General features: G+C 45.2%; 5 protein-coding genes, 1 long non-coding RNA gene and 2 pseudogenes across 9 annotated transcripts in view; all 8 read right to left on the bottom strand.

The window, feature by feature from the left end:
• Positions 1-1,505, bottom strand: part of LOC146755380 (man(5)GlcNAc(2)-PP-dolichol translocation protein RFT1-like) — a 2,961-nt gene extending 1,456 nt beyond the window's left edge. The window contains exons 1-2 of the mRNA XM_085525697.1: positions 1,502-1,505; positions 798-994 (exon numbers count right to left, since the gene is read on the bottom strand). Of these exons, the coding sequence (XP_085381823.1) occupies positions 798-994; positions 1,502-1,505 (201 nt within the window). The remainder of the gene's footprint in view (positions 1-797; positions 995-1,501) is intronic.
• Positions 565-6,612, bottom strand: LOC146755379 (uncharacterized). Its single transcript, XM_085525696.1, has 8 exons — positions 6,592-6,612; positions 5,672-5,783; positions 4,868-5,228; positions 4,642-4,758; positions 4,065-4,254; positions 3,338-3,439; positions 2,759-2,893; positions 565-2,065 (listed from the first exon to the last, which is right to left on the bottom strand). The coding sequence occupies exons 1-8, from the start codon at positions 6,610-6,612 to the stop codon at positions 1,637-1,639; spliced, it is 1,467 nt and encodes a 488-aa protein (XP_085381822.1). The 3' UTR covers positions 565-1,636.
• A 22,379-nt stretch (positions 6,613-28,991) lies between these two features.
• Positions 28,992-36,097, bottom strand: LOC146755378 (rho GTPase-activating protein 32-like). 4 transcript variants are annotated; one of them, XM_085525640.1, is made up of 7 exons: positions 35,886-36,097; positions 34,981-35,376; positions 34,278-34,685; positions 32,552-32,911; positions 31,871-32,069; positions 31,039-31,184; positions 28,992-30,828 (listed from the first exon to the last, which is right to left on the bottom strand). In XM_085525640.1, the coding sequence occupies exons 4-7, from the start codon at positions 32,721-32,723 to the stop codon at positions 30,371-30,373; spliced, it is 975 nt and encodes a 324-aa protein (XP_085381766.1). In that variant the 5' UTR covers positions 32,724-32,911; positions 34,278-34,685; positions 34,981-35,376; positions 35,886-36,097; the 3' UTR covers positions 28,992-30,370. The 4 variants fall into 4 exon arrangements, with proteins under 4 accessions (XP_085381766.1, XP_085381767.1, XP_085381769.1 ...); XM_085525641.1 differs by having other exon boundaries at positions 35,173-35,376; XM_085525643.1 differs by having other exon boundaries at positions 32,552-32,694; positions 34,278-35,376; positions 35,886-36,095.
• Positions 36,098-39,755: 3,658 nt separating this feature from the next.
• LOC146755377 (rho GTPase-activating protein 32-like) lies at positions 39,756-41,013 on the bottom strand. Its single transcript, XM_085525719.1, has 2 exons — positions 40,822-41,013; positions 39,756-40,502 (listed from the first exon to the last, which is right to left on the bottom strand). Exons 1-2 carry the CDS (start codon positions 40,997-40,999, stop codon positions 40,072-40,074), a joined length of 609 nt encoding a protein of 202 aa, XP_085381845.1. The 5' UTR covers positions 41,000-41,013; the 3' UTR covers positions 39,756-40,071.
• Positions 41,014-42,527: 1,514 nt separating this feature from the next.
• Positions 42,528-43,210, bottom strand: LOC146755376 (uncharacterized). Its single transcript, XR_014938163.1, has 3 exons — positions 43,163-43,210; positions 42,722-42,790; positions 42,528-42,594 (listed from the first exon to the last, which is right to left on the bottom strand). It is a non-coding gene; the product is annotated as an uncharacterized LOC146755376 (long non-coding RNA).
• Positions 43,211-43,961: 751 nt separating this feature from the next.
• LOC146755375 (obscurin-like) lies at positions 43,962-47,996 on the bottom strand. The gene is made up of 3 exons (XM_085525695.1): positions 47,830-47,996; positions 46,934-47,200; positions 43,962-44,125 (listed from the first exon to the last, which is right to left on the bottom strand). Exons 1-3 carry the CDS (start codon positions 47,906-47,908, stop codon positions 43,962-43,964), a joined length of 510 nt encoding a protein of 169 aa, XP_085381821.1. The 5' UTR covers positions 47,909-47,996.
• A 3,087-nt stretch (positions 47,997-51,083) lies between these two features.
• Positions 51,084-56,238, bottom strand: LOC146755374 (obscurin-like; annotated as a pseudogene).
• Positions 56,239-56,958: 720 nt separating this feature from the next.
• LOC146755373 (obscurin-like) lies at positions 56,959-62,209 on the bottom strand (annotated as a pseudogene).
• Positions 62,210-69,819: the final 7,610 nt, after the last annotated feature.

Here is a 69,819-nt window from a genome sequence, read left to right as displayed (position 1 = left end):
CAGAGAACCAAGAAAACATCCAGGCTGCAAAACATCACAGGAAGTCATCTTGTCCAGAGCTCTCCTCAAGGCCGATAAACCACTGAACTCCTGTCATCCCAAATGTGATCTATAGAAACTGTGACTGAGAAGTTTTAACAGCTGCAAGACTTTAAGGAGTTTAACATAACAGTCCACCTTAAAAACTGAAGCTTCTATTCACGTACATGTACAGAAAATAAGACTTCACATTAAATTACTTTCCCAGTTTGCTGTGTATTAAAAGCTAATAACCTTGTCAGTTCGGATCCTTTTTACCCAAAGGTTTAAACTAAAGCTTTTACATCGAGGTCTGCACACAGTCCTTAAAACGACTGCAACCTCCTGTCTTCCTCTGGAAAGGGCACCCTCTGAAGCGCTCAATGCTTACCAGCCTGTTGTATTTTCAAGTCAGTCAAATATTGTCAAGTGCCACTTATTTGCTGGAAAGAGATTGAACCTACAGTAATTGCCTCAGCACAGCTGCACAGACATGGTGCACAAGCACCATGCTGTTGGAGTAGAGGATTTTAACTTCAATTTTAACTTCAATTACCAGACAATGCAGCATTATGTCATTGCACCTCGTAACTCCTACTTCGCTACCTTTTTATCCATTTGCTTTTTGTCCAGACTCCTTCGGCATGGTCTCCACTTCAAGTTTCTTTCCAAATATCTTTACACTCAGTAATTTAAACACACGTCAGTCACACTCCTGATACAATTGATCTCCAACAGAAGGTAAGCATTTCATGTGGAACCAATACTAACAAACGTACCTGCTTCTGATCCTTTACATTCTTCCCTCTTTCCAATACTTGAGCGAAAAAGACATAAAAACTCTCTTCAATAGGCAAAAAGATGAACCTGGCCACCAGCGACCTGAGATTATTCACGATATCATACACACCTTCACAAACAAAACACACCAACAAGCTGTCACTTTTTTTCTGGCACAAATTCCTATTCCACATTTCTGATAAACAAAGAGAGAACCAGTGGAACTTAATGCAGCATTAGAGCAAATCTAGCAATAGCCCCAGACACCCCCAGGCAGCCCCTTCAGTTCTTACTACAGAGGAAGATAAAAGATCCAGATGCAAGAGAATCAGCCTGTGGCGCAGCCAGTGCTGTCACCTGAACTGCTGCTGCCATTCATTACTCTGTAAGGACACTGCTTTTATGGAGCACATTCAGTTGGAGATGTGATGCTACAAACAACAGTGTTCCTGCTGTAACAGCTAACAGACTGCAAAGGAAGACAACAGGGCCAAGAAAATGAAGAGAAGGAACTGCAATGTATCAGATACTATGCTGCCTCCTTCCAAGTTTTTAAAACAGAAACAAGACGCACAGCAGAAGAGGCACAACTGCCAAGTTTTGATCCAAGGGAGAAGCATTCCTTAAATCCACGACCCTCAAACAAGTTGCTCTGGTTTTGTTTCTTGTTTTTTGGTGTGTGTTATATTTAATAACCATTTACCCATCATTCTCTGAAATGCACCTCAACGTCCCAGCGCCACTGAAATCCTCCAACATTTTCATGTTATTTTCAAATGGTTTCTAATATTTTCAGTATTTTCAGAAGCAGACAAAAAGGAGCAACTAGAAAATGATGTCATTGTTGCACAGCATCGCCACACTCACCCTGATCGCCAAAGTTTATCACATTCAGAAAAGTCATCACGTATCGCTCACCTGAAGTTGAAAACACAGAAGTAAGGACAAACCCCCACATCTCTCCCCGTGTGTGTCCAGGCCCTGCTAACAGGACGCATTCCAGAGACATGTCCAGCAGGACGGTACAGTTCTGATCCTCCACAAACCTTCCGTAACTGCACCTGGGTTGCCAACACCTGCTGGTGCCGCTCTGACCACCATCCCCTCCCAGCCTTCCCAGGCTCCTTGTCCATTTTGTGACCTGTATCCACTTTCCTTCCCCCAGCATTCCCACACATTGAGCCTCACCCTCTGTCAAAATCTGCTTCAGGAAGGACTGTTTGAAGAAGCTCCAAGTCAGCCATGCTTCCTTCCAGTTAAGGAAAGCCTGCAAAATCAAAGAAGCAGCGTCACCCTGGTCTGGCTGACTTTCTCCCTTGTGGAAAATCACCATCTTTGCAGATACACAAAGGAACTGCATAAGTTTTCTACAGAGTAAATCACTCAACAGTAACGAGAGAGGGGGAAAAGTTGTTTAGCAGACCAATATAACTCTGCCCCTCACAGTACTGTACATCTTTCAGTGCTCTTCAAAGCACTCCTGCAAGCCTCACAAGACAGAACTGCCTTCATGTCCTCAATCCCTCAGTCTCTTCCTCATCTTTGCCTTTTCATTTCTTTCTTTGCCCCATTTCCTTTTTGGATGACATCAGAGATCTGAGTATCTGCAGGACGCTGTGCACCACCACGTTCTGTCTGAGGAGAAGTTGAAGTACCAGCTCTGTAAGACAACCCTGGATTCTCTTCTACCTGATACCAGCTCACTCCCTTTAACACTGTAAATGTTCCATCTCCAATCAACAGATGAGGCAGCCAACGAGGCCCAGAAACAAAGAGCTCCAGGTTCACTGTGGTTTTCTGACAAGGATTTGAATGCAACAACTGTGAATGGAATTTTATACAACCATGCTTCCTAACCAGCCATGGTGTCCAGGAGCAGAAATAATCTCTCAGTCACTCCATCAACTCCAGTTTTCAAAGCGCTCTCGTCAAAGACTTAAGAATGAACTGTGTGACCCACCTTATCCGCCATCCAGTTAGGTAACAGGCCTTTCATTCCTGTAATCGGAAATGACTTCTTTGTTGCTTCAGGAGACCCCAAGAACTTTGCAAAACAAACCACATAGCACAGCACCAGAACACTGGTGTACAAAAGCTGGAAAGACAAGGAAGGAAAAAAACAAAGAATGAGTGAGAACTCAGTGAGAAGTGAAGGCAGTTCTTCCTCCTGTCAACTCTGAACCTAGCTGAAGGCGTTACTGTAACTCCCCTCCCCACACACAGAGTACTGTTGATTTAAATTCATTTTAATCAGCAGATCAGCATCACAGCCCTCTGCCCTCAAGAACAGCTAAAGCACACACAACATAACAACCTTATTCACAAAATGTACCTTTAGGCACACAACAAAGGTGCCCATTAAACTGACTGGGCTCAACGCGCCAAGTAACGTCTATCACCAAAATCCTTCACATTTAAACCCTCACCTCGGAGGAACATTCTCTCACCTCCTCTGTGTTATCTAGCAGGTTAAATGTCACAGACAGCAGCAAAGAACATTTCAGAGCAAGAATTTATATACAGAATACAGGAAACTTACCTGAGCCAAGGAAAAAATGTGAAGGCCCCATTGCGGATAAAGGATGACTAAGATAACTGTCAAAGTGCATTTTGACACTATCGAAAGGCTTTCAGCAATTACCTTCAAGAAAGAGAAAATAGACAACGCTCATTTTTGCCAGCTTAACCACCTACAGGAAGGCAAAGCACTCCAGTTTCACACACACAACCCACAAAGGACCTGTAAGGCATTCACAGTCAGTGTGGCTACCACAGTTCTGCTGCTGCATTGACCACATCACGCTGCAGCATCTCTGCACATTCTCAAGTCTTATAGGGCACTTTTCTCCCATCACACTGCCCCGCTCCCTTGTGTGGGACCCACATGGGAGTAAATCCTGCTTGGCACAATCGTGACCCCAGCTGCTGCATTTCACAGCCTCACACCGACAGTGAAAAGCAGAAGTGTGGAAGGCGTCTGTGCCTCCCTCTGAGCAACACTTGTGATTATACATTTAATGAGCATTAGGGAGGTAACTTCTAAACAAATTAACTTCCTTTTTTAAACAGGAGCAAATTAACGTTACAAATACATTATGACTACATCGTACAGCACGAAGCAACCCATAGCTTCATTTGTTTTTTAAGCACCCCTGAACATGCACAGATCCAGTTCAGGAATCTGGTCTTCATTTCCATTACGTCACTTTTTCAGCACGAAGTTTCTCCGTCCCACACAGCCCTATGCTCACAGCTTCCCTACTAACCTTAAGCCTTACAAACAGGTGAGCCTGGGCTAAAACCCAGAATGGCTCCCCTAGAAGCTCAACAACTGCAGAGAGGCCAAACGCCACCACGCCAGCCTGATAGTGAGGAACCACGGATGGATCCGGAACTTCAAGTACGTGCAGCCAGACGAAGCCCAGGAAAACAGACCAGAAGACACCAAGAGGGACTCTAAAAAGTTAATGTAAAAACAGTCAGGTTTCCTTCAGCAGAAAAAAGAACAAGAGAAAATCTGATTCAAATTTCCCACGCTGCTGTACTTTACGTATGTCGAAAGAGATCAGACAAACTCATTGCTATTGTAGCTACAAGTTTTGGTGTAAAACCTGTCAGTGCGAGCTACTACTTGCAGCTATGAGTCTGATAGCCCCAATGTAACTGTTACAGTGAGCCTTCCAGGCAATGGCAGTGGAGTCAGCAGAAGAAAACATGCACGGCATGCAGTGCAGACACGGGCTGCAGACACGGGCCGCCTCGTGCAGGTCCCGCTGCAGGACCCGCCGCCTCCTCCAGCCGGAACCAGGAGTGAGCTCTAAAGCAAAGCGGAGCCGCTCTCACGTCAGCCACAGCAGGTTGATGGTCGCGGCCCAGCTCCGCTCCGCGCCGCCGCTCAAGCAGGCCCTGCGGAACGCCTCCCTGGCCAGGAACACCGCGGTGGAATAGAGCAGCGTCAGCCTGCGGGAGACACGACGGGACACGGGGTCGGCCCCGCTCCGTGCCAAGGAAACCCGGCCACCAGAGGCGGTTCCCGGCGGCTCCCATTGCCGGGGCAGCGCGGCGTCACCTCACGCTGACGACGCCGAGGAGCTCCCTGGACAGGTAGCGCAGCGTCAGCGCGTTCAGCCTGAAGGTGACCGCCCGGAACAGCACCTGCGGGGGAACGGGGGAGGAAAGCGCTGCCGGGGGGCCGGGCCGGCTCCCGCGGGCGCCGCCCAGGAGGGCGAGGAGCGGGAGGAGGCGGAGCCGGGGGTCCCGGGTCGGCCCGCACCTGCAGCAGGGCGCTGGACGAGGCCAGGCGGGCGGTCTGATGGAGAGCACCGACGGCCGCCATGACACCGAGCGACCGGCCGGAAGGACGGCGTCGCGCCGCGATGACGTCACGAGGGGGCGGACGGCAGCAGAGCTGAACCCGACCCGTGTGGTGCCTGTCAGCAGGTGGCGGCGGGGTGACACAGCGGGGTGTGCAGCGATACAATGTACGGCCTCAGTGTGCGGGGAAATGGCAGCCAGAGGCGTCCAGCTCCACTTGTGAATGTGGATGGAGCACAAGCAGCGCGTGTGAGCGCAGTGATGTGGTGCATTGCAGCACTGGGGGCACGGACAGGAAAGAAAAGCCCCAGATCTGGCCATGCAGCTTTTAGCAGCGCCGCATTCGGCTCTTGTTCTTTGCTGGCCAAAACACGGAGCTGCTGGTAGTGACAGTGCTGAGACACGGCGCTTTGTAGCTGACACTGCTCCACACAACTGTGCTGTTGTGCTCTTTGCACCCGGTGCAGTTCCCATGGAAATAAACGGCAGGCATTACTTTTGGAGCAGCCCGTACAATACAACTTCACCACCTCATTTTATCTGTGCCTTATCATCCTACCTAAAATGTACGACTCTTTTCTGAGAATCCAATAGTACCGAAGGTTCATCGTAAGAGACACTTCAGGAGTCACCTCAGGCTGTTCTAAGCGGTAGAACACTCCCATCGCATCCTGAGGAATGTGGAGAGGTTCAAAGAAGAGGCTCTGACCCCACGTCTGAGGCTAAACCAGCACTGACATCCTCCGTGCACACCATACTCCTAACATTCCATGTCTGATGTGGAGCAAACTCCTGTCCATCCGCACACAAAACCTGATGCGATCAATTATGCTGAAAGCACAATACAGAAAGCAAAAACCTGTTCTCTGTCTGTGGCGAACCTGAAATCTTTCCAACAGAAACAGAGCCCCACAGCATCCCTATGGGAGCAGCAAGGCACAAATGCCACTTCTGACTACTGCAGTGACACCATACCCCGAGCCTGTGACTTGAATCACTTCATCCTCTCACAAACATTACATTGTACAGAACGAAACCCCGTAATGTTGTCAGTAACGTTTCCGAAGGGTATATGCAGGTTCACTGCAGCCTAGGAGAGAGCTAGCCAGGAAACCATGAAGTCAGCCTTGCTTTTTTATTGAATTATGGCAGTTTTCCAGACCTTTGTGTGATTATTAAAACAAAAGAGAGAACTGTGGTGCTTAACAATGAGATCAGATCAGCGGTACAGAGAGTGGAATGTGTAATTTGCAACAGGGGAGGCCCAAAATCAGACTTGCCTTGTTAAACCATACAGATAAAAGGGTGAGCAGCCCTTTTCACTGTGCAACACTGGGTTTTTCAACCAAATCCATGTGAGGCTGCTATGAGCTTTGCGTGTCATTTTCTTGAAGCACATGACGACTCACCAATAAAAAGTGAACTCATTCAGTCTGCTGGCTGTTTTGCAGCCCAGGCTTACATTTGGTCCCTTTTTACCTCTGAGCCAAAGTCTAGCATCGTTAGCAAGAGGCCAAGCTAAGACATTTACTTACACGCAATACCATTTAACCACGTTAATAATGCAGGACATCAGGTGGTTCCAGCTGGGTAGTGCAGTGAAGACATATCAGCTATTTGCTCAGAACTGAACTGAGAAAACAGAACACTTCATCTTTGCTAACACCATCGTTACTGTCCGTGTTCTACACACAGAAGGTGTGCCCACGTGAAGAACACGCTCTGTGCTAACTGTGGGGCACAGCACACTCCTCGGTGGCTGCTCCTGCATTCCTGAAGGAAAGCAGTCTTTGTTAGCAGATCTTTTGCTTGGAAGACAAACCAAACAGTTACTTACACCAGAACACAGTAAAGCAAAAAGAATAATAAAGTTACTTGAAAAGTGATTGTGCAGAATGGACAAGGGAGAAATGCTCAATACTTGCAGAAGTAGAAAGAAAGGTCCTGAAAACAAGGGAGAATTCTGGCATCACTTATTTTAAAAGAATGGTGACTCAGTATTTAGAAAAGAGGTCAGCCACTGGATTTCACAACCACATGTGGAGAACACTACAGAGGAAACTGGATGGGTCTGCCAAAGCAGTCAGTGTAGGGCCGAGAGCTGCCTCCCCCACACACACCGAGGTGGATTCAAAACAAAAAAACACAGAACTCTCCTCTGCAACTATTTCTGAAGTGTTTGACCAGCAGAGTGCAAAAACCAGCAGCACTGAACTGCTACAGGGACCGAAATGTGCTGACATCACCAGAGCCAGGTGGGCAAATCCGAGACAGCTTCGTGTGTTACTGCCCATCCTGTACCCAGCTGTGCATAAATAGGAAATGTCAGTCTAACTATTCCAATGCAGTCTGTAAGGTGAACAGACAACACGTGGAAAAGAAGGACTTCCCAGTCTTCTCCTGGAAGTGAATGAGAGGAATTTTATGGACAACAAGGAAAGCATATTGATAGTCAGAATGCTTGTACAGCACATGCATGCTATAAACTGCACTGTATTCCACGATACTGTCTCATCCTTGTTGCTCTCCTCTGGTGTTTTCAGCCTGGGTAACGTCAACTGAAGCAGCACACCTTACAGCACACACCGACATAACTAAACACAAGTCACAAATAAGGGAGAAGTGGAGCAGATCATTCCTTTATAAGATTAAAAAACCATCCTGGGGATTTTCTTTGAAACTTATGCCATGCGGTTCCTGAACTTCCTTTTCATCCCAATGGTTCCCAAACACTTTGTCCTTCACAAGACCGTCTTCCCCCCCTGGGGAAAACACAGCATTTCCACTGCTCAAGCATTACAGCTGGAAGGCACAGGACAGGAATTAAAGCACACTTCACTAAGTGAAACTGTTAACTGCATTTAGAGACTGAAATAATGCAGAAAGCCTAAAAGAATGAATGTCCTCTCCTTGCAGAAATGGATGGAGGTTTCAAGAACCAAAGCTCACCATCTGTCTCCCTTTCTGTCACTGAAGGAGCACGCCAGCTCCTTCATAGCATGCCTCTGATCCTCTCGTTTTCCAAGGCAAAAACCTAAGAATGACTCTCACAGGACTCATTAAGGCTGCTCCCCCCTCCAAGCAAAGAGTAAGCACAAGTAGAACTCTGCACAGTGCTCCCAGGAGATGCATGGGAAGACATGTACTGAGGCAGCCAACGCAGCTACTTTCACCTCTCTGGGAAACAGACTGAAAAAGCTGAGGCTGAAAGGACAAATGATGTTTTCAGTTTACTGCTTTAACTTCTCAGCTAAACAGCAAGGATGAGCTGTCCACAACTACGAGCAGTTTTGCTAGTAATTCACATGGCCACTCACTGGAATGAGGGACGCGCTGCTTAGTGACTTGTGTATAGAAGCAGGGAGCACACACATGTCATACAGCACAGGGGTTTAACAGCCAGTATCCTTACGGTGCTTTTTGAAAGCAGCCAGGACAGTCAGGTCACAAAGATCACAGCAGTCTTGACTGACTGATCTTCACTCACAGAGGGGTTCTTGAGATCTTTCCTGTTGCATTATAAAACGATGAGCATCAGAGCTCACACGTACACCTGCACAGTGGAAAGTACCCAACGTTCATTGAAGTCATCCAGGATGCACGCAGCATTCAGAGATTCCTGGTCCTTTTACATACCCACAAAGCACTGTGTACTTCGAAGACAAGGAAGTGGTGTACAGACACACACCTGTGATTGCTTGGCCCCACTGATGCTGTTAGCAGCCAGGTTTGATCAGAGGCTGAGCAGTCAAAAACTCTTTCAGAATCTTATCCACCATCCTCTCTTCAGCTCCCCTGCTGGAGCTGTTTTCACATCCGTGAAAATCTATTAAACTCTAATGTTTGCTTTTGTAACAAAGTCCTCCAAGACTGCAAACAGCCTTCCTTTTCTCTCCCTTTTTACTGTTTAATAACTTGTACAGAAATAGCCATGCTGCAGATCTGACAAAAGCCAACCCACCACAAACCGTGAAACAAACATGCACATAAAAACTTGGGGCAGGGGAGGAAACCCTCCAAAAATCCACAACCTATTTGAGACTTTATAAAGACTCCTCCCAGCCTCACCATGGGGTGTTTGGCCTCAGCCCACCCCCCACAGAAAATATTCTCTTTTTTCCCCTTGTGAGAATACTGACAAATGTGGGTGGCAGCCTGGGGCTCTTCTCCTGGCTCACAGCATTGCCCAAACACACACAGCCCGCCTCCATGCTAAAGTAAAACTGCAGCATTAAAATATTTCTGCGTGCTGCATCTGTTCTCACCACCCACAGTCTTGCTCCTGCCTTGCTGCTCTTGCCTACTGGCGTGAGTATTCCAGCTTTAGATAGAACTGTTTTAGGGATACAGGCCAAGAAGGTTAACAACAGTTAGCTTTTGTTGTTTGGGTTGAATATGGTTAAAATCAGTGCCCACACCCAGTATTAATAAACAGGCTCAGTCCGTGGCAGTGGACAGGTTCATCCCTGCAGAAGAGAACTGCCAAGTGAGTGCCAGCAACTACTCCAAGTCTGTGCAGCACCGCCTGCAGAAAGTGCTCTGTACTCTTCCTTACTGACGTTCTTGGGTTGGATGTCTTTGGGAAGGCTGCCTGTTTTCTGTGCTAGGATGACCGAAATCAAGCAGCTTTCGACTTCCAAATCCATCCACAGTCCAACTAAATCTTGACAATGAGAAGTCCCTGTTCTATAGCTCTACTACATGGACACTCAGCTGCTGGTCCAAACGTGGCACTCTGAAATTATGCAGGTTCTCAAGCAGCTCTACAATTACTGGAAAGTTAATTCCAGAACTGCTGCAGTGAATTGTTTTTAGCAGCTATTAACCTATGTAAATGTCCATCTGTTCTGATTCCTTTCCACTGCTAAGTGTCCAGTGTCTGTTTTGTGATTTGAAGGTGACTGAACGTTACAGTCAGCTGTGAACAGGAAAGGTAACGGGTCACTAAAGCACACAGAAAGTCAGCATCGTTTGTAAGGTGGAAATGAAAAACCATAGTCTTCATTCTGATAGTCCCTCTCACTACCAGCCTTTATTACTGCTGAAATGAGAAAATCAGACTAGAGGGAAAGTTGTAATTAATGGAGTGGAATTAATCCAGGTCACTCTATTACTCTGGCTTTGCACAAGGGTAACTCTACTCCAGTAACTTCAGCTGAGTTTTTCTGGCACAAACCCACTGTAAGCAAAAGCAAAATTTAGCCTCTCGTTTGTTCTCATTAGGCTCCTGGCCCTTAAGCATCAGACTGACTGGAAACAGTTTACAGCCTTCAAGTTAGAAAGGAGAAAAATCTGACTAACAAGAAAAACACAAGTGTGCCAAATAAATATGGTACTGTTTTATAGACTACGGGATCAAAAAGATGCAGAAACACTTGTCTTAAAAGAAAGGTGACAGGGCTTAGCAAGAAAGCACTCTTAATGGCTATAGCTGCTACTGAAACTGCTGCCTCTTGTCACTAATCTTGGGCAAACTGCTTTTTTTTTCTTTCCTCTTAAATGGAAACCATAATCCTGCTATGAAGCAGAGCAGCCACGAATTAAGAGTTTTGGTAGCTATTATAAAAGGTTAGATTTTATGACAGATAAGACAATATTTCTGAGGTTTCTTAAAGCATGACTGTGATGAGAATGACGATAAAAGCACCCCGTGTATCAGGGTGAGCACAGGAGACATTACATATTTTGCAGTCTAAAAGTAGCAGAAAGCTTGTTAGTTTTGAAGTGACTTGGAAACAAGCTGGCTCCATTTTGCAAAGGTTCCTCCCTGTGCTGCCAATCACAGCCTTAGACTCCTTTTCTAGGTCTCTGTCTCTTTATTAGAGCAAATAGGAAGCGACAGTAATGACACCAATGATGGATGCAGTATCTGCGATACAGTTTTCTCCCATTTCTCTCCAGGGATTGGGCTGATTAACAAATCTGAATTTGTGTTTGCAGTCACGGACTATTTATGGGGCTTGAGAACGTCAGCAGTCATGGAACTTCATACCATATATTTTTCATCACCCCTTTTTTTCCCAGAGCAAACAGCCTGTTCAGGAATGACCACGGTTTTGACTGTAATCATTCATCTAACTGCTTATTTGTGCCTATTTGTCCCAGACACATAGAAAGGCTTGGATTGGAAAGGACCTTAAAGATCATCTCGCTCCAAACCTCCTGCCATGGGCTGGGTTGGTCTCCACCCCTTAGTTCAGGCTGCCTATCCAACCTGGCCTTGAAGGCACCATTCGCCTCCAGAGATGAGGCAGAGATGTGGGACGTGCAGAGGCCAATCCTCACCTGCATCGGTTAGGGTCAGTTCAACTCTTGCACAGCAGCCAAATCACTGGTTCTAAGATACAGACTTGCTCTTAAAAAAGCTTGTCTTGCCACAAATCTTTAGTTCTGAATAAATAGAGAAGCTATTTAGAGCTAAAACTAGCATTTGCATAGCCCTGCAAAGACTTCAGCAGAAGCCGGTATCTGAGAATAGGAACAAAACGTAAAACATGTTTGAAAGAAGGATGGCCATTCTCAGAAATAACTCAGCAGAGAGCTAAAATAAACCACACCCCATGGCAATGGTTATCTAAAATATTCTATCCTATCTTTTATTAACTGTAACAAGAACAGACTAAGAACTGCTGACAATACACACATTTTACAGAGAAAACGGGTACCATGAGACATAAAGGACAGTGACGCTGCAGGCCAGGACAGCACTTGTGCTGTTCCTGAGGATCACAGCTCACATGGTTCTGTTTTAGTAAGGCTATAAGTCACTGCATCTCTCAAATCTCTCTCTGCTGGACTGCGTTTCTATAGAGGATTCTTTGTTTGCACCTGGATGTGTTTAAGAGCCGTCTGGATGTGGTGCTCAGGGATATGATTTAGCGGAGGGTTTTTAGAGTTAGGGTACTGGTTAGGCTGCGGTTGGACTTGATGGTCTTCAAGGTCTTTTCCAACCTGGGTCATTCTATGATTTTCTGGAGAAGCGTGTTTGTCCCAACTGAACTTCACATTCATTTAGTCCACTTCCCCGTTCCTATCCAAGGAAGGAACCATCGAGTGTCTTTAACTGTTCTACCCCAGTGCAGCACCCAGGGCGCACTCCCAGGTGGCTTATTTCACTGGTAACCTTACACCTGCTGAAGATCTTGTTGATACGGCAGCATTCCCTGTATTTCCTTTTTCTGGAAGAACTGGCAGAGTGAAACTAACATAAACAAACTCTTGCACCGAGACACCGGCAGACTGGCTTAGCCTGTAATTTGTTTTCTTTCACTGTTCCTCCAGGATGACTGCATAGCTATTTGCAATACCATAAAAAGGTACAAGAGACCAAGCCCTGCCCTTCTCGGTCAGTCATGACCCAGTAATTTGTGGTGGCAACTATCCTAGTATAGTAGGAGGGATGCAACGGCACCATGCTTAGGTGTTTCATGTGTGCCAATAAAATGGAGCAAGCATAATGTTATCTGGAGCAGGAATAAGAACGGTCACTGTCAGGGCTCAGCTCCAGCAAGTCTTCCAGCTCATTAATCACGTGCTCCCAACCCCACTGTAAAGACAGGTTCTTCCCCCAGTTATTCTGCATTTAAATGCGGCCTTGTCTGTAGGTAATGTACAACCTGGGACTGTTCTACATGACGGAGATTTAGATACTACAAGGAAATTGTGCTTCTAAGACGTTTTCTTCTGCAAAACCATTAGCATGATTAGCATAAAACCCGTATGAGACCCCGCATAAAATCCAAAGCAAACATGTAGGGCAAATGAAATCAGTGCAGTAATACCACGGCTTACGTTTGCCCAGAAGGATTTCATTTTCTGCACCCTGAGCTGATGGGGCCGGCCCAGAGCAGGGCCATTGGGATGCTCAGGGGGCTGGAGCACCTCCCGGGTAAAGACAGGCTGAGGATGCTGGGCTTGTTCAGCCTAGAGAAGAGGTTCTGGGGAGTACCAATACTGATTTGCATACCTTTTAAGGCCTAAATCAGATGCTAAACACTACTGAAGTGCTGAAGATCTAAGACAACATCCCAAAAGTAGTTACTACCATTCATATGACTGAGAACAAGTATTCTGCCAGGCAGGTGCTCAGTTGTTTTTCTTATTCTTCTTAAAAAGGGGAAAGAAGTACAAACCTTACTGTGAACACAGTGCTCCACTTCTGTCTTTGCTTCCAAACAAAGTGAACTTTATTTCCCCGGGCAGTTGATCTATCAAGCTTCATAGGTTCTTAATCGCACGTTAAACAGATGCTCTGTGATGCACTCTGCCTGGTGAAGCAGAACACCTACCCACTGTGGAATGTTCTCACTATATAGAAAGTGCTGTGCTAAGTAACCCGCTGGTTATTACCTCTGCAAACAGCAAGAAGCTGCTCCCTAATGCCAAGGGAAAAGATAGAAAGGGAAGAGCTACGTGACTATATAACAGAGAACCAGCAGAAAGCCATTAAGCCCCCTCACAGAGCTCCTGCAGCAGAAAGCTCGCTCAAAAGATGCAACAAAAGAAAGCACATGGAAGCCCCCGTTTGTCCTGAGCACACCTTGCACACTAACGTGTCACCCCGCTGACACACTGACTGAGCTTATGATCTCCAAGTGAAACACGGCCCTTCTATTCACATTTCTGTACCATCAGAAATGCCGATGATTTGTGTTACTTCTTAATTTCTGCCTCAAGCTTCTTCATTTATACTCTAAGCCGATGCAAGTTTTCCTTCCAGCAGGCTGTAGGCCACATTGTTCTGTATTAGAAGAGCATGATGAGTTTTATATGTTTTTATTCCAGTTACTGCAGAATATTAAGAAGGGTGAGAGCAAGAGGGCAAAATTCTCCCACCCAAATCTAAGCTGTCAGAATGGAGGGGAAAAAAAGGAGGAGGGGGGACTCTGTGATAATACTGTATGACTCAGAGGCTTTGCAAACCATCTTCAGAAATACAGCTGGGCAGGATAAAGGCTCCCTTCTCTTTCTCTGCTCCATTTACACATTCCCAGGACTTGCTGCAACAGGAAACACCAACATTTTCCTCCAAATCTTCAGGGAAAAAGTTTCATGTTTTTGCAGCTGTGCTGGTCAGAATGCCGCTCCCAGCAGCCCCTCAGCTCCCTCCTTAAACGTCCTCCCACTGCTCAGATTTCTTTTAAAATGATGGTGGAATCCTCACACAGGTTCCCAGCAGCACACACACACTGTTGTGATCCAGCAACAGGTAGCTCAGCTCCACCGCACCATGCTCCACTCCTCAACAGAACAGGGGGGAAATAGGATGGAGGAAAAGGAATCTCACAGGTTGAGGTAAGGACAGGGAGGTCAATCACCAGTTACTGTCACCGTCAAAACACTCAGCATAGACTGATTGCTGTAATTTATTACCGGCTGGTAACAAATCAGAGCAGTGAGAGCTAAAGCAAATGCAAACACCTTCCCTACATCCCCAGAGCATAGACAGCACTGCTCAGGCTCAGCTCAGGCCACCAGCACCACCCTTCTAGTCCTGGGTGGATCTGGCTCTGAGCTGAGCTGGGGCAGCTGCTGGAGACCACCAGAGGTCACTGCTGCAGCTGCCATCAAACCCTCGTCGTGCAGACCCAACATACAGACACAGCCCCATCTTTAAAACGACACAACTTTGCTGTCTTGCAGTTGACAGAGCAGCTGCTATACAGCATTGCCAGAAGGAATCCAATGCAGCTCAGTGACTACAGCAAAAGACTGAACTTTTTTTTTTTTTCTATTTCTTTGCCTGTTTCAGGATCTGTAAGTTGCTGCAGTGCACGTGATCTGTCCAAAGCTGCAGATGGGAACAAAGGCTTTTTAATTTCCAGGTTGCTCACCTGGTGCAATCTACATTAGGAACTTTTAGAAGTTCCTCCGCAAAGCTGAGAGCATCACAGCAAATCTTCATCTCAACACCTACATAAAAAGAACAGTTTTCCTTTGCTCTCCCTGGCAACATTAAGCACATTTAAGTTGTCAGAGCTCACAAAACAGCCCTGAAATCTTCATCCAGCTTGTACTTTAATAAGAACAGAAAGACAGAGCAGCCCTATAAGTTCACTTACCTTGCCTGTAGCTGGGCACTGCCGCATACACAGCAAAAGGAAGAGGCTGGTCACTGGTTGAGAATATGAATACAGATGGGCTAAATTTAAGCAGAAGGGCCAATATTACAAGACAGCAGCAAGTGAGATACAAGTCCAGTTCAGCTCTTTTCCTGATAAGTACTCCAGCTGAATTAAAAAGACCAGCCAGCTGTATTATAGGATCACAATAGTGATGAAGTGCTACATGTGCATGTTAAATAGCTGCATTCGCACTTATAATGCTTGCCTAAGTACACACTTCCACAACAGTAGGGATACTCCAATATCTTAAAACATATGTACATATATGTTATTTTACAGCAATGAGACCGCACACAATATACAGTGCTAAGAACAGTAACATCCTTCAGTGCAGGTCTGCTGTTTGCAATGAACAGCTGGAAGCATTCCGCCTCCAGACTGGGCAGATCTCCCTTAGAAACTCTCACTGGCCAAGATTTGTCTTACAAGGGCTCAGAAACGAGAGCCGCCTGGGTTGGTTCTGTGTGTGAGCACAGCCCAGCAGCACAGCCCAGCTGTAACCTGAGGGCAGGTGTGGGACGGAACATTGCCCTCAGCAGCACAGAGCTGCCCTCACGCACCGATCTGCCTCACAGGTACTGAGACTGAAATAGCACACCCAGTATTTATAGGCCCACAGAGCACTCCAGGAGGGTTAGTCACCGTGTGTGACGATGGACACAGCCCTCCTCCGAGGTCTAAAAATAGGAGGCTGCAAAGGACTCCTGCAGCAGCTCTGCTGAGTGATGCAGTACTGCTCACCATCAGCAGGAACACTGATTAACTCGGGGTTCCCCTGCGGTTACTCAGTGATATTCAACTCCTGCACTCCTTGCACTGAGCACAGCTAAACTACTACGCAATTAATCTGCGCAACCCTTGATTCTAAACGAGGGCTGGTAACTCTTGCTGACAAATGCACTTGACAGAACTGCTTTCCTGGCACCCCCAACGAGCAGAACACGTTCATATAAGGCAGAGGTGAGGTCAGCTGAGCCTTTTGTGTCACTTCATTCTTACTGTACACTCACCCAGCGTCAACAGCAAAACATGGCTTTGCAGTCTTCAAAGCAAAAGTGAACTCACTGGATGTGAAAAGCACCTCTGCAGAAATCCCCAAGGCAAACAGGTCAGTGTTAAACAGCTGCTGTTCAGAAAGAAAGCAGGACTGACAGAATGCTGGAAGGTACCTGAGGCGGCTGCACTGAATCTGTGCTGTGCACAGAGCTCTGAGAAAGACAGCATTCGTTCTGAATCCCTTCCAGCACACACCTACACTGATGCATTTATAAGAAGGAATTCAAAAAACCCGACTTCTCTGTCCTTAACTTTCAACTGTACTTTTGAACTTTAGATGCTGGCTGAGGAAAATGCAGGTTTTCAGGACATTGCTCCACTCGGGACAGTGTCAAAAGGGCACAGACTTCAAGAACCTTTCCCACAAGGTGTGTCCCTTCCCGGGCTGTCCTCCGAAAGATGCACGAGAAACACCCACTGACCACAGGAGACAATAAATAGCCTTAGGGACAAAGGTGACAGCTGTACAAACATACTTTCAATGCCAGGTTTATCCAGAGCAGCTAAACATTTGGTTCTTAGCCCTTGGGAGCCAACAGATACGGCCTGTCCTCACCATATCCAAGACTAATGAAAGACAGAGCGCTCCAACATCTGAAAAGCCAAACACGGAGTAAAACAAAGAAGGCGGCTCCTGCCTGCGGCAGAGTTGAGGGAGCCCCGACACCGCTGGAAAGGCCGCGTTTGTTTGCTTGCTGTTTTTCCACCTCCTGGCACGTGCGTGCAAGCCCTCGGGCACAGCTCCGTTTTAGCATTAAAATTACAAAGCATCCGCTGCGCGTCTGACACCGCTCCAAGTCGGCAGCGGCACGCAGCTCTGAGCGAGCGGAGTGGGGCACAAGGAGCACCAAGGGCTGGCACCGGGCGGGCGAAGCGTTGCCTCTGCTGGGCATACAAAGGAAGTTCCTCCTTGTCCTATCACTTGTGTAAAAATGTTATTCCCCTCCTACTTATGTTTAAGTATTGTAAAGCCATAGCGAGGTCTCCTTGAAGCCGGACTGAAAAGCCCAGCTCCCTCAGCCTGTCATCATAGCAGCAGCAAGCCCTCGAGCATCCTCATGGCTTCCTCTGGACCATCGCTAGAAGTTCACAGTTTTCCTGCGTTAAAGACCCCAAACCTGGACGCACTACCCCAGCTGGGGCCATACAAGAGCAGAGCATAAGGGGCCGTGCCAAAGTCTTTGCAGGATCCCAGGTAGATGCCATTAGTTGCTGTCCCTTTGTGCAGTGATGCCAACACTCCATCATAGGTCACCAGGTCACCAGGTTGGTCAGGCACAATCTACCCTTGGTGAAGCTGTGCCAGCTGTCTTGGATCACCTGCTCAACCCTCGTGTGTCTTTTTATTCAGAGGGCAGTGAGGCCCTGGCACTGTTGTCTGGAGAAGCTGTGGGTGCCCAACCCTAGAGATGGCCAAGGCCAGGCTGGATGAGGGCAGCCTGTCCTTGTGGGAGACAACCAGCTGTTGGAGGGAGTTGGAAATTTAAGGCCCCTTTCAACCCAAAGCATTCTATGACTCTATGAATTTCTCAGCTAAAGGCACAAGGAAAACGTAAGTACTAACATACCTGATATTAACAGGCTTTCTCCTGTAACTGCCGTGTTGTCTGCATTGCACCTGAGTCACAGTATGTAAACCCATGACCAGAAGAACCAGTCCCTCAATAAAACAAAAGCATGAAAACAGGAACATAAAGAGTCACATACAAGAGTTATAACTGAGTCAGCATCAACCAGGCTGAATCACTGCCAGACAAACAAGGAAGTTAGAAAACTCTGCATAACAGGTATTTTTAAGGGGAGTTTCCTCTTTCAGATTGCCTGAAGCATTTCAAATGGAATTTAATTTGTGAAATATTTGAGGAGCACTATGGAACAATGGTATTGAAAATCAATTATTCTTCAAAGTTAGGTGCAATTACAGGAGCAAACTGACATGCTTTCTAAGTCCAGTCACCGGACTACTGGCATAGAGTGACAGAAACACTAACTTTATCAGTACAAAAAATCAAATTCAGACCATATCTATTTAATGGCCTAAGGCATAGTGACTTCCATCACAGAATGTGTCAGAAGCACATTGATGCACACACATAGCTCCTTCGTGGGTGGTGTGGAGGGCAGCACACTGCCTGTTTAGTGCGCAAAACAGCACTGCACAAAGACTGACACTGGAGACAGGATCAGCATGTTGGTGATTGGAATGGTGACCAGAATGGAAAACCAGGCCAGTAGCACTGTACTGTGATATGTTTTGGCAGTGTAACTTGAAATACCACTTCCACTGTCCTTAACTATTTTGTCTCAGAAATATTTAGGAGAAATGAAAATTCTGTTATTCGCCGTTTAAAGAGAACATGAGAATTATCCATCATTTCACTTGATTCATTCCTGAAGAACCCTGGAGCTGCACATTCAGTACTAAGGAGCCCAGAGTAAAAGGACAAACCACAGGCAGCGTAAAGAAACAAAAGGTTGCGCCTGGTTCTGTTTAAAAGCCATTCCATGAAGGAGATCCAGCAGTCTCTGTCAGTAGTTCTCACATCTGTGATATCATAATCCTGTGGGGTTTACAGTTATGTTTTGGGTTTTTTTTTCCCCTAGAAGGAAACTATTTTATTGCCAGGAAGAAAACATCTGAAATCTCTAGCCAGCAAAATCCACTAAGGAAGGAACTTACAGACTGCGATCATTCTAACTTGGGCTGGACTTTCTGTCCTAGTCCAAAGATTTCTTTATGCTAAATATCTCCTACACCCTCATCAATCTCTTCAATCAGCTTGACTCCTCACCAGCATCCCTCACCCACAGTTGCTCACCTGTTGATTGATCAAAGACCATCCTTCCCTTTTGATTTATGTAAGCCTCTCCCAAAATAAGCTCACAACCAACATTTAAGAAATTACAGTAATAAGCCACCTACTCTGTGCCACTGCCTACATTATTCAGTCATACATTCTACTTCTTCTTTCCCCCTTATGGCTGTCATGTTTGTTTTTTTTCAGATCATTCATTTTCTGAATCCACGCAGGGTTGGTGACAAGGGCTCCTTATCAGCTATAATCATAGTAAGCAATATTAATAACTGAAGACTTTTCTCCTGAAAACTGAGGTGTCAAATTCAGATGCCTGCATAAGAATGGCAGCTATCACGTAAGAGAAGTTTCTAGCTGCCACAGCTGAGGGACAAAAGCATCGAGCTGTGACTCAAACACACTCCATATGTTCAGAAAGCAAAGAATCCCTACTTTTCATAGTTCAGATAAGACTTCCAATAACTTGAACAGCAAAACCATCAGCTGTGATGCTGTGCCGGTTTGAAGCTGGAATTTGACGGTCATTCGATGTGAGCATGAGAGCAAACACAACAGGGAAGAATCACATGATGAACAATGTGTTCTTCCACACTTCTGCAAAGTTTCACCCAGTGAGAACACAACATCCTGATGTTTTTCCTCCTCTGGTCTCTCAAATCTACTTCTTCTGTTTACAGTAAAGCACCAAGAGAAAGTAAAAGGGCTCACATGACAAGTGTACTTGATAAAGAACATAATAGGATTCGGAAAACAGTAGCATTCCTTGTTAAACAATCATCTTGCTCCCTATTTATGAAGCTCAGATTTTACTTGAGCTATTTAGGAAAGCACCTTACAGAACAGCAGCTGGTCACGAGTGGAAGGCTAGGGTGCATAAATCAGGCCTCAAGTGCAAGGACAGATGAACTGCTTTAACCTCTGCTGTGCACCATGGAAAAAAATCCCACAGACATTTAAACTATTATTGTGGACTCACTCATGGAAAATATTCCACCTGATACCTGAAAACCTTAAACAACAACAGCAGAGAAAGGAATCAGACAGTAACAGAAGCACATGAGCCCTAGAAAGAACAAAAGACAAGGAAACAAAATAATATGGATGCAGAAAAAACACCAAAAGACCCCACTGACATTTAAATGAGATGCAATATTCTGATCTATCAAGTATAATGTACTTCAAGATGTCTAATTACCTTGATGGCCCTTAACTGGGAAACGAGCACAGTTCCTCGTACTTCATTCCTGGCATCAAAGACAGACTTGATCTACTTTCTCCTGCAGCTACACTTGCAAAATACAAAATACAAGACCGTTTTCCCTATGTGGAAATGAGGACTGTGAGCCTCAGCCTTCCTGTGAGACTGGGACGAACAGATTCTGCTTCAGGAGGGAAATCATCCTGATAGTGATGAAACTGACACCCTGAGCAATCAGATCTTGCCTGAAAAATAACAAACTTCAAGACCTTTGGAAGTGAACTCTGCACTATGTTTCCATCTGATTTGATTGTGTTTACAAGTACTAAGAGCACTTTAATACATGCCTGTGCACCACTGCCTGGGTATAATTCTCCTCTGGGAGTGTCATTTTAGATGTTTCACTTACAATGCAAGCAAACAACAAGAAAAGGTCTCTGATGCGTGGCCTTCTGCCTACAGATGCTGTTTGCCTTCACCGAGACCTGCATTCCTTCATGTCCCCTGGGGATTATTAATGTGAGTGGTTTTATATTTGAAGATCCTTACCTGTACTTTACATATGTCTGAGCTGACACCGCACAGTAACTTAGTGAATTCTTCCAGACTTCAACACTTTGGAATGAAGCCTGCAGCAGATGCAGCTCAGGGTTCTGTGCTCTAATTGCTCTTTATAGTGTTTTTCCCACAGCGAAAAACCCTTCTGTTTCTCATTATGAGGAACACTGACCCTTGAAGTTTATAAAGCCTGATCAAGTACCTCAGCCATTTCACTGCAGTGCTGCATTAAGGTCCTGACAGAACAGTAAGAGCCTTTCCACAAAGCTGTGCCTTTCAGATGCTGCTCCTTTGTCTTGCACCTCCTCCAATCAAAGCCTGGGAAGCCAAGAATTTGAGGACTTATGCAAACAAGAAGGAAAATATAAATTTACTTCATGTTCTACAAAAGTCCTTCAAACATAACAGGCTATTCTGAAACAAACTGAACAAGCAATTAGGCATCATATCCTGCAAGCCTGTGCTCTATGGGTGATGCCTCCTGAGCAGCAGCAGCTGGGAACCTCCACTAATTCAGCTCCTGCAGACCCAGGTGTGGTTTCTTTGTCTTTGCCGTTCTTTCTACTTGCCCTGCAGATGAACTTAATCTATTAATATATAACAGTAAGGAAAGATTTCCCCTAGAGACAGCAGTGAACTTAAAACAACAGGTAACTGGTTTTATTTTCATCTTACAGAGAAAGAAGTTGAAGTAGTACTTCTAAAATCAAGACCTGAATGTTTCTGAATAGCAACAGCGCTTTGATATCTTTTGTTCCTCCCATCTCCACATCACTGGAATCAGAACTCAAGCAAGCTTGATCTGTAAGATGTTACTATTGACAGTATGTCTGATCAGCTTCAGGACCTACACACAGGGACACACAGACATGTTTACCTTCAAAAGAGCAACTGCAGTGTCCTTCATCACTTACATACATTATGCTGAAATATTTCAAACTTAATTGCACGTGGTCCAGAAAAGACACAGACAAAATGCAAACTGCAACTCTTGAACTCCAAATGTGACTGCAATCACAATTAATTAAATCGCTGCACATCAGGCCATTTCATGCATGTTGGAATTATCACAGCTCCAGCTGCCAAAAGGCAGACCTTGTGCTGTTGTGCTGTTATCCTGCATCTCTCTCAAGCACAGAAACCCTTCACTGAGCTTATGTAATCTGAAGAAAAGTGGAAGAAAATTCATCGTGTTTATAGCAGATCGGGGGAGGAGGCCTACAAAGATAATCAGGTCTAACTGCATGACAGCTTCAGGGCTGAGCACAAGTCAGTTCACGTTGAGGACACTGTCCTAACGCCTCCTGGACACTGCTGGAGAGAAATTTCTCCCCAAATCCAGTGTGAACCTGCTCTGGTGCAGCACTGTGCTGCTTGTGCAGCTCTTCCTTCCACTTCACAAAAGCACCCCATTAGTTAAGTTCTGCTCAGCTGTCCACATCAAGGATCCACGTCAGAAATCAGCACCTACACAAACACATGGTCTCACCTTCAGCTGTGGCAGTCCTGCATACAGAGTGCTTGTCTACATAGCAGTGGCCCTGCTCAGACTTTCTGGCTGCTCCCAGTCAGTCCAATGAAACTGACATTACAGACATTTGGTAACAAACAGCTCAGGTGTGGTCGGGGTGGCGCTGGTTGGTTTTTCTCCCTATGGCAGCCATGAGGTCTTCTCACCATTTGCTTTTGGGTCCCTCTACAAAGTGCAAAGAAACACAGTCCGCTACAGATGAGTCAAAAGAGAAGTCTTGGTCAAGTGCTCTAAATTGCTAGTAAAGAAGCCCTGCTTTCTAAAGAAGCCTATGAAATTACTCATCAAAAGGAACCTGAAACTGAATATATCCCTACATCCCACTTCCCAACATGAAAGGCATTTAAACACCGATACATGTACGTGACATCACTGTATTAAAAATAAAGGAGAGAGCGCTGAATGCTTTTTTTCAGAGCTGCTAGGGAACATCAACACAACTGTCAGCATCATCCCTCAGGGCACCTCCAACAGCACTGACAACTTTGTACTTTACAGGCAGACATGAAGTGAGAACTGGGAGTGCTGTTACAGTCCCAGTACAAAGCAATTGCTTTCTAATTGTGCAGCGGCACGCTTTAAGCTTCACAACCAGATGAAACTTTGTTTTGTGTATGACTCTACGATGACTAAGACGAGCAATTCCCTCCTGGTCTTCTAGAAAACAGACTGAAAACCTGTAATTTATTGATACTAAAAAAAATGCAAAACAAATTCACATCACAAAAAACAAGATGCAAAAATGCCCAAGCCTCTTACCTGTCAAGATAGCAGAACAAATGAAACCTTGCAAAGGGAGTATAGATTTTAGCCAGATTTCAGCTGTGACAATTCAAGAAAACATCTTCCATCTCTTTCTGCTTATCCTGAGGCTGTAATTTTTCTTGTCAGTGAAAACACCCCCCGGAGAGCACGCCATGCTCAGGGCTCCCACATGCCACCTTTACCAGATTATCCTCAGGATGTCAACTCAGGGGGGACCCTCAGCTCAACTGCCTACAAGCAACTTTGTTAAGGGACAACTCTGCTATGAGCACAAGCAGGAGTTTGGTCCACTTATTATTTGGCAAGATCAACGTAGAAGTGCTATTCCCACCAAACGCTCTCTCAGCATGACACAGTTGGGAAGGAGAAGCATTTTGCCATCTCTCTGTGAAGCTGCATGGCTCAACAACTATGTTGTGACACTGTAAAGCCATCCAGGACATGGAACTTTCCCTCTGTGCTTCAGCGTAACCATGACGTGCCTGGGGAGGGCAACTCCAGTCTGCCACTCCACCCTCGTCCTGTGCAAACACACACAAGCTATAGTTTAATTATGGGTATTTACTTTCATTTTAAAGGTTTACTGGGAGTTATCTCACATGCTACCTTGTTTCAACGATACTGTGCTCAACTTTTGATACCAGCAGTTGCTGTATCAATAAAAATAAATCCAACTAAGCAATTATCACAACACAATTATGGTCTAACTAGTACTTGCCAGAGTAAAGGCAAATAGAAGGATGAAGGAGTACAGCCTAGAAGAACGTGAAAACCTAAGAACAACATTGTTAAGTATCCATATAGCAGGGAAAAATACCCAAGCAGACAAGAACCGATACACGAGAATTAAATGTTAGAGGCACCAGCTGCCAAGAGTGAGCTGTCTGTTCACAGTGGTCAAACTACACTTCAAAATGACGCCAGCAGACAACGAAACCAGGAATCAGGTGCTCCCACGTCCTCACACCAGGCTGCAGTAGGGCACATTTCTTCTTTCTGCAAACAAAGCCTTGTTCCAGTCACACCGTGAGACTGATTCATGTTATTGTTTGCACAGTCTGACAGTGGTTAAAGCACATTTAATAGAACAAATAATACTAATACCCTCGTGGTTCGCACATTTTACCAATAGAAGAAATTCTAGTTAATAACTTATGTCTGCATTAATCTGAAAATGATTGCAAAGAAAACCTATCATAAAGGAAAGCAGAACCTCCTTAGGTTGTTCAGAATGAACACTGACAGCCAGAGTGTTGGACCTGGGTGTTAAGGGGATGTGTGCAAAGTCATTCTTAACATAAATACTTCTGAAAGAACAGGTTTATGTGACAGCCTCACATGTTCAAGAATCAGTTATGAGCCTGCTATCCGCAGCACAAGGAGGCAGGAGGAATACTGATAAAAGTCTTCAGAGACTCCCTGGTTCCTTTCATTTGCAGCCCAATTTTGGGGGAAATGTAGGTCACATTTGCAAGTTTGCTATAAAAGCGTGTGAAATAGGTTTTTTTTTAAGAGGGAAAAAGCACCCAAGATTGTCACATAGTTTAAATCTACCTCAAGCACACAGGCCTTAAAAAACAAACATAAGCAAAGCTCTCTAGGCAGGAATCTCAGAGTGCCAGGAAGGCGTTTTCTTGCCTCATTTGTTATCAAGCCAAATACAAAAGTTTGTTCAGATAAGTAAAGCTGCAGAGCAGTTGGGACATAACGTATATCTCAGATTTAATCTCAGTTTTTAAGACTAACATCTGATAACCAAAACCACTCTGCTGTAAGTTGCAGACACAAATATGTAGAAATCTGCATGCTTTCCTCTTTCAGCATGCCACAGGACATGGGTTGCCTGGCTTATACATCTCATCCTCCAGGAAAAACAAAAGAAATCCATTCTTTTATTTCATCTATAGCAGGCACAGAATATTATGCAATTACAAGTTCTCAAAACATCATAAATTTAAACAAAGAGATTCTAGCACCTCCTACATGTAGCAGCCTAACCACAGCGTCTCACTCCACCCAGCTGCAGCTCTGCACGGGCACAGCAGCAAACCACGAGGAGGTAGGAAAGCCCAATTCAGCTGCACATCACAGTAATTGGCGTGCTGACTATCAGAGTGGTGGAATCCTTCCTCAGTACAAAAGCTAAAACGATCTGTAGAAACTGATTCATATTGCTACCAAAAGAATCTCTAAAGCTTCAGGACTTTAGAAAAGGAAGGTGAGCTCCTGTCTCAATAGGGCATCAGTCCAAAAGCGGACAGCAATCAGATGAGTTTTTCATAGCCCCACCACAAGCAGAACAGATGAAACAAGGCTCGGGAAGGAGAGACAAGTGAAGTCCTCTGATAAGCACTGCTCTATGAAAAAGAAGTTGGCAATGAGTGCCATGATTGTTTTCTGTTCTGCATGTCATAGAAATGGAAATAATGCTTTGGCACAAATAGCCATCTCTGAATCAATCAGCTGTCCACCACCAGAATCACAGCAGGTGCCGCAGATATGGCAGCTCAGCCTACAAGAGGTGATGGCATCCTTTTTGAGAATAGTTTTGTACTAATCTGACTGTGAAGCCCCACGGGAGCTGGTCTTACCCTCCACTATTGGTATGACTGAAGCTTTGCTGAGGAAATTTTAATTTCTCACTTTCCTTTTTACTATACGCTCTGGGTGTCTGGGTGAGGAGCTATGAGATGTGGTTGTGGCAGCAACGGCGATGGGAGGGCGGTTGGACTGGATGATCTTGTAGGTCCTTTCCAACCTTGTGATTCTATGATTCTATGAGAAGCAAAATCACAGAAGATAAGCAGGCAGCAGGAGGGTCTCTCAGTGCCGTGAAACATCCCAAGTTTCTAAAGCCATCTTTCTCTAGCAGATGAGAATATTCTCCATTTCCTACAGGCCAAACTTAGTTAGGACTGAATAAAGAAGTTGAACCCACTGAGAGACCAGGCAAAGGCAGAAGAGGCAAAACTTACACGGTGTTCACAGTCCAGAACAGGAAGGCCTGTCTGTTTCAGAAAGACTTTGGCTAAATGACACTCTAAATGGATACATATAATAGTCATTAAGAACCTCACGTTAAATGAAATCCAGTGAACCCTGGCAAAACAGAAAATGGAAGCATTAAATGAAGAGAATCACCCTGCCACAATTAGCTTCTGCTTCTTCCCTCTCATTCAAAGTAGTTTCAGGTTTGCTGTTGTAAACTCAGCATTCATGAGCTGCTTCTGCACATCAAGTTCCTCAAATTTCAGAAGCAAGGTGTGCAATTTAAAGTTTGGTTCCATTGCAGTTCATTCAGTGCTGTTCTGCTCCAACACATACAAACCTTACTCTTATTTTCGGGCAAAAACCAAAATTGGAATAAAAACCCAACCACTAAAATTGGCCTAAGAAATGTACAAAGTAACACAGAGTTCAACTGCAAGAGGGAAAAATGGCCAGGGACTGTTCTGCTGCTTTGTTCCACCCAGACACATCACCATCTGCCAGGACTCAGCTGGTGCTATTTTCCTCTTAAAGTAAGTTACTTTAAGCTCCGAATATATCCAAATAAAGAAGTACCTCAAGGAGGCTGATTTCTAAACCCACTACAGCATCCAGATTTGATGTCAGAAAACTGAGGAACTCCCCCATCACCTGGTGAGTGCTGCTTGCTGTGGCAGATGGACTTACTGACTTTCTGTCATGTTATCTCATGGATTTCACTGTACAATGGAATTTTATCTCTCACTGTCTTGTTTGTAAATAGGTGATAATTCTTCCACAGCTTCCAAGCGAGCTGTTAAAATAAATGGAGAGATTTCTTGTGACATATTTGGATTATCTTCTAATCTACAGGTCATATGCCTTCCCATTCTTGATTGGATAGAACAGCCAGCTCCTTTCGACTCCATATGAATATTCCCCCAAAACACACTTCTTGTGAGAGGTGGTAGAGGTGGGTGAAGCTCAGAAATAAAGGGAGGAACAGATTCTCCTTCAGGAACAGCAATAGTAGAGGCTACACGGTGCCTGGGTTAGTTCACTCAAGAAACTAACAACTATTCCCTCCATGTTGTTCTTCTGTGTTTGCTCTTATAAATGAAGCTTATCGTTCGTGCTTGCTTGTGGATTTGACCAGCTGCACTCTTAGATAGCTGAGAGAATTTCTATCAAAACACTATTTAAAAGCTCCAGCCATTCAAGGAACTTCAGGCTTAAGGTCTGGGATTTAAAAATACATATATATATGTTACATATGTTATAGTTATTTGACTACCTTCTATATTTAGTTTACATACCACCGGGTCAGGGAAAGTATAAAGTCCTCCCAGCTCCCAGTCTTAGCCACAAGTTACCTAGAAAAGACAAAGCTTTCATCCTCTGCCTTGAGGATTAGATATAAAGGATCCTGACACCTTGCGAGGTATATTCTTTTTCTGTCAGCGTTTTCTGCTTGTATGTTTCTTTCTTTGTTTGTTTTGTATATGATTTTATTATTATTGTTCTGTTTTTCCTTGCTTACTATGGGAGTTGGAGAAAAGTACAAGGTATAAAACGTCCCATCAACTCTAAAGCTTAATGCCCTTCTTAAATGGTTTAATATGTTCTGAATTGGTCAACAGGGAGAAGTGTTTGGAGGCTGAATGAATGTCTTGCATGTTGTTGTGTGTGCCCTTTATTGCTGTACACTGTAGTCTGTGTAAGGACTTGTTCTCCAAACCATCTGAATGTTTGTTTGCCATGATGCAGCAGCTTCGTCTCCTTCGTAAAGAAGGAAGCACGAAAAAGACCACATTAAATTCATTCATTCTTAGCAGAAAGGAAACAAAGAAAAGAATTTTTAACCTGCTGTTAGCCATGTTTGTAAATAAAAAATCACTGTTTAGAAATACCTGGAAAGTAAGTACACCATTCTGGAAAGTCAAATAAATGTGGTGCAAAGCAAACTGTCTCTGGCTTTGCCAAATCAGGCCTTCATTAGCCAAAGGATCCCTCCCTTTTTCTCGTAGTGATAAAGAAATTCCTTTTATGGTTCTACTATTTTCATTAGTTATTTTGGGAAGATTATCTCCAGTCCAGCAACTCAAAGGTTTTGGGATGTACCTCTGGTCCCAGTTCACCTTGCTGAACCTGTCAACAAAACTAACATCACCTGTCACAGAATGATAGAATCATGAGAGCTGGAAAAGACCACTTAGATCATCCAGCCCAATCATCAGTCCATCACCACCATGTCCACTAAGCCTCCTCTCCTCCTTCTTCACTGACCTTGGTGACTGCAGGGCTGTTTGTCTCACCTCATTCTTGCTCATAGCTCTCACATATGCTATGCAGTGGTTTGAACCTTCCTTAACAAAGTTATCACAGAAGTGCCAGCAGCATCACTCCTTGACTCAGCTTTGGCCAGCACTTGAACTGGTTCTGTCTGACATGGGGCAACTACTGGCCTCTTCCTACAGAGAACAACACTGCAGCCTCTTTTCTGCCACAGTCCAGACATTAGACACACATGTGTAACCCCTTCCTTTCACTCCCAAAGTGCACGCACACACCGGTACCACAATGTCCTTGTGCAGCTCCAACACTCTGCACACCCCTGTGCACACACATATATGTGCATGCTCGTCCTTGCACACATACCCACAGACCTATACACACCTGAGCAACACCACTGGTTTGGGCAAAGGACATCTGAACATCAAGACAGTAGTTTCGGTCTCTGAGTTTACACTTAGAGAAGTCTAATCTGGGACAACGCAAGTCAGTGAATATTGGGCCAAATCCTTCTGTACTTAATTTTCTTCATCATCATTGTGAAGACGAATAAAACAACAGCATGTTTCTCATTGTTTTTAATGTTCTTTTATTTCTATTGTACAATAAAATTTACATATAAATATGTTCAATATAAATTTATTTTTCCCATGAAACACCTAGACATTTTATAGTTTGAATAAGAACTGCGTCTGCTTTGTGTTTCTTTCCCATTTACAAAACTCAGTGCTTTTAGGTTTATGCAAAATTGTTGAGGATGAGATCACATTGATCTGCTTGGTTCATGCAATCTAACCTGGATACATATGACATAGGAACGTGGTCATCCAAGAAATTCTCAGGAATCAGTGAAGTAAGATTTAGGGTGATTGGGCCCTGGAACAGCCTCCCCAGATTAAGTAGTCACAGCACTGAGCTTGCCAGATTTCAGGAAGTATTTTGGACAGTGCTCTCAGACACAGGGTCTGATTTTTGGGTAGTCCTGTGTGGATCCAGGAGTTGTACTTGATGATCTTTTTGGGTTCCTTCCAAACTGGGATATTCTATGGTTCTATGGTGCTAAAAGTATGTTTAGTCAACAATGCAAACCATCTCTCATACTCTAATAACAGAGCATAAGATGATTCTGTCTGTATTAGGTGGGATGAACTCAGGATATATTCTGAAGTAGGAGCAGTGTTTGGTCATGTGTTATTTCACTCGGAAAATCTGGTAAGACCATACCATAATTCAGGGCATACAGCAGGCCAAATCTTCACTGAGCTGAGAAGGTAGCAGGATCTTTGGCAGGTACAAGTGGAGTTCAGACACAGTATTCATGTGAATAAATCACCACATCTTTCTGTTTTGCAAAAGGTGATGTTGATCTCTTAAAAGAGGCCTACATATGCCACAAAGACTTCTGACCACATTTCTAGTGCTCCTACCAGGAAGTTTCAGAGAAAATATCAACTCGTTGTTCCTGTAACATTTCCTCTGAATCTTGTTGGATTTGATGAACTTTGCTGAATTCAAATCAGGGTTTCCAGGGGAACTCTGCCAGTTTTTCAGCAGTGCACTGTGACGTTCACAGCTCCGAGGCAAATCAGTTACATGGACTAACTGAGGACCAAGGATTCTTTTACTTCAGGGTCTCCAGCTCAGGAAGATGCCCTCTGTGATGACAGCTCTTGAAATGAAGAAAAGGGTCTGGGGCCATGAGCTGGCACTCAGGGTGGTATTTTTAGTGATTGGGTATATCCATAAACAGTTATTTTCTGCTCTTATCCAAGTTTCCTCAAGATGGACTTTCCCAAAATTTGATGAGGTGCCCTTTATCTGTCAACATCTGCTTATTCTATCTTCTTCTCTTTTTAAAAATGCCATATTTTAAAATGAACACTGGAAATTTTCTCTTCTAAGCATTTCTTCTTCCAACACCCCATCCCGTTGACTGAGCATGAGCGTGCCTTTAGTCACTTGGAAAGACAGGACTCATCCTTTGCTGTTGAGGAGAGAGTGGCTCGGAGCTCGTGCTGCTGCCGGGTGCCTGGGACTGGAGGCCTGACTCCAAGTCCCCCTCCAAGAGGCTCGGCTGCTCCTCAGTGACAGTGACTTCGTCCTGCTTGGAGGTGCCGCTGTTGGGGCACTCGGGTTGTGTTTGGTCTGGGCTGCTCTGCAAAGGCACCAGGCCACAGTCCAGGCTGGTGACTGTGTTTTCTGGCAGGCTCAGATCAGCCCCTTCAGCAGAGCTGGGAGAAATGAGTGCCTGAACAATGACCTCCTGCTCTCCGTCGCTGCTGGCACACAGGAGGCTCTCATTTGAATTGCAGCAACTTGTGCTTCCCATGAGGTCTCTGTTGATGGAAGCACTGTCTGAGCAATCAGCACTTGACCTGGCTCTTCTGGGTTCACAAGAGCTCGATTCACCTAGGAAGGAGTGGATACACAGGGGTTAGCATCCAACTTCCTCTGCCCATGGAGGCAAAGGCTTCAGAGGCTCCTTTGGGAAAACAGGGGTCAGCTGAAGATGTCAGGTATGGGCTTGAACGCCAGAAGGAGGTACAAGCCCACTGAAAGCATGAATTCTACCCATGTTGCTGACAAGCAGTGCTTTGAAAGCTGGATTTGCACCCTTACCTGCCAGGACCACGCGTTCTGCTTTGGAAGGCTCCCTGGCACTGCTCTGCAATTGGTGTTTGGCCATATGGGATCGTTTGCGTAGGCAGAAACAGGAACACCAACTGCCAGCAGGTGATTCCTTCCTCTTGCCGGGAGAACATGGTCTGCAGAGAAAACAGAGCAGTCGTGGTGCAGGGTGAGGGAAGAGCTGCACCGAGCCCTTGCCAGCAGTTCCCTACTCCTGGCACTGCCTGCTTACTGCTGAAACACAGCTTAGAAACGCGCTCTGTTTCAAACAGCAGAGGATGCTTCCATTCCTACAGCTCAGCCCTCAAGTCCTGCTGGCTACATTCCTCTCAACCGTGTCAAGCAAGATGCGGAGCATGTGAGCAAAGGCTCAGCAGCAGGAAAGGAGCTGGCAGGCGTAACTGCTTTCTGAGAAAATGGTGCAGCCATAAGGGAAGCTCAAAAGCATCTCTGACTCTTACGTTAACACCTCCTTGGCCTCAGCTCACTGCCATCTTTAATTTCTAGTGCCAGCAAGTCCGACCAACAGCTCTGCTTACAGGAGAAGCGCAATTGGTTTCAGGTGCGTGGCCCTGAAATCTGGAAAACCCCAGTGTTTCCAGGTATAGGCAGCACAGGCCAGGATAGACACCAGCGTGGCTTTCTGCATCTTGTGACTGCCTGCCCAACCAGGAAGGAAAGGCACCTTGTGTGGCTCCACTGAGCCCATAGTGCAACTGTTTTTTAGTTGAGTGCTTGGAGATGTAATGGACAAAAAATAAACCAATAGAAATCACCTGAACAATGATGATAGGGGCTGGAAAGGGAATTCCTCTTTCTTTACCTTTCAGATGGAAAATCAATGATTGCGTTGAAGTTCCTCAGTACAGCTGCAGGCCCTTCCTCCACTTGTATCTTGCTGCTCTGTGTTGCAACAGGAGAGCTGCTCTGGCCTCTCCTCTCAGCCTGTGCCTCCTGCAGTGTGAGCAGCTTTGTGGATGGAGACACCCACACAGACTTGGGCCCAGGCAGAGAACTGTGCCCTGCAAGGGAAAACCACAGGTGAGATGGAGGAGGAAGCAGCAGCACAGCCATCCCAGTTCTGCATTTCTCTCAGACTTGCTTATCCGAGACACTGGAAGAAGAGGAGCTCAAAATAACCGTGTGCTCAGAGGTATGCTCGTGGCAAAGGACACAGCCACAATTAAGAGCAGCTCACTGTATCAAAAACAGGCAAACAAAAATCCTAGAAAAACTAGGGGTCTGGGATTTCAGAAAGCTTTGCTGCCACATTTCAATCAAGCTTCAACTGCTTGCAAAAAATCTTAACAGCAGTGATGGTTTTCTCCATGTAAGGTTTGTGTTTGGACACACTAAGGATCCAGGAATGGGGCACCATATTCTAATCTAAGCCCAGAAGCCTGCTGTCTCCTCAACAGTAATAGAATTTTCAAAGGTCTTGGAGAAGCCCTGGATTGGATGAAGCTGTCAGATCAAGATCAAGCTAATGGAGGAAGATGCTCACCTACTCCCTCTCCCATGGCTGGTGTGGATTTGGAGCAGAAGATGACATCTGTGTGGCTGATGAGTAATTCCACAACAGCTGACTGTATCTGCAGCTCCATGCAAGCAGCTTTGCTGGCGCAGGAAGATTGGCTCTGCTGGGATCTGAAGAAAAGGCAGATCTTACAAGTCATTTCCCCGAGGTCACTTCCCCAAGTCTGAATTTCTGTAGCCAAAAACTGTCAAGCTGGGCTCTGGAGACTTCCGCAGTGGGCAAACAGCAATGCCACTGATGTGATGCCACTAATTCTCCTGGATGATCAGAGACACAGCAGTCCCAGCTAAACAAGTGAGTAGAAACTGTCATCTAGAAATTGTGCACCTGGGTTGGGGGACAGCAGAACTAAGCATCGTGTTGAAATGGAAGAAGAAGTTTACCTTAAGAGGTTTGGAGCCCACACTATCACTAAGTTCTTAGCATGCATGTTTATCACCGAGCAGATCCCTGCCAGAGAAATCAAGTGTCTTATTAAGTCCCATGGGGACAGTGCACTGGTGGTCAGCACTGAGGCAGACTTGATGCCTTCCAAGAGGCATCTGGGGAACACAGAAACACAGAATGACCCGGGTTGGAAGGGACCTCAAGGATAATGAAGCTCCACTCCCCCTGCCTGGTAGGGCCACCTATCTTCCACATTTACTAGACCAGGCTGCCCAGGGCCACATCTAACCTGGCCTTGGACACCTCTACGGATGGGGGATCCACAATGTCCCTGGGCAGCCTGTTCCAGGACCTCAGCACTCTCCTAGTAAAGAACTTTCCCCTAACATCCAACGTTAATCTTCCCTCTTTCAACATAAAACCATTTCCTCTTGAACTGATATTATCGGGCCTTTCAAAGAGTTAACACCCCTCCTGATTATACACACAGCCCGTGCCATCAAGGCCAAGCGGTGCAAGCACTGGGCAGCTTTACAGCCTGATTGCACAGTGCGGCTCCTCGCAGCAGGCATTCGTCTCCAAGTCCACTTTGCTATTAACCCCATTCTACCAATAGCAGGAGAACAGCAAAGGAAAAGGAATTCTCACAACCATTGTGAATAGCTTAAATAAGCACCTCCTGGCACCACCACAAGTGCCATCAGTGAGAGGCAGGATGTGGCAAAGACGTGACTCATGGGGCTAACAGAAAGAAGACCTCAGAGCTGGGGCACTGCTACAACCACTAACCAGGATGGCCAGGGAACTGGTACGTGTCATTTCCAAGACATTGCCCTGAGCTTATAGAGATCCTGGCATACAGCTGCTCGGTCAGCAGAGGGTTCAGGAGCTCCCTGAAATACATCTTACACAGGGAGCTCACGCTGTGAATGTCTTGGACGCTGAGCTCAGGAACCTGCTCCATATTGAATTCATGGCTGCAGAGAAGGACACAGAATTGGGCAGAGGGCTTTGAGGAAGATGAAAACAAGTCCAAAGCCACACAAAATACAGTCAAGAAAAGGAAGGACTTCTGCAGAGCCTTCCATACGGTCTCACATCACAGTTAGAAGCAGGAGAGCTCTTGTGGCACAAAGCTTGGAGCTGGAGAAATCAAGGCTGCCTCTAAGATAGTGCTTGCTAAAAGACTTGTGCTCTAGACACCTCACACCTTCAGTGTTCTTCTTTGGACATATCCCAGGATTTCAGTGTCCTTCTTGCAGTGAGGGGCCAAGAACTGAACACAGAACTCAAGGTGAGGACTCACCAGTGCCAAGTACAGGGGGATGATCGATTCCCTGCTCCTGCTGACTCCAACCTTCTGCATTCCAGTTCCAATCTAAACCATTCCTGCTGTGGTAGTACTTGAATCCTCATTTGGGGCTGGACCTCAACAGGTCAACACATCAGAAATAACACAATGTGCATCTTGAAGACGTGTCTCAAAGCCCAGAAAATCCAACTCTCTGACCTTGGCACAACTCACCAACCAAGAGCCAGGCCTTGACAACTTGGCTGATCTGAGCACATAGGAGGGGGCCAGACAGTGGACCACAAGTGTCCATTTCCACTGAAGCTCCTTGTAGAGAACAGCACCAATCAGCAGGCGTGAATCAATTCATTCACAGGCTTCACAATGAGTCTGTTTCTTTATAAAAGAAACCCACATCGATTCCTAATCAAAAAAGGGAGGAGTTAATATGGACCAAAGAAGTTTCTGTTCCTACGCTTCATCCCTCACCCCAACTTCCCTTGCCCCATCCCCAACTCCTGGATGATGCCCACAAGCTTAAAGGCAGGTCTCAAACCCACAGGGCTCCGTTCACAATACTCCATCAGAATGGATGTTACACTTCTTCTATACACTCAAACAGACTGAGCAGTGGTATCTCAGTCACTTAAAACACACAGAAGCATCCAAACCCAGAGCACACACATCCCTTCCTGTGGTACTGCAGCCCACAGCTCACCTTCACACCTCTGTTGATTCCTGGTGTTTTACACACATGCAGCCTCGCTACGGTTCCATGGGTGTCACACAAGACCTGCAGGACCTCTTTCTCTGCAAACCCCACCTGTTGGGTGTTTCCTGTTGGCACTGAACATGAACAAATCTACCGCTGAGCAACAGGACGTGAGACAAACAGCAGAAAACAACCAACCTGCAGAACTAACTCGTTTGGGTTGGCCCAGATGTTAGCATGCTCCCTTTCCATGGCCCAGGCCAAGCTTGATGAGCTGCTCCTCGTTTGCAGAGGGGGAGAACGCTGCAGATGGGATGTGGTGGCTATGCACACATCATGCCTTTCTCTTGCTTTTCCTCTCTCCATCTTCCATTAGCAAACAGCATCTATAAGCTTTCCTTCCTGAAAAAATCACTGGTTAAAAACGAATTGGTAAGCTTGCTTTTAAAACTGCCTTCTTTATGCAGCTTGATGCTATAAAGCAGAAGCTCACCTAGCAATGGTGGGTCAAGTACAATTTGCCCTTGGTCAATCCATGCTGACTATTCCTGAAGATTCTTCCTCTTTAAAGCTCTGTGTACATCCCACCTAACTCCAAAATCTTATCAACTGTGCCTTATCACTTTCCATTGCGTTTTAAAATCCTCACTGACTCCTTTACTTGTTCCCTTGCTTGCTATTTCTGTGCAAACCAAACACTGGAGTTAGGGTTCTTGTAAAATGAACCATGGCCTACAGGTAGAAGGCACCAAAATTTATGCTTAACATACTTTGCTCAATCTGTATCTTACTTCGGTCAAGGTTTACTAGATACTGAAGTATGGAGTAAGCACTATATACAATGAGAAGTAAATTTCTGGATTAAGTGCTATATTTTTTCTGTAAGAAACTAGCACTACATCTTTACACACCTGCTTTGTTCTCTGAGTATTTAGATCAAGCGGAGATTCTTCAAACACTGAAGCTACATCAGAAAATTCCATGGATCCAAACACATCTGGCACATGGCTGCAGTCTGGCACATCTTCATTATGTCAGAGCCTTTTCAGACTGAAAAGAAATGTGCCATTGAGATTCTTTTGCAGAATTAAAAGGAAGATTTCATCAAAAGATTTCATCACTAAAATCTAAATAAGATTGCTTCGCAAGTTCCAAACTATGGCTAACAGCTAATGCAGGTCCACAAGCCAGCAGCAAAAACTTTTATATTATGTTCTTAATACTGTAATTTTGGATTTGACGTTCATATCAAGAGCAGAAGGGAAATTACTCTTAGAGCTCAAGTCATCTTTCACAGCCTGTGTCAACAAGAGCAGCACCTCATAGCCTTTGGTTTGAAGACCCGGACCACAAGCTAGCTAATGATTTTACACAGAATTCCAGAGTTCAAGTCATTGTTTCTATTAGGGCTGCAATTCTACTGAAAGCCTTCAAGTTCATCACACTGAATTATCACTGGCACCACACATAACTCCACGTTACATATGTGATCACAAGCAACCTGGCAACTTCAGACAATTCCAAAGCACTCCACGTGCACTTGGCTACTAAAGTACAGAAAAAGGAATTAACATCAGAAATAGCTGCAGTCAAAACCATCTAAGAATCCAAGTCTCCAGGAAACAAGGAAAGCAAATCCTCTCCAGGACTGTCTTCTAAAAGGAAACAGATCAGAAAGGTGAGATCTTTCCCCCTTTGATTACCCACTCATGTAACGTCCATGTCATTTCTAAGTATGCTGCCCAGACCAAGACTGAGGATGCTTCAGAAGAAGACCATCCCTGCTAAACCAAAAAAAACAAGTAAGGTACCAAAATATGTAGAGCCAAACATGGAAAGGTGCTCTAAGAAGGTGAGCATCACAAGAGACCAACAGGAATGCTTACACAATCCAAACAATGCACAATGTCTGTTCCACAAGCTGCCAAGAGGAATGTGTGCAGTACTCACAGCACACCATGTACACTGCTTACTGCAGTCATACTGCTTCGTAGGACCAGACCAACTTACTGAAACATTTTAATGAACAGACCGAACTGTATGGAACTAGGAGGACAAGTGGTGAGAGACCACAGGCTGAATGCAAGCCAGCAGTGTGCTCTGACAGAAAAGAAGTACAAGATCATCAGCTGCATTAAAAAGCAGCACAACCAGACCACGACAAGTCATTCCTGCTTCAACACTCACTGGACCACATCTACAATACTGTATCTGGTTTTTGGCCAGGAAGGATAACAACCTGAAGCAAGTTCTGGGGATGACCTCCAGCCTGTGCAGGGGGCTGAAGCTCCCACTCAGAGAAGAGAAGCTGGGGAGAATGATTTTTGTTCAGAGTGCCTTCCAGTAGCCTTAGATAGAGGGATTTCATAAGATGCCTAGGAAAATGCTCGTGCTGTAATGATTTGCTTTACTGAGAGATACCAGCAGCTTACAAAATGCCAAGCTCTAACCTATTGGTGAGGAAATATTCAAGCCTTCCAGTACCTAACCTGTGCTTCATGTCTTCAGTGACAGAAAATCCATTGGATGGGGCCAGAGGAATGCATCTCACCCCATACCCTCTGTACAGCCACCATTTGTTTAAAGGATCACTCTTCCTTGAGGCACAAAACTAGAGCAGGTTACACAACAGACTGACACCACAAGGGCTTCTCTCTAGATACAAACTGCAGCAAAGAGCATCACAAAAATGGGAAACCAACACTCAGATCAGATCTGTGTCTCTGCTCCGCTCATTAGGAGCATCATGTTTTACTCCCCTTTCAGAGGAAGATACTTCTTCAAGGATAACAAAATCCAGCTCAGCTACACAACACAGTACCAAATAGCAATAATTATCTAACATTTCCTGTAGGGAAAGAATCCTAAGCACAAGTTATTCTCTGAGTTTCAGCTGGAACTGAATTATTTTCTTCAGTGTCTGATTTAATACTACGTTTTCATTCTAGAGAAACAATGGAGATAGCGCAGTGATGCTTACAGTTGCTGCCAGGCAGCGTCGTACAGAGCCACAGTCAATCTCAGCTGAGAGCCCAAGGAAGTGAGAAGGAACAGAACTAGGACAGCTGACTTAAACTGGCCAAAGGATATTCCATACTATATGACATATTGTGGAAGGAGTTTTGAAGGGGGTAGAACTTCATGTCAATCTCTTCCACTACTAGGAGGCTAACTGGACACTGATTGGTAGGTGGTGAGCAATTGCTTTTGCATTCATCATAACTATTATCCTTTATCTCAGTAAATAATTCTATCAATTCAATCAACCCATGAATTCTACTTTGTGTTACTTCTCCCGCCTTAAGTTCTCTCCTGCAATCCACTGGAATGGAGTGGAGTACTGTAACTTTCTCTCCCAACAGAAAAATAAAAACACATTCATTATTATTTATGGAAGACTGACTACAGTTCAGGCTCACTGGTTTGAGGTCTCTGGGCATAACCCTGACTGTGAACATAAGCAATTGCTGAAACAATATGTCAAAAAAAGACTGGAGCTTCCTCTTCCAAAAGGTGGTCCTTAGAATCAATGCAATCAAACAGCTTCCCTGTAAGATAAGGTTATCTGAAAATGCATTTAGAGAGTATCAGAGAAAGGTAAGTAACAATGACAGCACAGAAAGCAGAAACTATTTCTTACCTCTATGACTATAAGTATTTCTTTGATGTCTCTCTTACGTGATCCAATGGGCAAACACGTTGATGACTTCAGTTCTTCATGGCATCAATTTCTGTTTTAGCATGAGGCAAGTCATCCTTAAGAGACCATAAAAGCAAGCGATGAAATCGCTAACTACTGTGACATACCAGGTACCACATCTGACTGCTGTGGAACAGAACAAGCACATACGGGACAGTACACAATTCAACATCAACTCAGCAATGACTGACATCACTCCCATAGAAATTCTGAAACAGAGCTGTGAAAAATGAAAAGTAAAACATTCAGCATTTTCATTGGCATTTTGGTAAAATTGCTGTAATAATATAACAATAATGTAATGTAATGTAATGTAATAACGTAATAACTTCCTCCATTTTAAAGCCAGAGAATTCTGCCCTCTGAACAACGAGGAAGAAGATTTGTGGTGCTCTGTTAAACTTTTTCCAGCTCTACAGCATCTTTCAAAAGGCAATGGGACCAGTAGGCTGCATTCGTATGTACCATCCCACCTGCCCCCGTGTTCTTGAGAACTCCACAACTCCAACAGAAGATATTCTCATATTTAAATGCCTTTTGGCTTACCCCTACAGTAACTTTCTCCATGATTTTTAGTGCAACTTTTTCACCAGTAAGAAGATGCCGCATAAGATTTACGTTTGCAAAACCACCTACAAATCAAAACACAGATGCTTAAAGTTGAGTGTGAATTCTTCTCTAATATAATATTACAATTTCCAACTGGTTTAAAAAACGAATTTCAAATTTATACAAATGAAACCTGACTTAGAGAACTGACAAGAGCTGTTAATCTATTCTCAGATTAATTCTAGAGTGGTGAGACAGACTGTTAGGCGTGCTGTTTCTGTACAAAGATGACACTTACCCGTTCCAACTGTTTCATGGAATTCCTAGTACTTGAGAATTTCCTCGTAGTCACTGACAGACATCCTGAATGTGCAAGAACTGAAGATCCTCCAAGCACGTGCAATGAGGAAGTGCCAGCAGTGTTCACATCCTACTTAGGACATATTCTTAGAGGCAGAAGGGACACTCGTGGCAGATCCAGCAATGCTCATCTTCTCACCAACGTGCATCCCCCTCTCACCCAGCAACAACAAAACACAGTGCATGAAGCTGGCTTCACTTAGGTTAACAATATGGAACATCCCTCAGGGCTTTGTGCCACAGAGCAGTAGCAGGGCTGGACTACAGCTTGAGGAAGCAGTGGAAGCCTTTCCCTGTATGGTTACAGTGTCCCTGCACGCACCCCACAGCCAGAGCATTGCAAGCTGAGCTGTCTTGATGTTTCTTGTACTCATCCCAATCTCTGTGAATGAAAACTCAGAATTCAGTCAAGGCGTTGATTGAGCACGAGCGTGCCTTTATTCAATAGGAAAAAGGAGGGGGTGTGAGGTCTGGAGGAAAGATGGGACTCATTCTCTGTTGTCTGACGAGAGTGTCTCAGAAGTCGTGCTGTTGCCCGGAGCCTGGGACTCTTGGCCTGATTCTACCTCCCCCTCCAAGATGTTTGGCTTCTCCTCTGTAATGCTGACCTGAGCCTGCATGGTTGTGCTGCTGTCGGGGCACTCGTGCTGTGCTTGGGCTGGGCTGTCCTCGAAAGGCACTCGGTTCAGGCTGGTGCCTGAGGAGTCTGGCAGGCTCAGGTCAGCAGCTTCAGCAGGTATGGGATGAACGAGAGCTTCAACGATGATGGCATTCTTCTCTTTATAACTGATGTTATACGGAAGGCTTTCATCTGAACTGCAGCATCCTGTGCTTAGTAACAGTTCTTCATTGATGGAATCACAGGAAGCTGCATCGTAACATGCCCGGCGTCTTGGAGATATACAAGGGCTCGGGTCACCTAGGAAGGAGTAGACGCACAGCAGTTAGTGTCAAAGTTTCACAAGATGAATCATGAAACAGGTTCTTGACATTTGGCTATGCAGTGATGGTGGGCAGAAGCAAATAGGCTTCTAGCAATAGTGTCACTGCCTTGAAAGTGATCCTCGTGCAGGTCCAGCTCTTGTGTTGACAAGAGACTCATTTGGGAAAGACAGGAGTCAACTGAAGATGTCAGGCACAGGCTTGAATGCCAGAAGGATGTACAAGCCCACTGAAAGCATGAATTCTACCTGTGTTGCTGACAAGCAGTGTTTTGAAAGCTGGATTTGCATGCTTACCTGCCAGGACCAAGACTTCTGCTTCAGAGGGCTCCCTGGCACTGCTCTGCAGTTGGCGTTTGGCCACAGGGGATGGTTTGCCCAGGCAGAAGCAGGAACGCCAACTGCAAGCTGCTGACTCTGCCCTCTTACTGGGAGAACTCATTCTGCAGAGAAAACAGAGCATGCTGTCAGTCATGGTGCAGGGTGAGGGAAGAGCTGCACCGAACCCTTGCCAATAGTTGCCTGTTCCTGCCAATGCCTGGTTTCTGCTGAAACACAGCTTAGAAAAGCCCTCTGTTTCAAACAGCAAAGGATGCTTCCATTCCTACAGCTCAGCCCTCAAGTCCTGTTGGCTAAATACCTCTCAACGATGTCAAGCAGGGACATGGATCCCGAGAATGTTGGAGGCTCAGGCTGCTTCGCTCTCCTGGGGCAGGCCTTCAACAGGGAACGAAGGCAGGAGATGAACTTGCCCCGTTTCTTTGGCTCTGCGCAACAAAACAAAAAAACAAGTTCATTTCAGCCCTGGCTCGGTTGGACGAGGCCGAGTGCAACACATTCAACAGAACACGTAACAACAGAAAGCATGTTCCCAACAAGGACACACAAGAACGGATTTTCCCCATCCCTGGAGGTGCCCAAGGAGCTTAATGCAGTTCTCTTTCTAAGCTTGCTCAACTCGGGCATTAATGAACCCCCTGAAAGCCACGTTCAGACCCCATTTTACTAACCCGCATTGTCAAATGTAAAATACGCACCTGGCTTTGGCAATGAATGTAGGATGGACTCGGGCAGTTTTCCCCTGATGAGTTCCACGCACTCACCAGGGAAAAAACCAACCTGTAATAAGAACAAAAAGACAGGTGGGCATTAGCCCAAGCCCAGAGCCAAAGGAAAGGTCCTCTGACACCGACACAGGGCAACTGTTTGCATCCAGAAGCCATCCTGTGCAGGCAGAGCAGCTCCAACCGGAGATTCTAGACACTACTGAAGCTGTGCTCTCTAGTCAAAAATGTGTGCCTACCTCAAAGCCACGCTTGCCTCTCCACCAGGGGCTCATCTCCTTTGGTGGCATATCAACAATGCACACGATGTCTCCAACCTGCAAAAGATTGAAACATCAATCCCAGCTTCAGCACAGCTAAAAGAAAAGCCTTCTTCTACGACACAAAATATGAGAGTATTCCCGAGGCGTTCACACTCTATACTAATTCTGTGCACAACAACAAGGAACGCCTGGAACTGCTTACCTCCAGAGAGAGCTCATCCGGCCCCTGGGCGACGTGGCTCCTAATAACATGGGCTGCCGCAATCGCTGGTACGTTTAAAGATGACATAGCACGCACCAGCTGCGGCTTCCGCATGTTATCAGCCTGCAAAACAGAGCACAGGCCGTGGTCAGGAGCTGAGGACAAATCAGGAGGATTTCAAGGTGAGGAGCACATCTGCAAAGAAAGCTGCAGCAAATGCGCTCCGTCCTTATCAGGAGCACTTCAGAAGGAGCTGCACTTCTCATCACAGTTATTTCCCTTCCTGGTGTGCATTGCCAGGACATGCAAAGATGCATCTCTCTCTACCCAGACTAATCAGCAATGGCACTGGCACAGACAGGTGGCCAGGCCCTTTTTGGCCCATTCTTTCCTGCAGGAGAGTACATCTGCAGCTCCTTCTAATGGTTCAATACAGGGAACAAAGACCGGCCAGAGCTTCATACTGTACCTCCGTCGCCGCCACCTCAGGCTCACGGCTGATCTCACTGCACGCAGCACCCATAACAGCAAGTGTGAAGAGCTGGAACAGAGCAGAAACACACTTCTGTTTTCTCTATTCACACAGCACAGTATGGACAGACTTCTTCAGAACTACATTCACATACCATGCGGCAAAACCATGTGGGGGGACAAATCATGGCACGTACCTGGCAGTGAGATCACCTCAAGCTATCTGCAGCAGTTGTCGCTTTGCTCGGATGGAATGAGAGCAAAAGCTGCACCGAGGCAGTGGGCGGAGGGTGAGGAGAGGAGAGAGAAAGAGCAGGTCAGTGAGCAGGGCTAAGACAGTCATGGAATAACACACACAGCACAACCGTCCCATCCACTTGCTGCAAGACATGCTGAGTCTCAGGCTACGTGATGCCTGTCCGCCCAGCAACTTTACAATGCTTCCACTACTGAGCAAAGACAATGGAAGAAGCACGGGACAGGTGCCAACTTTACGGATACCCCCTTTGGAACGTGTGTACCAGGGGAAAATTATGTCTGATGGTCAAGAGTAAGCAATACGGTGCTGTGAGCTCCGACAGCCAGCAGTTCTCAACACCTCACTGCCCACCCATCCATCCCACGCCAGCTCAGCTTACCTACAAGCTGCTGCGCACGACGGTGAGAAGAAAAAGGCAATAAAGACACTAACTAAAGGAACTAACTAAAGGCACTAACTAAAAATACTAACTAAAAGCACTAATTAAAGGCACTAACTAACGGCACTAACTAAAAATACTAACTAAAAGCACTAACTAAAGGCACTAACTAACGGCACTAACTAACGGCACTAACTAACGGCACTAACTAACGGCACTAACTAAAGGCACTAACTAACAACACTAACAACACTAACTAACAACACTAACTAACAACACTAACTAACAACACTAACTAACAACACTAAATAACAACACTAACTAACGGCACTAACTAACGGCACTAACTAACGGCACTAACGACACTAAACGCACAAGAACAACAAATCAAGCAACCACTCCGACCACTAGCTCACCCACAAAGGAACGCAGAACGCACCGCTCCTCCCCTCATTCCAGACGCTTATGACATCACCAACGGCCAACAGCCTGGTCCACCATGACCCCCCACAAGGCGGGGAGCCAAGACCACGTGGTCACGTCTGATTCCAACACGGCACCACAACATTCCAGGACTCAGTGTGGGCTTGGAATTCTATCCTGGTGTGGCAGCGCAATGGGAGGTGTTAGGGCACAGCTGAAGAGCTGACAGACAACGGACGTTTCCAAAGGAGGGTGCCAGATTAACTCTCAGCATTCTCTTGCGGGGCTCTTAGGAATGCTTCAAACCCATTTTCACTGCCTAGCTCATTTCTAGAAAGTCCAGTTGAGAAATGCTCACTTTGTCTGGGGAACGCCTCTATGCATCATGAATGAAAAATAAAATAAAATGGGCACGCGACCCTATGAAACTTACCTCTCTGCTCTTGCTGTCAGCCAGACACCTCAGATGAGCATGACGTGTCCCTGCTCCTGAATGAAGATTCACCCAAGTCTGTGTTCCTCTCTGCTCCATCTCTGGGTCTAAAAGAAACACAGACAGAGATGATTACAAGATCCTTTGTGCAGATGAAAGCACAGAGTGCACACGAATTCTCTTTAGCAAGAACTACTACTTGAGAATGCATAGAATCCACACAAAAATTTACTTTCTCTTTAACCCTTTTTCCTTTGTACATGATTCCACTATTTATACCCTCAATTAATGATTCATACTGCACATGATGTTATGATGTAGAATATTGACAGCAACAGCACAAAACTATGACAGAATCCACAGACAGTTTTTTGAGAGGTAGTATGAAAGATGAACAGAAAGGAAATAGATTCATTAAAATAACCTTGTTAATCCTCTCCCCGTCAAAAAAGGAAGACTTCTGGGCACTCTTACCAGCAGCTCCTAGAACACCTTGCACCACAAACTGCGGCACATACATTTTCTTCCCACAGGTCCCTCACCTCCCTCATTAGTGTCAGATTCACTCAGGTTAAAATACATGGATCAGAACAGCCATTCAGTTCTGCTTAGGCAGGATCCCACCGCCGGGATGTCTCCCAGTCCCATTCCCTTCTTTTCCCAGCACCAGTTGGGGAAAGGAACAGCAACTGACATCACCTACCCAGACTTCTGCAGGGCCTTCCATTTGGTCTCACTTCACAGCGAGAAGCAGGAGAGCTCTCGTGGTACAAGAGAGTGGTGGGCTGGAGAAATAAAGGCTGCCTCTAAGATGGTGCTTCAAACAACATGTGGAACTGGACATGAGACATGAAAGACAGGGCTACATGCCCCAAAAGGGGGGAAGTTCCAGTTGCTGCAAGCCATTGAGGTAACCAATAGAGGGGCCCTGACTACAGCCTGGGCGGGGAAAGGGACAATAGAGTATACTGGGCTGTGTGGATTAGGTGGCCTGGCACATCTCAACCACAGAAATATAAAGCCTTGGTGGACACTGGCGCACAATGCACCCTAATGCCCTCAAGTCACCAAGGGACACAACCAATATATATCCATGGAGTGACTGGGGGTTCCCAAGAATTGACTATGTTGGAGGCCGAAATAAGCCTCAATGGTAAAAACTGGCAAAAACACCCTACTGTGACTGGTCCAGAGGCTCCATGTATTTTGGGTATTGATGACCTTAGGATGAGATATTTTAAGGATCCCAAGGGCTATCGATGGGCCTTTGGGATAGCTGCTGTTAACACAAACTGTGTTAAGCAGCTGTCAGCTTTACCTGGTCTGTCAGATGATCCTTCTGCTGTGGGGTTGCTCCAGGTAAAAGACCAAGTGGTACCAATTGCCACCAAAGTGGTACAAGACAGCAGTTCCGCACCAATAGGGACTCATTGCTCCTCATTCACAAGCTAATTCGCCAATTAGAGAATCAGGGATTGATTAGCAAAACTCACTCGCCTTTTAACAGCCCCATATGGCCAGTGCGTAAAGCCAATGGAGAATGGAGGCTGACGCTGGATTACCGTGGCCTGAATGAATTCACACCTCCATTGAGTGCTGCTGTACCAGACATGATAGAACTCCAGTATGAACTGGAGTCAAAAGAAGCAAGGTGGTTTGCCATCATTGACATTGCTAATGCCTACTTTTCCATCCCATTGGCTGCAAAATGTAGGTCACAGTTTGCTTTTACCTGGAGAGCTGTTCAGTATACCTGGAACTGTTTACCTCAAGGGTGGAAGCACAGCCCAACCATTTCCATTGGTTGATCCAAGCTGTCTTGGAACAGGGTAATGCTCCCGAACACTTGCAGTATATTGATGATATTGTCGTGTGGGGCCATACAGCAGCAGAGGTTTTCAAGAAAGGAAAACAGATAATCCAAATTCTTTTGCAAGCTGGTTTTGCCATTAAGCGCAGCAAGGTGAAGGGGCCTGCCCAGGAAATCCAGTTTTTAGGTGTAAAACGGCAAGATGGGCATCGACACATCCCAGCAGATGTGACTGACAAAATCACTGCTATGTCTCCGCCCACCAACAAGACAGAGACCCAATCTTTTCTGGGAGTAGTGGGCTTTTGGAGAATGCATGTCCCAAACTACAGCCACATAGTGAGCCCCCTCTATCAGGTAACGTGGAAGAAGAATAATTTCTCATGGGGTCCTAAGCAGCAGCAGGCTTTTGAGCAGATAAAACAAGAGATAGCCCATGCCGTGGCCTTGGGGCCAGTACGGACGGGACAGGATGTGAAAAACATAATCTACACTGCTGCTGGAGAAAAAGGTTCCACTTGGAGTTTGTGGCAAAGAGCTTCAGGAGAGACCCAAGGCCGACCCCTGGGATTTCGGAGTCGAGCATATAAAGGGTCTGAGGAGCGCTATGCTTAAACTGAGAAGGAGATCTTAGCCGTGTATGAGGGGGTTCGGGCTGCTTCTGAAGTAGCTGGGACTGAGGTTCAGCTCCTTCTAGCACCTCGCTTGCCTGTGGCCCCCCTGTCACGAACACAGGTAAATTTTTGTTTAAACCGTGACAACTACCCAGAATGCTGCATCAGGGAATTTTTGCCTAGAACTTTAGAGAACTATTTTTAACTCAGAAAGGTCAGAGATAGAAAGTTCACACTGATTTCTGGGTCACCAGCCTCACCGTACATCAGCATTTTTGGTTTTTAAATGATACATAAAGTTCTCAATGGCACTGCTCTAGTTGGTAGTTCTTTCCCTTTCCATGCAGCTCGCTCTGTGCATGGCTTGTGAACCGCTATTCAGGCCAGACAGCTGCAGCCCCAAAGACCTGCCATAAATGTACAAATTCTACCAGGATAATGTCTTGGGAGTGGAGAAACAGGATGCGCAGTCATATGGCTCTCACACATACCTTGTACAACCAGCTTGGCTCTGGACTGGGCATCACCAATGTCACAGGTGTACACGTCACTGTCACTTTTCTCCAGATTTCTTATGCTCAGCTGCAGGTCTCGTCCTTTCTGTGCCATCTCGTATTTCCTGCCAGGCCTGAGCTCAGCAATGCCTTTCCTCCATATGACGGTGTATGAGCATTTCTCGCACTGAAATGAAAAAATTGTAGTTCCACTTTCTTCAGTTTTCAGATCTGAAAGTTCCTTGATAAAGTAATTAGGTTTTTCTGGAAGGAAAAGAGGGGGATGAGGGTGTGGGACAAAGGGATTTGTTACCCGAACAAGTCTCAAGCATACAGAGGTGTCCTGAATCTCCTTTGCCCTCACTTCTAGAACATCACATAGAGATGCAAAGAATCTAAGAAGTCCACAGAGTCCACCCATTTACATAGGCTTGATCATTCCAGAAGATATCTGGAAAGTTTAATACCATTATACATGCGCTGGTAGGATCTCATCTGATCAACTGCATATAGTTTAGATTACACATATTCAATATAGACTAATTCAGATTGCCATATTTTCTTGGCTCACTAACACCCAAGATCATAGAATCATAGAATGATCACAGAATCATAGAATGGCCTGGGTTGAAAAGGACCTCAAAAATCATCTAGTTTTAAAGCCCCTGCCAAGGGGTCACCAACCACCAGACCAGGCTGCCCAGATCCACATCACACTGGAGAATCATTCAGTTTCCAGATTATTTTAAGGAAAAGATTTTAATCCATCATATTTTCTGAAAACTAAGAATTGATCCTGCTCAAGGAAACAGAAGAGAAAAACATCACCCACAGGCTGCAGATATTTACCTCGACTTCTCTACATGCCATCCCCAGTGTGCTTTTCAACTCACCTTGCAGTAACCCTGGCTTTTGTTTCAGAGTCCTCTGTCTCACAGGTGTACTCCCTGCTGTCCTTGGCAGTAGAATCATGGATGATCAGAATGGCCCCAGTTCCCTCCTGCTGCAAGTCGTACTTCTGGCTTTTTCTGATTGCTTTGCCATCCTTGTACCACCTGATGTTCACATCTGGTTTCGACAGCTCACGGCTCAGGCTGATGTCCTGCCCTGCTGCTGCTGTCTTATCCTCCAGCTGTGTTGTTACCTCAGTAGGTTTTTCTGAAAGAAAACATGCTTTTTGAGTAACATACACTTAGGGTAGGATGCCTCTCTCAAAATACACGCATCTACATGCTGGACATAAGTTAGAGAGGCACTTGCAACAGACGCCATCCTACAGCCAGCAGTAATCTGCAAAGTACAGACAATAGAATTCAAGGCACCATTTATTCTCTCTTAAATCTACCCCATTGAGGATGATGAACCATGACTGAAAACTGCCTCTTTCTTCTCTCCACTCATCACATTGGGAGCCTCGGATGATGCTCTCAGATGCACATGTTCTAGATAGGAATTTGTTGTACAGCTAGATGATGTGAAGGCCATCCCTTCAGCTTATACTTAGAGGATATTTGCTCCCACAGTTCCCTCAACAGATCATTCCTAATTTACTGTTAATGGAACAAGCTGTAGTGAGATGCCCATTTCCAACACTACCCCAGCGCTTTGGGTAGTTCTCACATTTGTGTAAAATGGTTCCTCCTTTTACATATTTTTAAGAGAAATTCTCAGTGCTTCAAGGTTCAAGTAGAAGGTTGCTATTCACTTTAACCATATTATGAGTTAGCTCTCATGACAATCTTATCAGAAGACAGTTGAAGGAATCAGACCCCAGAATCTCTCCCATCTCATTACCTTTCACAGACAGAGAGGCTTTGGAGGTTAGACCACGGGCAATAAAAACGACTTCCCCAGCATCAGTAGGAGTCACACTTTTGATAAGGAGAGTCTCTTACCAACCCACGTTAGAAGCTTTAAATCGCCCACCGCTTTCCACTCTGCTTCCATTCAGTGTCCAGTTGAACTCATCAATGCTTTCATGGGACAGAATGCATTCAAAAGTACAATCTTCTCCCTCCTGGATTTCAGTGTTTTTCAGCCGTTTGCTAATGCCAATATTCAGCTCTGGAAGATAAGAGATAGGTTAGTATGAGGTTTATATGGAGAAAAGGCATTTGTGACTGACGTGAGTAGCAGGACTGGTGTTTTAACTCAGGATTTGCAGAACATGGCTGCGTTCCTCACTGATGTATTCTCTAAGACATTCTCCACTCAGAATTACCAGAAAGCTATAAAAAAAAGAGACGTGAATCTCTTGGCTTTGCTCTGGAAGAACTACAAGGAGAGCAGCTCAGTCCATGGAGCACAATGAAGATTCAATGAGCTACAGAGGGAAAAACCTAACAGAGAGGACAACTCTAGGAAGCTGGGTGAGAAAAAGGGTTTTGCCTATGACAAGAAATTAACTGTTTCTATTAGCTCTTTTGTTACCATCCTACCCCTACTGGTGTTCAAACCATTTCTCCATTTTAGGGATGTTTAGAAAGGAAACATTTCCAGGACATTCTTGACATGTTTGGTGATTTTCATGACAAAAGGAGATACATTTACATCAAAAGCAATGGGAATTTTCCAGACATCACTGCGCTACATTGCAGTAATACACTTCTATTGTAGAAACTATTAAGGCTCGTGGGGGAATAGGTGTAAGACATAGTGACCACACTGAATGTGCTTTTAGCACTCCTTTACTTTCCACAGTACTTACCCTGAACGCCGACATTTGACTTGGCAACATCAGTGCCAATATCACAGGTATAGAAACCTGCATCTGGCTTCTCGAGGTCATGCAGAAGGAGACATAGGGTCTTCCCAGACTGTACCAGCTCATACTTGTTGCCAGAAGTGAGCACATCACCGTCCTTTTTCCTCACTGCAATTAAACAGCCAAAACAGAACAACGTGATACAGAAGTTGAGACATTTCCAGTTGCTTTCAGCTTTTTAAGGAGAGATCAATAAATCTTTACCAGTACTGACAACACCAATATAGAACCTAAAGCGGTTTCATGTCTCTTGACAGAATGCGCTTTAAGGAATTCTGAACTAATCAGTAGGAGAATACAGGGAACAGGAGGGACAGCCTGCATTGCTGTGGGTGGGACTGATATCATATGAAGTTATTGGGATGCAGCTCTTCTAAAGCTGGAGAGCTGGCATTGCCCTCACATGGAGCAGAGCTCATACAGCAGGCCACAGGATTAAGAGGATAAGCTGCTGAACACTTTTGATTTTCCTCTTTTATTGACTCCTTTTATCTGTCTTCTATTTCACACATCAAATGTTTATACTGGGGAAAAAACATCCACCAAATGCAAAGGAAAGGAGAAAGAGGAAATCCTTCAAACTCTGAGCGCATAGAATAAAAGAGCTTAATTGCTGGGGAGAGCAGATTAGAATCACAGTATCCTTAGAATTGGAAGAGACCCTTAAAGGCCATCTAGCCCAGCTCCCCTGCAATAAACAGGGACACTCAGCTAGATCGGGTTGCTCACAGCCTGGTCATTAGTCATTCCAGAGGCAAAACACACACTGAATGATCTCTCCCTGCAGTCATAAATCCTTGGGGCAACAGCATTGACACTGCATGTTACTGAAGCAGTAAAAGAAATTGCTCTTGTAACTCTCCTTGTGTTAAGTAAAACGATGATAAAAAGCAATGGAATGCTTTGGCAGGACACCAAAACCATCCTCCTTCGTTGATATCTGCTGCAATGGAACCTTCCACTGGAAGAAAGCCCCTGATGACTTGTCACCCCAGAGAGGTGAGCTTTAGAAGCAGGACTGCTGCACAACAGAATGAACTGGAGCTCCTTAGCATCTCTTGCATCCAGGAGGGCTGTGATCAGACCCACCTATCACCTTCAGGTGCGCCTTCTGACACCTTGTCTGACTTCACTGTCACTGTGCCAGCATCCTCAGGCTTAACCTGCTTCATTGTCAGTGTGCAGCAATTGCCAGCGTTCTTGATTTCATTGTAATTGTTGGTGTAAAGGAGGTTGCCATTCAGGAACCATTCCACATCCTCGTCATCATGGGACAGCTCGCAGGAGAAGACAGCAGAGCTCTCTTCTTCAATTTCCACATCCTGCAGGTGCTTCGTTACTTCTACATTGCGGGCTGTGGGGAAACAAGGTGAACTGTTACCACTAGTCTATCAGCGTCAGTTCCATGAGGTATTTTGCTAGTGTATGTTGCTCAGCATCCGCCTCCCCAGCTTTTGATGCTCTTCTTAAGAAGTGAAGTGGAAGAGGCCGTCCCAAATCAAAGTTCAGTTCTTTCAGAATCGTGATCTCCATTTCTCTAACATCAGCACTGCTGTAGGTATTATCAGTAATATAAACAAAGTCTGCTACATCAGGAGAGTACATCTCTTTGTATTTTGAGGCTAGAAGCAGCGCTGTCACTACGTATGTGACACTACTAACGCATACTGGGATGTGGTAGAATGGTTAGACTAGATGATCTTTGTGTAATCTTCTCAGTGAAGATTATACATTTATAAAGTTAGCAGGAGAGAACGGCAGAAATCAACCAAGAGAAATCTGAGGTGAAATAGGACATGGAAGAGGCCACCCTCCCTGCTCATACCTTCAGCTGTCAGCGTGGCCTCAGTCTCTGCAATTCCTGCCTTGCACTTGTACACACCAGCATCATCGGGCTTCAGCATCAGAATCTTGAGCTCTGCTGAATGCTTATCCCTCTTGATCTTGTATTTCTCAGAGGGCTCGATGGGTGTGTGGCCCTTGAAACATTTCACAACCTTTGAGAAGGCCTGAAGTCACAGGACAGGATGACAGAATGATGTTCCAAAGCTGTCTTGTCCTCCAACTTCCTGGTGATTTGTATATGGTAATCTGCAAAGCAGGGGTGGAAGAGAAGGAAGGATGAGGACAATTGGAAGAAGAGGAAAGTCTCTTGTGTGTATTCCATCCCAATTAATTTCATCTTCACAATGGTTGTTTGAACCACTCTAAAGATAAAACAAACAATTGCCTATAGGGAATGCCATTCACTACATTTCTATAAAGTAATACTGTATATTATCTACGAAATGCAAGGTCCAGCTCTTGTTCTGTGCTTATTAAACTGCTCCCAGTTAAGGCTTTTATTCAAATAAGAGTGAGTTGAAAATATAACAAGTACTTTAGGATGTGAATGGAGACTCTTACGCTGCAACGGGAAAACAGCTGATAAAAAGCCTGGAAGTTTCTTTCAGATGAAATCAATGACAAACTGCATCAAATTTAGGTGCTACCAAACTTAAACTTGTCTACTTCAGAAATACAATTAATTTCACCTGATTTGACTTCTTTGGAATAGCCAAGGACAAAACCACAGCTCTTTAGATCTGAATAGTAAGCACATCACAACTATTCAAACACATATTTTACTGAGATGCAGCTGTCTCATTTAGTGTCCAACGACTTTGAACTGGAAATGGAGCAGACCCTCCAGACACACACACAATATTTCAACGACCCCAGTGAAGGAAGACTGGACATTAATTAATTCTTCATCTTCATGATGTAAACCAAGCCAGGATATGTTACCTCTAACAAGCAGATTGGCTGTGGATTTGGATCTGCCAATTGAGAACTGAATGGTGCCTGTCATATCAGTGGTATTTTCGGTATGGTCAGCTGGTGGATGGTGCCTTCTTGCTGCATAATAAAGGTTATGCCAGCCTGTAAGACTTCCCCACGTAGATACCACTTGGGAAGTTTCACAGAAGGAATGGATATCTCGCAGTCAAATTTGGCTTCTTCAGGCTCAGTCACATCCTCATCACACATCTCCTTTAGTAGATTAATGGATTGCTCTTTAAGAAGGATGGAACAAGAGAAAGCAGAGATTTAGAAGGAATGTAAAAAACCCTTACATTATCACCCTACTTACTCACGTCAGCATTACTGCACATGAACACTACACCTATCAGCTCAAAATGCCTTAAAACATCATTAAAAAAATAGTAGAAACAAAGGAATGTTGTTATGAAGTCAGACAATAAGACTGACAACCTGAAGAGAGCCCAGATCTTCTGATTCCCAGTCCAACATCCAAATCAAACCATGACCTTCCCATCCCGATATCAAACTCCTCGCATTACGAAGTGGAATAGAGGTTCAATGAAACACGGACATTGATAATTACTTTGGTTAAATACAGCAACTTAGCTCTGAACAACAAGTTTTCTCCTAGTAAAGGTCCCTGTAGCTCAAATGTAATGGCTCTACTTAGGATAAATTCATTTTCCAGGATGTTCTTGCCCTTATAATTGTAACAAGAAAAATATCGGTGGACTTTGGGAAAACAAAAAACCCTCTGAATTTAAATATTCATTTAATTTGCATTTTGTTTTCAAAGTAAGCGAGAATGGCTTTTGTATAAATCTATCTGCATTCCACTGCCTTTATTTTATTTTATTATTATTACTATTTTTACCTTCAACAAAGAAATGAGCACTGCTTTTATCATCAAAAACATCACAAGTGTATGTATCCTCATCTTCATAATTCGCATCGTTGATGATGAGTTTCTGATACACGCCATCGCTCAAAATTTCATATTTGTCACTGGGATGAATTTCAAGATCCTTTTTGTACCACTTCACTTTAGCATGGGCACGAGACACCTGGCACTCCAGGAATCCCCGATGCTTTTCAAGTGCAATCTTATCTTGCAGAGGCTTCACAGTTCTCTCAGGCAGCTCTAAAAAGAGGAAAACAAACAAACAAATATATGTGTGTATGTATGTATGTATGTATGTATATACACACATTATATATATACATACGTATATATACACATTATATATATACATATGTATATATATACATATGTATATTATCTATATATATATTGATCAATATATTTTATATATATATATATGTTATATATATATATAATGATCAGCACAGTTTCTGTGAGAGAGGCTAACTCAGTAGTGATAGTTCTTCTATGAATGATTACTTAGATGGTGACGCTTTGTTAAGCACTTGATCTAACGCACAGCAAATAAAGAGCTAATTAAAAGAAGACCTGTTATCCCTATTTTACCACTTGGATGGCTAAATTTCAGAGGTAAGGAGTAATTTTCTCAGCACTGTACAGCAGTGAAGTGGCAAAGCTGGGGACTGAACTCTTGAGTAGTGTGCTAACTCAAATGTCTCCCTTTTCTTCATCACACTTAACATCATATATATACCTTAACATTGTATATATTAAAAAAAAACAACCCTGTGCTCTTTTCCTGTGCCTAATACAACTCCTCCAATCTCTGTGCTCTGCCACGAGGGACATGTCTAAATAGGGTGGCAGATACACGCAGGAGATAAATATTTCCACTTCCCTCAGCCAACACTGCTCTGAATTTCTATGGGACACGTCGTTGGATGAAAAGGCATTTGACAAAGAAGGAAAAGAAAAAGTTTAGTCTGCTGTGTCATTCTCTTGGTAGCCAGAATAACTAACCCTCGCCAGTGTTAGTTCAAAGAATAGGCAGATTTTATCTCCTGACATGAGCAGTAATTCAAAGAAGCTCGTATATGATCCTGTATCCTGCATATTCACTGCAGGCAGGCAAAGACATTATGAGATAAGGGAGATCTACACATCACTCGTTATGAACACCTCATAAAGATAAAACCACACACAAGGGGAGAGTTTATGAAGAGGACTACTCTTGGACTGCTTTCCAAGAGGCATCAATTAGTAACTCCCTTCGCTCATTTTTCACACTACTCTACAGTGTCCTCCTGAGCCCCCTTACTCCTGTTGCCAACTGCTGATGCAGGGAATCCTGAGGAACCAAGGATTCATAGTTGTTCCATCAGTAGTCCTTGGTCAGCTCTCCCTCCCTGCCCCTTCTGTTTTGATCCCACTAACCAAATTTTAGTTAGTCTGAAAAGAGGATGGAAACCTCCGCAGCAATTAGTTTCTAAATATCTTGCAATGGGCAGCTTGTAGGAGCCCCATCTCAATGCCCACAGCACAGGAGGCAGGACTGCTTAGCCCATGCACTAGTGCATTTACCAGCACAGATGTAAGCCCAGATCTATGCACACCAAATCCAGGCTCTCAGTTTGCACAAGGAGGCATCCATGGAGCTGAAGTATTAGGCAGAAATTGTGGTGGAGCAGCAGTTATTGAGACGCCAGACAGAAAGGACACAGATAACGTGGCAACTCAGCTTTACCATTATGACTGCTGATGGAACATCTAATTTCACTGCTCAAAAGAGAACTTCCATATAACTGGAAAGGATGAAATTCACAGGGGAAACCACACACAGACACACACAAAAGCAATACAAAGGAGATGAAGGATGGTTCACATACTGGTGATTCACTCTGAGACGCAAGCAAATGAAAGAGTATCCCCAACCATTTGCCTCCCCAAATGCTAAAGATACATAAACACTCCTTGCAGTGATAGCTCTGCCAGACGTGAGTCATACACTGTAAAACCTTACAGGGTCTATCAGTTTAACTTCAGAAATTCATTACACCACCAAAAACAGACCATCGTGTCCAGGCTGGTCCATTTCAGCTCTTCAAACCTGTCGGTAAAACTGCCCGAGAGCTGAAATGCTTACCAGCAAAAGCTAAAAACTGTAAATCAAATGTAATAAGCTGGCTTTGTCTACTGTATAGAAATGATGCCTGAAAAAAGAAAAGAAAAAAAAAAAAAAAAAGAACCTAAACCAGAACAAATGGAATGGCTGCATAAAACAGCCAGTACTGAAACTGCAACGCAACCTGGTTGCAGACTGAGAGAGAAAATGAGAGTTCACCAAAGTCATGGGACAGGACACATGTTCATGTTCATGCTAACACTGAACCCAAGTGGCCACATGAGGACAGCATCTAGTAGGAAATCAGAAAAAAGCATCCTTTCAGAAGTCCCTTTGGCAGGTGGCATTTACCAGGGCACCCATGTGTTCAGTAACCAGTCTGATGCTTCAGAGCCTGGTGATGAGCTACAAACTGGGGTTTAACCAGTGCAACACAAGGAGGGAAAATCTGTCTTGAGCATAAAGAAGAAAGAGAAAGGTATCCAAAAGGACTAACGAAGAAATGCTCAAACTGCCCAGGAAGCATTTTTTCCTGTGGTGCAAAACACAGTTTATTTGCTCATTCAGGTAAACATACCACGAACCTTTAGGGTAGCTGATGTCTTGTCTTCAGCTGCTTGGCACGTGCATGTTCCCTGATCTTCATATTCACACTTGTGAAAAATGAGACTTCTCTTATTTCCCTGGGAAGTAATGCCCACTTTTTTACTTTGATGGAGCTCCTTCCAATCCTACAAGGGAAAATATCAAGTCAGATCTCCATGAGTCCTTCCATCTCTGCACTGAGCAAAGGGAGCCTTCAGATCTATGCTTAATTCACCCACTCCCCTAGAATTAATGGAACTGTGCTTACTGGAACATATGTTGAAGCTTAAGCACAGTGCAGTGTTTTCAACATGTAGGAATGGCTATAGAACATGCAGAAATTCTGGCTGACCTATGACAGCTTAAAGCACTGCGGAGGACTGTTAACAAGCTCGTTTGCACCTTGAATAAATGACATTATCCCCAAGTAAGGGAAGGAACAGCTGAGCACCGGGGAGGTACACAAAGGGCCAGAGCAAATTCTCACACTGTCACGTGCAAAGAAAACTGAAATTTCACCCTAAAACCAAGTTCACAACAAGGCTACAAAATCCTGGCTGAGAATTTCTGTGTTAGAGTTGAAGCTCAAGACTGTGCTCCAACCAACAATATTTTGTGCAGCAAGACCTCAGGAGTTCACATGAAACCCAAAACAAACTTCCATTTCAACTTGATAAATGAACTCAGGACATAATATCAAAGAGGGCTGATCTGGGCAAGTAAAAGAGCATAAAGAAAAGTGAGCAGTGCAAAAGCTATCAAGCAAAAGCTCAGACTTGCATCCCTTGGAAGTGAAATTAAAGGCTCTCATTCATTTCCAGAGAAGTCAGAAAGGAAAAAACCATTACATGCCATACCTTGAACCACTTGATGTCCACCTTGGGCCTGGACAGCTCACACTCAAATGTGACCTTGTCCTTCTGAGTGATGCTAATGTCTGCCAATGGTTTGCTGATTTTCACAGGCAGTTCTGAGAAGGAGAAAGAAGGATGTGGATTTAGTTGGGAATTAGGTCTCTAGGAGCATCTGGCATAAGGAATAATGAAAGGCAGTGCCTACTCTCCATGCTTACTAGAACATGTCATTAACAACAAAAAAACCTATTGTTTTGAGCACATTATCATTACTTGTGCTAGGGACAATCATGTTACAACAATCCTCTTGATATCTGAGGGATACTCTGGTGGCAATGGCCCAGTGCATAACATTCTTTGCAGCTGGAAGGAAAGCTGGTTCTGCTGTTCAAGTCATCTGGGACAGGAGCAGATAATCACACCTTGCACCAACCAATACCTGTCACAGTGAGCCTCCCCGATGAATTAATGCCTTCCGCTTTAAAGGAAATGAGTCCTGCATCTTCAAGGGTCACAGAAGAAAGTGTCAAGGAATGTTTCTTCCCCTGGAAACCCATCGTGATATTTGGTGCAGGCTTCAGCCGCACGCCGTCCTTCTGCCAAGTCCCTTCCACATCCTCATGGGACACCTCCCCCGAAAAGGTGACAGTTCCCTTCTCAGGGAATTCCAGGGGCTGCAGACCTTTCACCAGCTTCATCTGCCGCACTGAAAGACAATGGGGAGAGGTTGGAGATTTCACACCAGCATCTGAGAAATAGAATCATCAAAGGAATCAGAGAAAGGTTTAGGTTGGAAGGGACCTTTGAGATCATCCAGTTCCAAACCCCCTGCTGTAGGCAGGGATGCTTCCCTCTACACCAGATTGCACAAAGCCCCATCCAGCCTGGCCTTGAATGCTTGAATAGCATCAGGACTTCCAAAACAAGTTACTTCCCTCTTCCTCTCCCAGGTACACTATCTGCCAATTAAGCAACAGCCTTTGCAAAGAAGAAATCTTGTTCATAACCAGGTCCATGGGTGCTCTTAAATCGATCCTTCCAGATGGAAAAAAGATTTCAGGTGGCCTCCTAGATTTTACCCCTTTTTGTGTTGCACACAAGACTGAAAAAAAAATTACTTTTGCAAAGTTCTTCTTGTCATAAGGAAACAAACATTTGGGGAATGGCAGAACGAGGTAAAATTTACCTTCACGTCATTTGAAATTTCACTCTCATGTTCTTGGTGTGGTTTCTGCTATAATTATTTGGACTAATTAAGCTTTTCCCTGATGAAAGCCTAGAAGTATATCACAAGAAGGACCAACTTACCCATGACCTTTTATTTGTCTTACTCAAGCATCTCCTCCTGACCAGAACTGACAATAAAATATTCAGCCAGACTACAGGTTTGAGCATCTGAGTTGTTTCTAGGATCTCCTGCAAACTTAAGCTTGGAACACACACTTGTCTTTTGAATAAGTGTCTTTTATAGTGCAATAAAACAACAGGTTTTCACATGGCTATTCCTCATTTACCTTGCTCTGAAATCATTCTCAAACCATGAGGGATCAGTCCAGGAAGAAGGAGAGGAGAGGGGAAGTGAAAGGGGAAGTCCACGGTTCTCTAATATCAGGCTTCTTAGCCTAAAGCTCAACAGCAAATAGCAGTCCACTTCCCCACATTGCTAGACTCCGAGCATTTAAAGAACATCAGCTTACCTCATTATGAGCTCTAACACAGCCAAAGAAATTAATATATTCAAATATTCTCTTGAGTGATGAGAAATATGGAGCATAACTTCAGACTTCTGCTGTTAAACTCTCACTTCTATCATAAACCAGGGCAAGAGTTCAATGCTGTTTTAGATGGAGGACACATATTTTAAATAACTCGTCTCATTAAGGCTTGGATTCCCTACTACAATTAGCTAAATTCCAGTTTGGATCATGCTTCACCTTGGATCACTTAGGGCTTCAGCCACTTAATGGAACTAACTCAGTTAAAGGTCAGGGGTAAAATAAAAACTCTCTTGGACTAGCAGAGAGATTTGCAATGGAGTAACTGAAGTAAGGATGGGAGACTGAAGGTGTTGGGGAAGACATCCAGGCTTTAGCTACAGGGCATGCATGCAGAATCACAAAACAAAGGCCAGTCAGAGAAATTAGAGCTTCGTGAGAATTAAGGTGAGGTTGTTTCTACATGCCCACCCTATCTGCCAGTGTAAAACCTGCCAGTGAAAAAAAGGAAAGCTACATATAGGTGGGGAGAATTGTTGGTGAAATTATTTGTGATATTTTTGCTAATAATATGCTCAAAATCCTGGAGCAAGACTTCAAGTTAAGCAACTCAGTCTGTGTAAGTAGACTTACAGAAGGGAACCATAAAGCTTATGGAAGGGAACTGTCAAGCTAATCCACAGCTAAAACAGAGTAGAGACGAATTGCAGGAGCTTGTTTACTTTGCAGAAGTGTGAGCTTTAACCACTGCTGAGCTCCTAGTACAAAAGTCTGAACCAATGCAACAAACCAACCCGTCCATGTTGTACGACAGAATGTACTGACACCACCAGAACACAAAATTCTACGGCTGAAAATACCCGCAAAAATCATCCAGCCCTTCTCCATTGCTCCAGGACATGCTCAGCTCTTTGTGCCCCAGATATTTCACTAACCTTTCCTGAAACCCACAGTGAAGGCTTCAAAGCCCCTCCAAATGACTTATCCACTCATCCAACCATTAAAAAGCTTTTTTGTTGTAGAACTTGCATCTTTGTTATTGCAATGAAGTCCATTATTTCTGCACAGAGAACAGATTGTTTGCTTCCACTTTCTAAGAGCCTTTTATGTACTCAAAGCCTGCTATCAAGCCTTTCAGTACCTGTTGATGACCTACACAGCAGCAATTGGTGGCAGGGGCTTTGTAGACAAAAATCAGATAGACCTTCAATTCTGTCCTTGTCCATTCCGTAGCAAACATGACAAAAGGATGCAGGAAATAGGACAGAAGTACAGGGCTACAGCTGAGACACCGTTAGCTTACTTGAAAGGAAAGCATCCATAGATAGATGCACTGTTGTGTTTTTATTTTTATTTTTTCATTTAACTCTGACTGCTTATAAAGAGATGCTTTGAAAGACATGCTTTGTAGAGAAGAACAGATGGATAAGCAGGGAATAGGTTGCTAATAGCCTTACAGATGAAGAAAAACAGACTGCAGCAGAGTGAGAAATTCCAGAGGAGAATCAGCTAAGAGCTTATGTCAATGACATGGCTGAGGGCTGCTGGGAAGACCGCCCTCTCTTTCACCTTATTTCAAGCATTACAATGGTGTCCAAGCCCAGGGCTGTGTCTCCCTGCCCCCATGGCATGTAGGGCTAGCAGTAGCCACTGTGATAATAGAGAAGACCTGAATCCAAGTTCAAATCACATCCAGTGTCTTTACAGACCTTGCAATCATTCCACTTACTTTCCACATTGATCTTGGCTTGCCTCTTGTCGTCAGGACTCTTGCAGCAGTAAAAGCCCCTGTCTGCAAAGGAGATGTCCTTAACTATCAAGATATGCTTTGTTCCCTCAGCTTTGATCTCTGTTTTTTCACTGGCCTTCAATACAATGCTGTTCCTCATCCACTTGACTTCTGCAGGCTTGCTCAGCTCTACCTCCAGGGTCACTGTGTCTCTCTCTCTTCAACAGTTTTAGGCTCCAGTTTCTTCTTGAATGAGACTGAGGCCTCTGATCAATGTGAAGAAATAACAGTAAGAACACAGAGAATCCACAAAACAGTTTTTTTATAAAGAATTTAAATGGTGGTTCCAGTGCCAGTGCATTCAGGGGAACCCTACTTAAGGAAGCAAAATTCCATATCGTCACCATAACCAGAGGAAAGGCAGTATGAAACCCACAAACCACAGCACCAGTGACAGCCTATCAATGGGGCATTACAGCCCCTTACCTCGGACTCTGAGATTGGCTGTGCTTTCTACGCCCTCAGCACTGGCAGAGATTTCAGCTGCATCTTCCAGTGTCAGATCGGTGATGGTGAGGCTGTGGTTGGTGTCCTTCTGTGAGATCACGAGTTTCTTACTGGCTTCAATCTTGACACCATTCCTGAACCAGGTGACCACAGCATCACTGGGAGAAACAGTGCACTTGAACACAGCCTCTTTGCCTTCTTCAGAAGCCACGTGTTTGAGGCTCGTAACAAATTTCACCACCCTGGGAGCTGATGGAGAAGAAGAAACCACTTAGGAGCACATAAAAGATGTGTCCCTAAGTGTATGAGCTCGTTTATGTTTGAGCACCTTCAAAGAGCCAACAGAGTCAATGATTTTATTGGAAGCATCAGATTTTATGACTCGCAGGAAGTGATCACCATAACTCACACTCACATCCCCTGTCTGTAGAGGAGATCCTCCTTGCATCTACAAAGATGCAAGAAGAAAAGAGGCAAAGAAGGGGTAAAAAAAATCCCATCTTACATTTGGGATGCTTAATTCCAGCCTTGAAGGCTGATTTGCCCACTTAACTGCTGTGCTCTTCAGAAGCAGTTGTTCCACAGTTATTTTGAGAGAAAGAAATTTTGTACTTGGCTCTTAACACAGAGAACAGCATAAACACACAAATGAACTCAGCTTTGCAGTGTTGTAATGGCTGATGAGGGAAGCCAAGGATCCTTCCACACTGCCAGCCTTCATTTCCAGAGACATACCTTTGGGGGTGATGCTAATGCTGCTCTTGTCATCTCTGGACTCACAGAAGTACTCTCCCTCGTCCTCAGCCTGGATCCCTCTTATTGCCAGAGTTCTTCTGACCCCTTCCTCATCAATCTGGAAACGTTTGCTGGGTTTGATCTCAACTGCATTCCTGCACCACACCACCTTCCCTTTGGCATGGCTCACTTCCTCTTCCTCTAAGCCACATAAACAGCTGCTTAGTGCTCCCAAAGCGAATGCTCACCAGTTGTTTCCAACTTGAAGGTCATCTTCTGGCCAGCAGCCTCGCAGATGTATTCTCCAGCATCTTTCTTCTCCAGCTGCTCCACAACCAGATGCCGTGTTTTGCCCACAGATTCCATTCTGAACTTTCTGGAGGAGGCAAGCAGTCTTCCATCCTTGTACCATTTTACTTCGCTTGGATCCTGTGCTACTTCACAGCTGAAGGAGGCACTTGCTGTCAGGGCGGCACTCACCTCTTTCTGCACCTGCTCCTGGTTTATAAACACAGGTTTTGGCTCTGAGGGAAGAAAAGAAAAAGTATTGACTGAGGGACTGACATGTGAGCATCTTGCAGGTCTTTATATACCGGTTGGAACAGGTTTAGGTTACCACTTGTGCCCAAACTAATAGCCTTCACTAGAGAATATCAGCTCTTCTGTTGAAACTAAGTGTCAAATCTAGGCAAGAAAGAACCTAGGAACTGAAGGAACCAAGAGGGTCCTTGAACACCAGTCCCATGGTTGCAAGTCACTATGCAAACATATTGAACCCAAAAGAACATCTGTCCTGCAGGCAACCAAAACCTGAGTTCCTTTTACTTAAAACCCACTGTGAAACATCAAAACACATAAACATGTGATAGTCAAACCACTGGCTGCCTTTTCATGACCCAGAACAGTACTCCTGGCTTCCTGAACAGACTCCTCATGGCCTCTACCATTGCCACAACTGTGACTGTCAAAGGCACAAAGGAAATATGCTCACCAACGCAGTCCTTTGTTCTTTGTGTGTGATTTGCAGATATCTATCTTACTTTGAGCTCTGGCAATAGTCAGCTCTACCAGGTCTCTTACTGGGAGTAGCAGACTCACCTATCCAGATGCAGCCTCCAACATAAAGGCATAGTAAAAAGGCAGTGTACTACTAGGAGAAGTTCCTGCTTCTCCTGCCATGAAAGGCTGCACATACAACATGCACTCCAGCCTCACTGCACATACTTAGCTTAGTCAAATGTTTTGGTGAACAGGAATTACAGTTTGGGATCTCAGGCACAGGAGAGATTTGAATAATGTCTTGAATACTGCTTCCATTGTACATATATCAGTAATTATTATTCTACAGACAGACTGAAACAGGTCGTTGTGCCATACTGAAACCAAATACTTTCTACAAACCCAGGCAATCAAGTATAGGGAAAAATCCTCAGCACAGACTACTGCAACTGGATCACTGTATAATAGAAACTAGATTTTACTTTACTGTTCTCTGCTGTATTTCAGACAACACCTGTCTTACCTGTGACATGAATCTTGAAGGTGAGTTTCTGGCCAGCAGCCTCGCAGCTGTACTCCCCTGCATCTTTCTTCTCCACCTGGCTCAGCACCAGCCGACGCTGTTTGCCCTCTGACTCCACCTTGAACATCTTGCTCCAGGTGATCAGTTTCCCCTCCTTGTACCACTTCACCTCCATCTTCTCCTGGGCCACCTCACAGCTCAGCGTGGCATTTTCTGTTGGTGCAGCCTTCACCTCCTTCTGCACCTTCTGCTTGTTGATAAAGGCATCCTCTGCTTCTGGAACTGGAAAACATTGGGTAAAACAGACATTAGATATGAACAGCTTGTGACTGGAAGATATTTAAAGCTGCTTCTGTGTCGTATTGGGCCATTTCCCGGAGCAACACTGCTTTACAGTGTTTATCACACATTCTAATGCATCCTCATTACAGTCCATATGGTCATCCCATCCCTCTGGGTAGTCTTTACTATCAGCTGGGACTCTTTATTTTCAGATTTCTTCGAATGAAGACAATGACAGATCTATATATATAGATATATATATACCACACCTACACCCCCACAATCTGTTACAACTCCATATTCCTCCCCATATTTGCCCCCGACAGCCCCCAGTAGCCCCATATCACCCTAAGGCCCCCACAACCCTCTATCTCTCCATACACCACCCCTTCAAGCCCCATACCTGCCCATATCCTCCAATAGCTCCCCACAACCCCTACACACCCTCAGAGCCCCCTAGAGCCCCTAGTCCTCCTATGGCCCACCACAGCCCCATATGCCCCCTAGATTCCCCCTCAACTCCCTTTACAGCCCCTGCACAGCTCTATAGAACAGTCTGATAGAACTACCTCTAGTAGAAGCAATCTCCACACAGAGATCCTTTCCCAGTAGCACTCAGCCCTTCAGTGGGGTCTAAGAGAGCTGCAGCCAGACTCAAACACAACTGCTCACACAGCTCAGCTGCCTTCACCTGTGCTCCTGACGCTGACACACTGCAGCCCCACATCCCCCTCTGCCCCCCCCACAACAGCCACTCCCGCGCACTGCGGCTCAGCCAATCGGAGCCGGCGGAGCTGCCGCTGCCCAATGGGAGGCCGGGGGAGGCCGGCGCTGGGACGGGGAGAGGAGAGAAGAGACAGAGGCAGCACTGAGGTGGGATGGGCTGATGGGGAGTGCGGGGAGGACAGGGGGGTGTGGGGCTGTGGGGGGGGCAGAGGGGGATGTGGGGCTGCAATGTGTCAGCGTCAGGAGCACAGGTGAAGGCAGCTGAGCTGTGTGAGCAGTTGTGTTTGAATCTGGCTGCAGCTCTCTTAGACCCCACTGAAGGGCTGAGTGCCACTGGGAAAGGATCTCTGTGTGGAGATTGCTTCTACTAGAGGTAGTTCTGTAAGACTGTTATATAGAGCTGTGCAGGGGCTGTAAAGGGAGTTTATGGGGACTCTAGGGAATGTTTTGTAATGCCTGCTGGGGCTGCAGGCAGCATTGCCTTCCTCCTTAGGGGGCAGGTTTAATCACAAACCTCCCTATTTCCTCTCACAAACGTCCTACAAACCATGTCTGGGCAGTGCTGTCTCGGCCTGGATCTCAGCTCCTGAGACTGTCAGATGTGAAGCAGCAGCTGCTGGGACAGGGCTGGCTCTGTGTGCCCTCTGTGGGTCTGTGGGCATAGAGTGGGGCAGAGGGATGACTGTGAGAGGGAGGAATTGCCCAGCCACTAGAAAGAGGAAATCAGCTGAAAAGGGGAGATTTGAGAAGCACTGAGGCTGTGGCTGTTTGGACAGTAAGAAGAAACCAAGCTGTCACTGTGCAGATGGGAACTCCAGTAGGAGAGCTGTGGTGGCTTTACAGATGGCAGACAGCAGCTGGAGTGTAGAGCCAAGGGTAGGGGGGGGATCTTCCTCTTAGCAATGCCATGCAAAGAATGATGCAGACTCCTGCAGGGTCGGCTTTGCTGTGTGACCCTGGGTGGAAGCAGCTGGAAGGTCTCAGCCCTTCTGCGTTATCCCAGGAGCTGGGGCAGTGCTCGGTCTCATCCCACCCCTGCTAATAGCAAATGCAGAATCCCTTATCTGTGTGCCCTTTTCTCTCATGTAGAGTCACCGACCCTGGGAAGTTCAAGAAAAGTTTGGATGTTGTGTTGAGGGCTATGATTTAACTGGGAAGTATTGGTGATGGTTGGACTGGATGATCTTATAGGTCTTTTCCAACCTTGATAATTCTATGGAGTTGTAGCAGATTGTGGGTGTGTAGGTGTGGTATATATATGTACATCTATGGGAATATCCGTATGAAAAAGATAGATCCATGCGTGTTCTGGGCTGCACTGAAAAAGGGGTGGCCAGCAGGAGAGGGAGGTGATTGTCCCCTCCTGCTCAGCTCTTGCGAGGCCATATTTGCAGCACTGTGTCCAGGCCTGGGAAGGATGTGGAGCTGTTGGGGTGGGTCCAGAGGAGGGCCACTGTGATGGTCAGAGGGCTGGAGCAGCTCTCCTATGAGGAAAGGTGGAGGGATCTGGGCTTGTTTAGCCTGGAGAAGAGAAGGCTGCGGGGAGACCTCATTGTGGCCTTTCAGTACTTGAAGGGAGCATATAAACAGGAGGGGGAATGGCTGTGTATGAGGGTGGATAGTGATAGGAGAAGGGGGAATGGTTTTAAACTGAGACAGGGGAGGTTTAGGTTGGATCTTAGGAAGGTGTTTTTCGCCATGTTCACACCATTTTCAGTGAGCTGGATGAGTTTGTTGTTGGCATTTTAATACCATTGACCAGTCAGGCAATATGTATGGAGTATTTGGCTCTCTCTACAGTCATGAATGTTTGAGTATCTTCAACATGTGGCTCATTGCTTCCATTTCAGGCTGCCCAGAGAAGCTGTGGATGCCTGTCCTTGGTGTTGAAGGCGAGGCTGGATGGGTGATGGGCAGCCTGAGCTGGTTAGTGGGCAGCAAGCCCATGGCAGGGTGTTTAGAACTGGATGATCTTGAAGGTTTCTTCAAACACAAGCCCTCCCGTGATCCTAGGATTCTGTGATTTCATTCAGGTTTATGAAGATGAGATGAGTTCTCCTGAATGCGCTGCTCTCCATAGGATTATACTTGGAGTTTTAAATTATAATTGGGTGACTTAAACCAGACACCAAACTTTCTGATGGCCAAAATGAAATGAAATCAATCCTTTACTGTGTCAGTAGTCTGTAACCAGAGCCCATCAGGTAATTCCCAGCCTCCTGCCTGTATCAGTGGCTGCACACAGTGAAAAAGTCTGATGGGATTTTAACCTCTAAAACGTTCGAAAGCAACCAGAGGGTGAATATATTCACTGTGCAAATACCTGCAGGAATAAGCTTCATGTATGTCCTCAGGTACCACAGTAGTTAATGGTGGGACTCAGTAGGTCATGCTGAAAGTTGAGTCTGCTGATCATGAAGGTCTTTTCCAGCCTACATGACCTTATGCTAATATTTCTGTATTTCTTTCTGTTCAGCTCCCCAAAAACCTCCCACCCAGCCCCCAGCTGACCCCGTGGTGAAAAATAAAACAGAAACCTCAGTGACGCTGGCATGGTCCCCTCCAAAGATGCACCGCCCCATTCCAATCGATGGCTACATTGTGGAACCCAATAAACTAACTGGCTTCACGTGGGTGAGGTGCCACGAGTCTCATGTCCCTGTCCCAGAGTTCACGGTGAGCAATCTGTCTGAAGAGGCTGATGATCAGTTCCGAGTGTCTGCAGTCAATGCGCATGGACAGAGCCCGTCTCTGGAATTCCCAGGGAGCGTGCACCTTGGTAAGCACAAAAACCCCAATGGAAATTGGGTCAGTGTGAGCTGAGCAGCTGTGTTGGTTCCCTAAAGATGTTTCCTTTGACTTTAAGGATAGTAGTGCATTAACACACCAAAGGCTTTCCCTTATTCCTAGTTCTCCTATCTCCTATCAACTTCCAGCTACCACTAAAGTGATACAAGTTCTGTTTCTGTGACAGAGACATGAATATCCTTATCTTTTGATATCTCACATGTGCAAGAGGCAGAACTTTCTGTAACAGATTTGAAGCATAGAAGTGCTTCTTCCAGCACTCATGCATAGGGAGAAGTAGAAATGTCCCTATGATTTAATCTTCCATCTCTAAATGAGATACCAGACTTGCATCTAAAGAGCATTAAGACATCCATGTTGTTCTTCCTCAGACCCAGTCCTGGCTGTGAAATCCCCCCTAACAACTGGTGAAGCTGTACCTGGAGGGGATGCCATGTTTACTATTGACCTTACAACAACGTGTTGCGGCACTTGGTACCTCAATGGTAAAGTCTTACAGGAAAGCGAGAACTGCATCATCAAGAGAACCCAAACTACTCACAGCCTAATCATAAAGAACATCACCAAGAACGATGATGGAGCAGAAGTGAAATTTGTTACCAAAAATGTTGATGTCAGCACCAAGATGAGAGTGAGAAGTATTTGCTTTGATCCTTCTCCTTTCCTCTTCCAGTCAAGGCATAGTTGCTGTGATCTGATGATTAGAACTGGGGCTGCAGGCATTCACTGACTGTACCAAATACCTGAAATTGCATCCCATGGACTGATGTGAGTCCTGGTAATGACCTAAACATGATAGCACTGAGTGTAGGGTAAGCCAGTCTACCCAGCTGCTTGGTATCTGAACCAGATTGCTTCATGCCAGCTGATGAATGTCTGCAGTTCACAGCTCTTGGCCAGTGCATTCAGTCAGCAGGTTTACCACTGCATCACCATAGAGCAGTACTTTCAGCTCCAGGTTCAGACAGCCTTTCTGATTGCACTGGAATAGTTTAGAAGTAGGGGAGCAATCATTCCAATAATATCTGTATCAATCAGCTTTGCATGACCAAATAGAACAGATAAACATTCATTATGGAAGGACCTGTTTGTCATTGGGTGGAAACCTCTGCAGAAGCATGTTTAGAGCATTCTTAATCAGTAGAAGGAGATGTTTGGTTGATTTTTACTTAGTAAATCCGGCAAGAAGACCAAATGAAATATCTTGAATTGCTCAGCACTGACACAATGCTGAGTGCAGGAACAGAAGGTGATACTTTTTCAGAGATGTTGCAGCAAACATTGACCACGTTAGCCTGATCTAAATTGAAATAATGAGGCCTTTGCTCCTGACAGGTGCTGCAGTGAGATTTACCAATAAGAGCAAAGATGTAGAAAAGATCTCCGCTCGGCTGCATGAGGAAGCCAAATTGCAGGCTGAGCTTTCAGCCACAGGCGCTACTGTGGAGTGGATGAAGGATGGGAAGGAGCTCAAGGCCAGTGAAAATTATGAACTGCAAATTGTGGGGAAGAAACACACCCTGAAAATTCACAGCGTCTCAATGGATGATGCTGGAAGATGTCAGTGCATCTGTGAGGGGGATAAAATGCTCTATCAGCTTTCAGTGAAAGGTATGTGACAGTCTGGGCTGTCCTCTTCCTGCCCAGGGCCAGCAGACTGCATTCACCTGACTCCCCGACAGTCCAGCTGTTGTCAGACAGCATGTGGGGTGTTTTCAGTGGCTGTTTTGACTTGAACTGGCCAATCTGCTTTGTAGAGCCATTTGATTTCTGTGTTCAGTCCTGTGATTTGTCCCTAAGATCCAGAGGAAATCAAGGGAAAGAGAGGAAAAAGAGCATCCCAGCCTTCCTGCTCTTCTCTCAGGGTGGCCACGAGAGATGATGTCAACATCTCTTTTTGTAGCAGTGATCCCAAATGTAGAAGAGACCTGTGAAGAGTCACAGGGATGTTTACTTAGCTGTCATTCCATGGTGGGCTTTTTCTTACACAGATGTAGAGAGAAACTGAACTTTCCCACGCAGGTCTCTGTTTTGCTGCAGGGTTTAGGTCTGATCTCTGAGATCCACACGCTGGGCCTTGATTGCAATAAATGAGAGCCCTTTGTTTGCTCCAGTGGAAGACTTTCCATTTCTGCAGTACCCTCTGCGGATGACACAAATGCAAATGCACCTTCTTCCCAGCAACAATTGCCTTTTTTTTTTTTTTTTACACTGAATATGAATGAGGCTCTTCATCATATTCTGCTGGCTTGTCGCCCTTGTTGATCCATGGAGAAACAACAAAGCCCTAGAGTAGTGTATGCACTTTGGCATTGGAGAGCTTACTTAATTGCTTCTTCTCAAAGAACAAACTCCAGAGAGGCATGGAGACATCTCCAAAGAGAATTGAATAATGGGACTGAATTTATGGAGAGCAGAACTTCCTGCCAAGGCTTGTCAGCTAGTCTTAATTTTGCTTTTCTTCTCTCTCTTTGTCATGTTAGCATAATATTTCATACTGGCAGGTCTGCCCACAGAATTAACTGGCACAGGCTGCCCAGGGAGGTGGTGGGATCCCTGGAGGTGTTCAGGAGCTGTCGAGATGTGGCCCTGATGGATGTTATCAGGGGGCATGTTGAGGTGGGTTGGGGTTGGAATCAAAGGAGGACCCCCATGTATTTCAGCAGGAAGCACTACTGGTAATAAGATTTTTGGAGCAAATCCTGATAGGGCCACGCTCAGCTGGTCCAGTCCGGAGGCTGTTCCTCCTTCCTGCAGTATCTGCAGTGAAAACCAGCAGCTGCTTTTGTGTGGCTGGGCTCACATCCAGCAGTGGTGAGGGAACTACAATGATAAGAGACAGTTGC

This window comes from Coturnix japonica, chromosome 33 (assembly GCF_054131305.1).
Source record: "Coturnix japonica strain WE chromosome 33, WE-NBRP24, whole genome shotgun sequence".
NCBI lineage: Eukaryota > Metazoa > Chordata > Aves > Galliformes > Phasianidae > Coturnix > Coturnix japonica.
Note: the sequence above shows the minus strand (reverse complement) of the source record. Positions and strands in the feature narration are given on the sequence as shown.

What these genes read in the sequence shown, in the direction of transcription:
- LOC146755379 (XM_085525696.1), bottom strand. Translation starts at nt 6,612, where the DNA reads ATGCTAGACTTTGGCTCAGAG. An exon ending in TGCTAGACTTTGGCTCAGAG is followed by an intron (nt 5,784 to 6,591) that starts GTAAAAAGGGAC and finishes CACATTCCTCAG; the next exon opens with GATGCGATGGGAGTGTTCTA. An exon ending in ACCTGTTTGTAAGGCTTAAG is followed by an intron (nt 3,440 to 4,064) that starts GTTAGTAGGGAA and finishes TCTTTCTTGAAG; the next exon opens with GTAATTGCTGAAAGCCTTTC.
- LOC146755378 (XM_085525640.1), bottom strand. Translation starts at nt 32,723, where the DNA reads ATGACTTGTAAGATCTGCCTTTTCTTCAGATCCCAGCAGAGCCAATCT. An exon ending in AGCCATGGGAGAGGGAGTAG is followed by an intron (nt 32,070 to 32,551) that starts GTGAGCATCTTC and finishes TTTCCCTTGCAG; the next exon opens with GGCACAGTTCTCTGCCTGGG. An exon ending in ATTGATTTTCCATCTGAAAG is followed by an intron (nt 31,185 to 31,870) that starts GTAAAGAAAGAG and finishes TTTTCTCTGCAG; the next exon opens with ACCATGTTCTCCCGGCAAGA.
- LOC146755377 (XM_085525719.1), bottom strand. Translation starts at nt 40,999, where the DNA reads ATGACTGACAGCATGCTCTGTTTTCTCTGCAGAATGAGTTCTCCCAGT. An exon ending in AGAAGTCTTGGTCCTGGCAG is followed by an intron (nt 40,503 to 40,821) that starts GTAAGCATGCAA and finishes ACTCCTTCCTAG; the next exon opens with GTGACCCGAGCCCTTGTATA.
- LOC146755375 (XM_085525695.1), bottom strand. Translation starts at nt 47,908, where the DNA reads ATGATTCTACTGCCAAGGACAGCAGGGAGTACACCTGTGAGACAGAGG. An exon ending in AAAGCCAGGGTTACTGCAAG is followed by an intron (nt 47,201 to 47,829) that starts GTGAGTTGAAAA and finishes TTTTCCTTCCAG; the next exon opens with AAAAACCTAATTACTTTATC. An exon ending in AGCCAAGCTGGTTGTACAAG is followed by an intron (nt 44,126 to 46,933) that starts GTATGTGTGAGA and finishes TGTTTCTTTTAG; the next exon opens with ACCCAGAGATGGAGCAGAGA.